Source organism: Gossypium hirsutum, chromosome D06 (assembly GCF_007990345.1).
Source record: "Gossypium hirsutum isolate 1008001.06 chromosome D06, Gossypium_hirsutum_v2.1, whole genome shotgun sequence".
Lineage (NCBI taxonomy): Eukaryota > Viridiplantae > Streptophyta > Magnoliopsida > Malvales > Malvaceae > Gossypium > Gossypium hirsutum.
Window position 1 is genome coordinate 53,242,725 of NC_053442.1, and position 67,502 is coordinate 53,310,226.

The 67,502-nt window shown below is 33.4% G+C and overlaps 2 protein-coding genes and 1 non-coding gene across 3 annotated transcripts in view; 1 reads left to right on the top strand and 2 right to left on the bottom strand.

The window, feature by feature from the left end:
• Positions 1-8,774: 8,774 nt before the first annotated feature.
• Positions 8,775-9,572, bottom strand: LOC107900169 (fasciclin-like arabinogalactan protein 14). The gene has a single exon (XM_016825866.1). It carries the CDS (start codon positions 9,570-9,572, stop codon positions 8,775-8,777), a length of 798 nt encoding a protein of 265 aa, XP_016681355.1.
• A 27,113-nt stretch (positions 9,573-36,685) lies between these two features.
• LOC121218835 (small nucleolar RNA R71) lies at positions 36,686-36,792 on the bottom strand. Its single transcript, XR_005915311.1, has one exon. It is a non-coding gene; the product is annotated as a small nucleolar RNA R71 (small nucleolar RNA).
• Positions 36,793-65,486: 28,694 nt separating this feature from the next.
• Positions 65,487-67,502, top strand: part of LOC107901916 (ubiquitin receptor RAD23b) — a 4,031-nt gene continuing 2,015 nt past the window's right edge. Inside the window, exons 1-5 of the mRNA XM_016828096.2 lie at positions 65,487-65,991; positions 66,097-66,258; positions 66,844-66,882; positions 66,992-67,068; positions 67,166-67,210. Of these exons, the coding sequence (XP_016683585.1) occupies positions 65,926-65,991; positions 66,097-66,258; positions 66,844-66,882; positions 66,992-67,068; positions 67,166-67,210 (389 nt within the window). The 5' untranslated portion in view covers positions 65,487-65,925. The remainder of the gene's footprint in view (positions 65,992-66,096; positions 66,259-66,843; positions 66,883-66,991; positions 67,069-67,165; positions 67,211-67,502) is intronic.

The window sequence follows — 67,502 nt, forward strand, 5'->3', positions numbered from 1 at the left end:
AAAAATGATGTGTTTTCTGCATTTAAGGCTTGAAAAACTATGATTGAGAAGTAGACAGGAAAACAAATAAAACACCTCCGTATAGATAATGGGTTGGAGTTCTGTTATGATAAGTCTGATGAATTGTACAAATTAGAAGGGATCGTGAGACACTTGACAGATCGTCATACTCCATAACAAAATCGTGTTGTAGAACGGATGAATAGAACAATCATGGAAAAGGTTCAATGTATGTTGTTGAATATTTTTACCGAAGTTTTTTTGGGCTGAAGTGGCATCTACTACATTTTTTTGATTAACCGGTCTTCGTCCATTGCCACTAGAAAAAGACTCCACAAGAGGTATGGTCCGGTCATCCTACTGATTATTCTGATTTGAAGATTTTTGGGTGTTCTGCATATGCTCATGTTGATAATGGAAAATTGGAACCTAAATCCATTAAATGTGTTTTTCTTGGTAATAAGGTTCATGTTAAAATGTATAAATTATGGTATCCTGAAAATAGGAAAGTTGTGATTAGTAAAGATATTATTTTTGATGAAACTATTATGCTACCTAACTTATCTCTTAAAGACTCTTCCAATAAATACTAGCAAAATGAGGTGGAGTTTTATATTGATCCAGGATCTACAATAGAGGCTACTCATCAAGATAGTACAGAAACTCAAAGTAGAGTTGCTTCTTCACCACGATATTCTATTGCCAAGAACAGGCCTAGAACAGAAATTAAACCTCTAAAGAGGTATACCAAGGCTGATCTAGTTACTTATGCTTTAAATGTGGCTAAAGCTATAGATGCAAATCAAGAGCCATCTTCTTATTCCAAGGTAGTTAGTTGTGAAAATTTAGGAAAATGGATGATTTCCATGCAATAAAAGATGAAATTGCTCCATAAGAATAGAATAAGAGATCTAATAAAGCTTCCTAAAGGTAAAAAGGTTGTTCGTTGGAAATGAATGTTCAAAAAGAAATAAGAGACTCTAGGAGCTGAATAACCCATATATAAAGCAAGGTTGGTTGCAAAAAGTTACAGTCTGATTCAAGGTGTAGACTTCACAAATGTGTTTTCTCTAGTTGTGAAGTAGAGCTTGATTCAAGCCTTGCTTGGTATTGTGGCCATGCATGTTTTTCAGCTTGAGTAGTTAGATGTAAAATAGCATTTTTGCATAGAGAACTTGAGGAAGATATTTACATGCAACAACCAAAGGGTTTTACAGTCTCAGAAAAGGAGGACTGTGTTTTCTTACTAAAAAAGTTCCTTTATGGTTTAAAACAGTCACCAAAGTAGTGGTATAAGAGGTTTGATTCTTTTATGACTACTAATTATTTCAAAAGAAGTAGCTTTGATAGTTGTGTTTATTTTAAGAAAAATAGTGATGGTTCTTTTGTGTATCTACTCCTCTATGTTGATGACATGTTGATAACAGTCAAAGATAAATGAGAGATAAGAAAGGTCAAAGCCTAGCTTAGTAAAGAATTTGATATGAAGGATTTGGCAGCAGCAAAGAAGAAACTTAGGATGGAGATTCTCAGAGATAGAAAAGCATGTAAATTGTTCCTAAGTTAGAAAGGGTACATTGAGAAAGTTCTTTGTAGGTTCAATATGCAAGGTACCAAGCCTGTTAGTACTCTATTAGCAACCCACTTCAGACTTTCATCGGCTTTGTCTCTGCAATTAGATGATGAAATTGACTACATGGCATGTGTTCCATATTCTAGTGCCATGGTATCTCTCATGTATGTTATGGTTTGCTTACATCCATATTTATCATATACAGTTAGTGTAGTTAGTAGATACATGATGAATCTCGGTAAAGAACACTGGAAAGTAGTTTAGTGGATTTTTAGATATTTACGAGATGCTATTGATGTTTGCTTACAGTTTGGAAGAACTAGAGATGAATTCATTGGGTATGTTGATTCTAATCTTGCTAGAGACCTTGATAAAAGAAGATCTCTCACAGGATATGTCTTTACTATTGGAGGTTGCGCAATCAGTTGGAAAGCCACTTTGCAAACTACAGTTGCTTTGTCTACTACTGAAGCTGAGTACGTGGTGATTACTGAGGCTTGTAAAGAAGCTATTTGGTTAAAAGGACTCTTTGATGAACTCAGTAAAGACCTTCAGATCAGTATAGTGTTTTGTGATAATCAGAGTGTCATCTTCCTTACCAAAGATCAAATGTTTCATAAGAGAACAAAGCACATTGATGTTCAGTATCATTTTGTACGTGATATTATTACTCGTGGAAATATTGTTGTAAGTAAAGTTAGTACTCATGAAAATACTATAGATATGATGACTAAGTCACTTCCTATAACCAAGTTTGAGCATTGCTTGGACTTGGTTGGTGTTCATTGTTGAAAAATACCCTTTAAGGGGTTTCATAGAAGAGGTGGATAACTTTTTTGTTGAAATTTCGTGGTGAAGAACTTGCTCATTGAGAATTCTTGTCAAGGTGGAGTTTGTTAGAATTGAGTGACCTAAATCCTTGTTAAAATAAAATATAGTGGTAAAATAAAATAAAAATAAAATCCATATAGAACTACACTTTTATTTTATTTTGATTAGAATAAGGTTTTTCAACCTTACTACACTTAATCTATTTGATATTGATTAGAATAAGGTGTTTTAACCTTGCTACACTCTTTTTATTTGACATTGATTAGAATAAGGTTTTTCATCCTATAAATAGAAGTAGTCAAAAATCCTGTTGTATCTTTTGATTAGACATTAGTGAATTTTCTTCTCCTCTGCCCATGGTTTTTTCCCAAAAGGGTTTCCACGTAAAATCTGTGTTCTTATTTTTTCTTTCTTTTGCATTGCGATCATTCTATATTGTCATTATCGATGTTCATTATTTTCTTACAATATTTTATTTGAATAGATTTGTAAGAAACACTTGACTATTATCATGTTCTTTAACAATATCCCTTGTTCCGAAAACCAATGGTTTCCCTTTCCAACGAAACATTTTAGTGTGAATGTGTCCCATCCTATTGATCTGCAACAATTCATTGTGAAAAATTAAGCTCTTTTCAACACTTAATGAACTTGTATTCAAGTGATTTTTATATCTTTTTAGTTCGTTTTTAAACTTATTTTTGCATTCAAGTTTAATAAAATGAGCTTTTAGTGTTGTTTTATGACCTGTTAGGCCGATTCAGATCTAAAGAGGAACTAACATGTTTACTAAGTCTGCAAGACAAGATTTTAGGTCGATGAGTCAATGGATTTCTCTGGATATTGCAACATTCAAAGGAAATGTCACAAAAAGGAAGCTAACCTCCACACTTAGCCAAATTTTGAGCACAACTCCAAGAAAAGAGTTACGAGAGACAAAGTTGTGACATCCAACTTCGAGCCTGACTATGCCTCGGCATGTGTCCATGAGGCTAAGAATATGGCAATATACTACAAGTGTGACAGGTCAGTTGTAATGTTTATAATATTATAATAAAACACTCAAGTATTCAAACGATCGAACCCAAAAGAGCTAGGGAAAAAAGTGATTCCTAATTGGCAAGCATGCAAAAAGAAGTCTAGTTAACTACTCACTCAGTCTTATATTACGACAACTCATGATCAAGGTTAATTATACTAATTGGCTGGTTAACACTAAAAAAGACTAAATTACAAAATAGACAAAATTACACAATTAAAAATTCGAAGACAAACAACGGTTGTTTGACTTTCATGTTGCTAATTAGTCTTTGGCTTAGGGATTTAAAAGGCTTAAACTTCTAATTAGCTTAATTTTACCTCTCAGTCACCATTTTACCAAATTAGATGATTTAGTTCAACTTATCTCTCGACCTCACCAAACTAACTCGAGCAAACTGAATTTATGCTTAATAGGCTCTCCTTTTGGTCTCACCTACCTAAATGTTCCCTTAGAGGTGTCAATTATAAGTTTTTAAGTTTACTAAATTTAGTCTAGTTTTTACTATTTAGTCCTTGTACCAAAAACTAACTAAGTAACATTCCCGTCAACCAACCATCATGGATTTAACTACTCACTATCAGTTTTATACAAGCAATAATCCTACATAAAAGTAGAGCATTCATCAAAATAAACACAAGAAAAAAGGTTAAGAAAAGCTTAGTTTTCTTAAAGATGCTTGAGGAAGATGAAAATGGCAAAAATGGTCATGAGGAATAACATTAAAAATCATATTTTATCCACAAAAATGAAATAAAACTTAATTATATTAAGGATTAAAATCAAAATACAAGAAAAGTTGGACTACTAAAATGTAAATAGGACAAGCCTATAGTAGAAACTAACTACCAACCAACATGAAAACTAGAAAAGTAACTAAACCCTAACTAAAGATTGAAGAAGACAACTAAAAATCTAAGCTAAAAAGATGAAAGAAAAAAGATAAAAGCAACTCTTTTTTCTTCTCAGCCAAAAAGTGGCTTTTAACAACTGATTACAACCTAACATTTTAGGCCAAAATGCTCCTAGATGACTAATTTTGTAAGTGTTAGACAAAGACTACCTTTATAGTCATTTTTATCCTCGTCAGGCAGCGGTATTGTGATACTTAGGCTTTAGTATCGCGATATCTTAGGCAGTCTCAAGCTTTAGAGTCTTAGGGGGTCTTGGTATCGTAATATCACTTGAGTTGGCCACCATTCTTTTCATTGTAGCATTGCCAAGGGGTATCATGACCTCAATGGCTCAGTATCGCGATACCCCCTATTAGAGGTGATTTCTTCAATTTTAGGCCATCCCTGACTTCTAACACCACTCAATCAGATCGATAGTCCCTCTAAAGCGTTTGGCAAATTTGGGTCTAAAAAATGGCATAAAACTAGCAAAAACAATTTATTAATGACAAAGCTAAAAATTAACAAAAGTAAAGAAAAGACACCTAAATTGCTCGAGAATAAGCTTCTTAAGGGTAATGGAAAGCCTAATTTGACATATCAAATTACGAAAAATCAGAGCCAAAGAGGGAGCATATTGCCATCGATGTCGCGACATCCAACTTCGAGCCCAAAGGGAGAGCATACGACCTTCAATGTTGCGACACGAACTACTATAGGGTGTCATGGCACTGGTATGACAAGGCCCATTTGACTATTGAGGGTTTTTTTCGTCTTCACAACCATAATTAACATGTTATAAAACTTGTGATTGACCTAATTTGGTCATCTAACACGAACACTATAAATATTGGCTCTTAAAACCTAATAGGGGGATTCAATTGGAGCATTCAAACTTTAAGATTTCTATTTTTAGTTAGGTTTTAGTTTTAGTTTCAATTTCTTTTTAGTTGTAATTAACATATAGGGTTCTTACATAAGGGTTCGCACATATGGGCTCGCATGTTTAGGGTTCATGTGCTAATTCATGTTATGGTTCACACATTTAATCACATGGGTTTTGCATATTATTACTACTCCTAGGTTTCACATAAATACATATACAAGTTTCGCATATACATATAGGGTTCGCATACAAAACAGTTAGGGTTCGTATGTAATAGTAGATAGGGTTCGCATATCCTAACAGGTAGGGTTCGCATGTAACTTCCTTCTAGGATTCACATAAATATTCTAAGGGTTTGCATATTCATTCCTATAAGGTTTTGCATATAGGTTCGCTTTAGGGGGTTCACCTATAGGGGTTCGCATAAGGGGCTTGCACATGCAAAGGGGTTTGTACATGAAAGGGGGGTTTACATGCAAGGGGACTCGCCTACAAACTACTTTACTTCCTAACCCTTCAATCAATTATATATAATGATTTAATTTTAGATCCCATACCTGATTTTGTAAGCACAAAAACCTAAATTTGGATGAGGAGGCTGACGATTTATTTGGAGAAGAGGAATGATTTGAAAACCTTGAATTCTTTTACTTGAAAATTGATTTGGTAATGGTGGAGAAAATGAAGAATTTTGAGAGTTTTCTTGAAAACTTCACTTGATATAAATTATAGGGTTTGAAAGATCAGCTATTTATAAAAGTCATTTTCCTTAATTGAAATAGGTTTTAGGAATTCATGTAGAATTAGAATTATTTTAAATTAAGGACTAAATTGAAAAAAACTAGTTTTTGGGTTGGGCTAGTTTGAAAATTCAGTATTGTTATATGGTAAAAATTAGAAAATAAAATAATTTAGCTGAAACGTGTACAAAGGGTTTCAAACTTGGGACCTAAGATGAAGCTAAGGCATTACCACTGAACCAACAAACTCATTCTTGTTACTTCGTGATCAAAAATAATTTTTAAGGATTTCTAAATTCTCTTACCCAATGCTAAAAAAAAATCTAAATTTTATCCCTATTTCTTCTAATCTCAAGCTAGATTAGTTTTATTTAATTTATGTTATATATGTTTTTAAATTTTAATTTGGTTTTTCTTACTATAATTTTAGGTTATTACTATTTAGCCAAATAAGTGTAGAAAAATGAATTTTAGTTTAATTCAACCTCCCTGCAGTATGGTCCTCGGAATACTTTCCAAATGTTTCGTTGTAAACAAACTATATTACAATTTAACCTGTATACTTGAGGACATCACTGCTTGTTATTTATCCTTTTGTTGTAGTATTTCCAATCCAGACGTTCGCACATCTGGCGGCGGTCAATACCTAACGCACCAACTTTCAGTTCATTATCTATTTGAACTCAAGCTTTTATTTTCATCAAAGTATACAAGTCACACATACATAGTTCATCTTCCACTCAGGATTAAGGTATGCTGCACTTTGAACATCACAAGTGAATAAATCTATAAATGGATTTAGGATCTATTCTTCTTGGGTCCAGTCCGATATACTATTAGTCTAGTCAGTCACATCTATGTCTCTACCTTCTAGGAGTCATCCACTCTGATGCTCAAGACAATGCATCTCCCTAATTGAGCTTGATAGACAACATATTAGTCTTACAATCGGTTTACTCATTTCTGATTAGACTAAGGACATATTTAGGTTCATATACTATAAGTTGTCTTTCCATATTACGATCTGACCATATAATACCTCTTAGTATTAGTTTAAGCATTAGACAACCAATGAGCTAATATTTACTTATATTTTGCTTTCCATGCAAAAACCACATGAGAATATTATACAAAGTATATTAATGTAATCCAAGAATTTTTTTATCAACCTATTGATAGGGGTATATCCCTTTATCTAAACTAATAAACTATCCAAGTCTTCCTAAAATGTCCCCTTTCCCCTTTTTATATGTGAAAAGAGTAAATGACAGTTCACCAACAATATTTTTTATAGCATTGCTCCCTTCATGGAACATTACTACCAGATATACTTGAAAAATAAACTTATTACAACATGATTAAATAATGATACCTAATAACAACATAAGACTCGCAAGTACATCTTTTTCACTCCACAACTTTCTCGCCTCAAGCATGACACCTCCTTAGGACCTTTGGCATAGGTACTCAACAATACACCATCTACCCCACACAAGAATCAAATACTACATCTCCTTTGAACCTTTAAAACAAATGAAATGCAATCCACATAAAATGCTTTACTTAGTCTACTCTACAACCACTAACCCTTAGAATTAAACATATAAATTTTCATATTAACAACAAAAGTCACTGATCAATTGAAATATTTAAAGGGAACCTCATTCCTAAATGTTGTGCATGAAAGAAAAAAATTCGAAGGATATTGCAAAACATTCTCACGAACATAGAAGAGACCTTAGGTAATAACTAGTGCCTTAGTCACATTCCTCAAGCATGCAACCAAGAAAAACAATTTGACTTCCACATATTTGTTGTCATATAATTGAAGAGCCAAATTCCTATAAAAATGAAATCATATCAAATAAACTATCTCTAATCGATCATTCATCTACAAGATGCTTACAAAACTAAATTATCACATCCTATAAAGACATTGACGCGAGTTTTAAAGGTTACTACTACACCTAACAATTTACCTTCAAAAACTAAAACACTCTAACCATAGGTTAAGCAAGAAATCTTTCGAAGGGTACGATCTTTCTCGCACATAAATTTTTTAGCATAATTTTTACAAAGGATGCAAATAGCATAAGTTTTACAAAGGATGCAAATAAATCTCTAAACACTCTTTGCATCTTCGTCTACTTATTTAATGGTAGATTTTTCTTGTCTTAGCCTTTTCCTTATCACTTTATAATCGGTTCTAGACCCAACGAGGACAATTGTTAGACCAAAATATTATTTATTATGCCAATACAATAGTTGTCAAAAGCATGGCACCGTACACTAAGTACTAAGTAGTCAAGTTTGTCAGACCAAGGATTACCCTCAAGCTAAAAAGGAGATCAACAATAAAACCATAGGTATTCCCTCACAGCCGATCATCTCTTTTCATTGATCTCCTGTTTCTCTACAAAATTTATTTCCTTACCTTCTTCATTATAAAGTTCCGTCACTGACTTTAAGCATGGGAAAGATCTCGAAGCATAAACTCAAATGTCCTTAACTTACTTTCGTGTTACAGAAATCTGAGAGCATCAAAGTCAATGACCAATCACCATCACCAAATATATGGCTAAAGTGAAGGTTTCAATTAATTACTTTTATCTGAATTTAGATTAATTTGTTGAGAGGAATGCTGATGGTATTCAGGGATTCATTTCTTCAGTTTGCATCAAAAAATAAATTAGAAACAAAAGCCTGAATTTATAAGAATTTTGAATAATTTGAACATCTCACCATAGCAGGGTGGTTTACAAACCAAAAATTCAAATATTGAAAGAATCCAAACTGTCCCGTCTTGTTGTACTCAAACCATTGGAAGCAGTAACCAAGCCCAACTGAAAATCATAAGGATGCTGGAAGCCAGATAATCCCTAGAAGGAAGGGATACAACAGAACTTGTACTGGCAGGAGCAGGAGCATTAGCATTAGCATTAGCATTAGCATTAGCATTAGAAGATGGTGGCTTGGTAGGGCTAATCTGTGATACAGCTGGAGCCTCAGCACGACTAGGAGCTGGTGCCAGTGCCTTCCTCAATTTTGGAGCGGAAGCATCAGGGAGGTAAGATGCAGAATTTGAAATTGAGGCTATATTTATAATATTACTGACTTGGAGTACTGAAACCTTAGGAGGTTGCGCTGTAATTTGTTTAACTAATGTACAATCAAGTTTAGAACCTGGAGCAGCAGATGCAAAAACCACTGGTGTATTGCCCGTGTTGGTCATATTCAAGAAACCTTGCTGATTTTTGGCTCTACCGCTTTCTTGGTAAAGTGTTGTGAGAATGGTTGCTTGTTTTGTTTGCAGTTGTTTTAGCTTGGCTTCATCATAATAATCGAGTATCACATGCACGCCCAAGACCTCCTTCATTGCATCTTTGGATACTCCATTGACTGCAGCCATATTAGAATTGGCAACAACAAGAACAGTGACTCTATGCTTCTTGTTGATTTCACCAGCAATACCCGTTTGAATCAACAAGTTGTTGAAGTTTGTGAAATCCGGGTAGGCGCTGAGCATCTTGTTGATGTTAAAAGCATCAGCAGCTAATGCTGATAAGACAAAGAAAATGCTAGAGAGAAATGCGACAGCTTGAGAAGACATTGGAAACATTTTATGCAAATTTAAAAAAGATAAAACTGTTAGTACTTGGGAGAAGGACATAGCGAAGGATTTATATGAAAACTTGTGGATACAATTGGACCCTATATTTGTAGGTTTCGACCAAATAAGTAGGATTTCTGTTTTGGTTAGAGAAACAAAGAGAAGATACAGTAAACATGTGGGTTCCTTCCGAATGCCTGTTTTCACACTAGCTTAGAAACTTGACTCTCTAAATATGGTAAATTCTAACACGATTACCAAATCATGCTTCCAATCCATGAAGCCTTAAACTTCTTCAAAGCATAACCACCCTTCTAACTGTAAAATCCACAACATCTTGCTCTCCTTTCTCTCCAATAAAGTTGTACATCATAATGGTCAAACAACTATTAAATGATATGGATATTATAGTGTTTTTTAATTTAATAAATATTAGTTTTTAACCTCACATGCATTACACGTGATTGTACGTATTTAATATTTAATTAATTTTTTAAAGTAATAATTAGCCTAAAATAATATTTCTTATTTAAATTATTAAATATAATTAAAATATATTAACTTATCAATTCAAATATTATAATAGAAATTTTTTAAATAATAATTAAAGCATTTTTAACATATTCAACATATAATATAGTTTTACTTTATGTAATTAAGGCAAAGTAACATTATTGAAAATAATAAATAATTAACATAAATAAATTTAATATTAATTAAGTGATATTTATAATTGTAAAAGCCTAATCGCTATTAAGTTTTAATTAAGAAAATACTCGAAAACCTAAAAAGCAATTATCTAAAGGACTAAAATGGATATTAAACCATTGTTTTCTTATAATTAGTGGATGATAATGTTGATTTCACTTAAATTAATTAATGATGGATTAATTATAATAATAACTTAATTAATATTAATTAATTAAGGTTAATTAATATTTAACCATGGTATAAATACCAAAGTAAGTGGAGAAAAGATGATAATTCATCATCTTCTCCATCGTCCACTTGAGGAAACAAGGAAAATCCACCATTTTTGAAGCTTTAAACATTCGACCACCAATTCAAATAACTCCTTAGGCCATTTTTCTTTGATTTTTATGGAAATTCAATCTTGGGAGCTTGATCTTGGGAGCTCGATTTTCATGTATCAATTTGTTCAATTTTAAGTTTTTAGCATTTTTTCATTGTTGAGAAATTGATGAATTAGGCTTGAAATTGATAGATATTAAGCTTAGATAATGAAAAGGGTTAGATTGTAAAGCTAATAAAGTTTGTTAGTTAACTTTGTAAAATTAGGAACTAAATTGAAAATTTGAAAAATTGTAATGAGATTGTGCCATGAATAGGAAGTACAAGGTCGCTAATGAAAGAATATGAAATCAAATTTTGATCCGAAGCTAGATATCAAAAAATATGTCTATCTCGAGTATAATGACTAAATTGAATAAAATAAAAAAAATATGTTTGGCTTTGTATTTGGATGTGAATTGGATGAAATATGATATTTTTTATCTATTGATTTATCAAGCAGAGCTAAAGACGACGCCAAGCAGTCGAGAGGGAAAGGAAAGGCGAGAGTCACTGACGAGTAATTGCGATTTCGGTTTGTACTTTTATGATTCAATATCAGTTTATTTGTTTGCATATTCATGTTAATTGCATGATTGAGTACTGATATGAGTATATAATTATCGTATGAATTGATTCATTATGAATGATATTGAATACCGAGAATTGGACTAAATTGAGCAAAATAGAAAGTAGCATGTTCTAATTGATACATGATATGTGATATGAAAATGGAATGAAACATGTTATATGATATGAGATAACTGTGAATTGATGATAAATTGAAATGAGAATTTGAAATTGAATGTGAAATTATATATGAATTGGACTATATGATGAAAATTGGATCATTATTTACCCTATTAAATGTTTGGATTGAGTCGAATATAGTTGGCATGCCATAGGACTAAATTGTGTGCAGGTTTATGCAATTTGTGTGTTAGGATGCACTTCCTGTGCTAGGATGCACTTCGTGCACCAGAATGCACTTCGTGCGCCAGAATGCACTACGTGTGCCAAGATGCGCTTCGTTCACCAGTGCACACTCCATGTGTCAAGATGTGCTTTGTGCAGTATTATGCACTTTTTTGTAAGTTCCCCCTACTTTAGTTTACCTGATGATGCACTTTCTGTGTCAATATGCATTTAGGTGCCAGATTGGTGTGTTGCTTGCACAATCTGTGTATCCGTCCAATTCTAAGTTGTTGGGAAATGTTTTCATATTATAGTAAACATGTACTATTTTCTATTTATTTGAACAATGAATAAATACATGCATAAAGTTAATTTCACATTTCACTATTATGTCTTTTGTATTTCTGTCTTTTATATTTTGCATGCATAGCAAAATTACGACAAGTAAATATTAGCTCATTGATTGTCTAAGTTCAAACTAAAGATAAGTGACATTGTAAGAACATTTACATTGCAAGAAAGACAACTTACTTCAGTAGATAATCTAAATGAGTTCGTAATCCCGTAAAAGAATCAAAGTGAGCATTTGATTTAAATACTGAGAAAGATTATTATGTCGTCTACAATTCCAATTAGGGAGATGGCTAGTCTTAGCTATCGGAGCAGTTGACTCCACAGGTAGAGGCATAGATGTATTCATTGGTAAAATGATATATTGGACTTGACCCAAGATGAATTAATTCTAAATCTGTCTGTGAATTAATTCACTTGTGACGTTCATGGCGTGATTTACCTAAATCCTAAGTTAATCACTGACAATGCATATGCAACTCATGTGTTTTGATATAAATGGAGGCTTATACTCTAAAGATGATCGAGCCCATAGCCGGTATGTTGGGTACATGAATTGTGTATGGCATGGCTTTACTAGGAACAGTGGAATTCATAGCTCAATTAAACAGTTAATGATATTCTCTCATTGACATTGTGTGGATTGATAAATATGGAACGTGGCCACAGGTTGCTGGTTCTCGAATGAGCAATTTATGCAGTCATTTGTTGACAGCGATCATATTAATCATTAAGAAGACACAATTATGACAATGCGATAAAATGGGCTTGTATTGAGTGAACGGATTTAACTCAAACGAATCAATGATATCATATGAGGGTAACACACACATGACGAGGTCATTGGAAAAAGTAGTTGGATGAATTGCTTTCGTAAAGAGTATACAATAAAGATTTTTCAATCATGGTACTTCTTGTGGACTAACTCCATGATTAAGTAATTGAAAATTATCGGAATGATACTTAAGGACATAATTGCAATTACTAGAGTCTAATTATATATGTTCGATTGGTCCCTCCGCTAGCTCAACAAAAACTCGATCGGACTGCATTTGAACCAGAAGTAAATTCTACGATTTTGGAAATAATTCAATTGATTCAATATATTCGATGCGGAATTAAATTATGTGGTGTGATAATTTTTCAACTAGAGAATTTAATTAAAGAATTTTCTTGAAAATTTAATTTGGAAAATCTAAGTAACTTTTTGAAAAAATTAATTTTGATCAAGTAAAAATAAATTAATCAAATTAATTAAAATTAAAATAATATTTTTGAAAATTAATTTTCAAGTTTGACAATTGGCCCAATGGGTAATTGTACTTGAAAATCGAACCTGACATCATAGATTGGGCCCGGGAGCCTAAAACCAAGACCAAGACCCAAAACTGGTTGAATCAGGCCCAGTATGTGATGCCCGACTAACGGTCCAACTGGTGGATAGACCGGATCGGTCGAGTCGTCACTGACCTAGACCGAATTAATAATAGTCGAACTAGCTCGAGGTGCCGTAAGGGTGCCGCACCTGCATCACCGGACATGGCGGTGCTGGCAGTTGTGACGGCAACGTCCCGGTGGCTGGGATGGTTGGCCTTTGGTGGTTAATTAGTGGAAGAGTTACACTCCTACTTAGACTTTACTATAGAACCTGATATCATATTAACTATTCCAAAAATAATATTATTTTAATATTTAAATATTTAATTTAATTTAATACTTATCTTAAAAGTATTTTATTACTTTAATATTAAAGTGATTATCTTAATATTAAATTTAATTTAATATTTATCTTGAAGATAAACATTCTATTATTTTAATAAGATTTAATATTAAATTTAATCTAATATTTATCTTAATAAATATTATATTAATTTAATATTAAAGTGATTAAGTTTAATCATAGTTGAACTCTCTAAACTCTCCCTATATAAAGAGAGTTTTGGTCATTATTCCACACACTTGAATTCAAGAGAAAGTTGTAGAGAGAAAATTCTCTAAAGAGATCGTTCTAAAAAATTTCTAGAGATAATTTTTTGATTTACAACTTGACCCAAAAGTTTAGAGAAATTGCGAAATTATCTCATTGGTAATTTTTGTGAAAAATTTTCTGACTCGAAATGAGGCCACACTCGATATACGTGAGCTTGAGGATAGTGGAGAAGACTACTCGGTCGAAGTGCTCATCCTAGATGAATGAAAAATGTACAATTTTGATTAAGTGTTTATTATTTTAGATATCACAACCAAGATCTTATTTTGAAAAAAAATTAAACTCTGTTTTTCCTAAATTTATTATTCGCTGCATTTTCCAAACCCATTTTTTCCAATAATTGGTATTAAAGTCTGGTTGTGTTCTATCTATAAGTATAAATAGATAACCAAAATAAATTTCTCTTCTTCTTGAATGATTTGATTCCATACAAAATGACATTCTTTAAATTTTATGCATGTTTTGAGTTATATATGGGAATGGATGTGATATTATATATTTGTTATATAATTTTTTTTATTGGCGAGGTTGTGGTTATTAGGAAATAGATCGTGGACTATCATCTCCACGTAAGGCTATATTTTTTAAAAAATTCATAGAATTCTTGTGAGCTGAAAACAGACATAGGACTTAAATGTAATTTTTTCAAAAGGAGTCAATGACGAGGAAAATATGCGATGGCGTTTGAAAACCCAAGTAATACCTTGTGGAAAAAAATTATGTCTTAGCTAGCAATTTTATTTTAATTACATATCTCTTTACATATATGTTTTATAATTGTTTATGGTATTTATATTATGTAATGTTATAATTGTGATATATATGTGAGATGATCCACAGTTGATCGATTAAAAAATAAGAAATGTGGTAATGAGAAAATACATGTGTTGTATTGTTTTATTCACTTCTTTAGGTTATTCGATAATTGTAAGAAGTATGGTAATGAGAAGGTACATGTCTAGGATTGGCTCTGGCTAGGAAAGGCTCGGTTTTTAAGTGGTCAAATTTGACTCACCTCCCTCTCCTGGGATCCTACCTGGTGCACGGTTCGCATTCACTTTTTTGGTTTTTCCTTTAAAAGAAATATTGTGGAGAATCAAAATTGTTTTTTTTTTTATGATTGATTGATTTTTATGAATGGATATTATAAAATTTCCATTGCATGCCATGCATATATTGGAAGCATGTCATTTAGATTAGGTAAGAATGCCACTAGGACTATTGTATAATCATTCTTGAAATTTGGGATAAAAAACCTTGCATGTTTTTAAAATATTGAGTGGGAGAAGGTCCTTGAACAAGACCTAGTGCCTCCATTGATGCTCCCTAAATGATAGCATTATAAAGTTTTGAGCCGGTTCCTACCCTGGTCTCACCCCAAGGTAAACTTTGTCATATGGGTTCACTAAATGGGATTTTCTTTTAAGGACAACTAGTCATACATGACTTTTAGAGAGATTATCCCAAGATAACTCACAAATTAGAGCATTTTCATTATGGGTGTTGAGTCAATTGTTACACACTTAAAACCTTCTCGTATTAAATAGTTTCCCAATAAACAATATTTAAGCTAGAGGTGATGGGCAAATGCTAAACAGTCGTTAGTTCGTGTGGAGTCTTAAGAATAAAGATTCACAAACTGATTGGATGTAATCCATGTTCTTTCTAGTTAATCATGGGATCCCAATGCGACATGGTTGATGATTGTGAGAATGATCGTAGCAATGAAAAAAATATTTTTCAAGGTTTTAATAAAAGACGCATGCATCTATACCATTGTCATTCAGCTTCGAGTGGGGGACACTTCGGAGGTACACGTACTACAGCCAAGGTATTGCAAGCCAGATTCTTTTGGTCAACACTATTCAAAAATGCATATGCTTACGTAAAGAGTTGTGATCGATGTCAAAGGGTCAGAAATGCCACCAACAGAAATGAGATACCTCGAACAAACATCATTGAGGTAGAATTATTCGATGTTTGGGGTATTAACTTTCTCGGTCCTTTCCCTCCAGTTTTTGGTCACAAGTACATATTAGTAGCAGTATGCTATATGTCTAACTGGGTTGAGGCAGAGGCATATCCGACAAATGATGCTAAGGTTGTAATAAAGTTTTTGCAGAAACATGTGTTCACAAGTTTTGGAAACCCAAGAGCCATCATTAGTGATGAAGGATCTCATTTTGTGAACAAGTGGTTGAAATGGTTATTAGATAAACATGGAGTGAAACACAAGGTCGCTACAGCTTACCATCCGCAGACGAATGGGCAAGCTGAAATGGCAAACGAGGAGATCAAAGGCATACTTGAGAAGTTAGTTTGCCCGAACCGATGAGATTGATCCAAAAGACTGGATGATGCTTTATGGGCTTACAGGACAGCATACAAGACACCTTTAGGGATGTCACCCTATAGGTTAGTCTTTGGGAAAACCAGCGATCTACCCTTGGAGTTAGAACACAAAGCTTGCTGAGCTCTCCAAAAACTCAACTTGGATCTTAAAAATGCCAAAGAGAAACGAATGCTTCAACTTAACGAGTTAGAAGAATTTCGAATGTCTTCATACGAGAATGCCAAATTACTTAAGGAAAGACTTAAGAAATGGCATGACAAGCACATTCGAGTTCAAGAATTTAAAGTAGGTCAGCAAGTCTTGTTATTCAATTCTAGATTAAGGTTCTTTCCAGGTAAGTTAAAATCACATTGGTCCGGTCCATTTATGATTCATCAAGTCCATCCATAAGAAGTTGTTGAACTTCAAGGTAAGGAAGGTAATTTTCGAGTTAATGTTCAACGCTTGAAACATTACTAGGGAGATAAAATTGAACAGAACCAAATCTCGTTCATTTTATTAGATATTTAATTTTTCTTATTCTTCTGTTTGAATAAATGATTTAGGGTATATTTTCGAGATTAGTATGTTTAAATAAATTTTGTCTAGGAGATTGGAACTTAAGCGGGACCGCTTGTGACCTCTCTAATCTTTCTTGGGAATTGATTTTAACATAATTTCCCAAGAAATTATTCCCTAAATGACAAAATAAATTTTTAGTTTTTCAAATAAAAGGGTCAATTTTGATCCAAGTTTATTGTTGCAACTCAATTTTGAATTTTCATTAAGTCTTTGAACTTAATTGAATTATTTTAAAAAAATTTTGGTTGCTCTTTTTGTAAATATTAAAAATTTGGTTGCTCCTAAATTTTAATTTAATTATCTAATTTTTCAATTTATTGAATTATTAATATTTTATATTAATTAAATTTTTTATAAAATAATTGTTACCATCTTATTATTAGGTTAATCATGCCTCGCAAGATACGAGAGTATCTTCAAGAATCAACAGATGCATCCAGAGAAAGGTTTCACATTGAAAGAAAGCAACTATATTGGTTTTACGGTGCGTATTTGTCAGGTTACCTGAAACTCTCAATTGAGAGTTGTTTTTGTTAGAGTATGTCCAAAGATCAATCGTGAGATGGTTGTAATAACATACTTGATTTATCATGTTTATTAATATAAGGCGTTACCATTATTATTTCAGTTTCTTTTCTGTGTGTATAAATAAATTATTTTATAATAATGTCCTGAGAATAATATGATTATTCTTAAAAGGTCCTTAGTCAAGTATTATTGTTGCATAGGACAACAATAATGCATTAAGACTAACATGTAGTTGATTGATGATAAAGAGTTGTTATTGATATGGAATGTCAAAATAAATGCATGAATATGTGTGTTAGAGAACAACATATTGGACTGACCCGTTATGAGTATGTTTCTTGGATTATTATGTAATTGTCACAACATTACTCATAGTGATTAATATTTATATGATCCTCAGACCTGAGATCATCATAATCCCAACATCGTGAGTTGTATATTTTGATATAGTCAAACGTACACCATAACTGGTTGTTCTATAAAGGCTGATGTTGGATATACCACGATCTATGTAGAGGGATATGGTTGATCGATATAGGATAAGTCCCTCCTACATAATGGGAGTAATATCTTAGGCCACTTGATTGAGTGAGACTAGAAATGCATGGCCATGCTCAAATAAGCTGATATGAGATGTCATACTTATTTGTATATCATAGTCTACTTAAGATATCAAAGAACATGGAATGGACTATGCAAGTGTGACTATTTCATGACTTGTGTCCAATCCAGAGATAAAGGACTTAAGGATTATTGCATGAAAGGTTAATCATAAAAAGGTTATGTCGAATCATGATTTCTTGTGACTTAGGTAGCAATGATGCATTGCTAGGTGCCACTCATTCTTTGTAACATTGGAATCATTCTAGTATTACTGCTAACGTTACAAGAACCTACAGGGTCACACCCTATAGTTGAAATGAACGAAATAAAACATAGTTGGTATTGTGTTTGGTCGTCGCTTGAATTAAATTAATTATAGAATTAATTTAATTGGGTAATCAAATATCGAACATATTATGTACAAGGTTGTTATACGCATAATGAGAACATGAATTTGGTTAGTATATAAATTCAAATAAATATATAGTTTACCGAAATCATTATTATAATTAATGTAATTATAATTTTCGGTTTAAAATATTGTAATATTTACTTAATTTCTAGAAACCCTAAAAAATAGATATAAAAATCCCATTTTTTTTCTTTTCTTGGGGTCTAGCAGCCGTCAAAGCAAAGTCTTTTTCCAAAACAGTTTTGGGGATTCCTTCTGTTCATTGTCAACTGGGTGGATTACATAGAGGCCGGAGTCACGATAGATTGCGGCTTGGTTCGATAGTAGATCAGATTACTCGTTGCCGAGGCGTTGCTGTATACTCAGAATAAAGATTCGGTAATTTTGAAACCTTTATTTCACCTCGATTCATTCCTCAAACATGGATCCATGGTTAAGATCGTTGAATGTTTTATTTTTTCGTTGCGCCGTAGGGGTGTCGGCGTTCCAATAGTTTTGTAAGAAGAGACCTAGTGTGGATGAGGAGTTAGTACGCAAATTCTATGCAAATTTAACCTCTAACGAGTTGACGAAAGTTCCAGTTCGCAGAATTAAGGTACCAATAACTTCAAACACTATTAATGAGTTCTTTGAATTGCCTGATTTCAAAAATGACGAATATTCCTCTTTGATGAACAATATAGAGTCTGAAAATTTGCAAGAAATTCTTGAGGAACTTACAGTTCCAGGTTCTAAGTGGACTATGTCAAAGCAAGGAATCCACACTTGTCGAAGAAAATATTTGGCACCACTCACAAAGGTATGGTTCTACTTCATCCGATTCAGCCTATGCCTAGCTCACATGGGACTACAATCTCATTAGAGTGAATGGTTTTATTATACTCAATTTTAACTGGGAAGACCATTGATGTGGGAAAAATCATCCTGATGGAAATGCGAAATTGTGCCATTAGACATTTACATTCTAGCCCAGCTTACTTTCCCTTTACGATAACAATTCTGTGCTTGAAAGCTAAAATTCTTGCAAACGTAAAGAAGACAGGCTATAGCCAGGGCACAATCACAGATTGGAACCTCTATCCAATAGCTGGAGACTCTGTTCTACAGCAACGAGTTAAAGAAAGTGAAGATCCTAAAAAAGAAGAAGAAGAAGATCCCACAGAGATCGAGCCAGTGCAATCGGCTGAAGTCCCTGATAAGGTGGAACCAATGGAACTAGAAGCTGAACCTGATATCGAGACTTCAACGTTCAGAGCTCAACCGCCTCTTCCAAATCTTCGAGATGAGCTGTCAAAAATGGACATAATGTAACATATGCAGTGGTAGCAACAAGCTTACTGAAAATACTCAAAAATAAAGGATGACTCGATGAGAAGTGCTCTTACAAAAATTTACAATGACCCATTTATTTTTGTGACTGAGTTTCCAGATTACATATTTGAACCATGGAGCCCATTATCGAAAAAGGAGTGAAGCGACCCATGCAAAGACAATAATGATGGAGAAAAAGATAAGTCGAATTCGGAAGGACCTGCAAATAAATAAAAGGGGATCTCGACTTTATTTTATTTATGTTCTTAGGTTATTTTAGGATAAAGTTAATTAGGAATTTTTGCATAATAAAACAAGAGATGAAAATCATTAATAAAATTGAACAAGTCGCGAAGTATAAAGTGTGGCAATAGATATATACATGTCTAGGATTGGATTTAGAAAGAGCTTGGTACTTAAGCAGTCAAATTGACTCATCTCCTCTTTTCTAGAATCCTACCTAGTGTATAGTATTTATTTACTTTAAACAATGAGGACATTGTTCATTCTAAGTAGGGGGACCGAAAAATTGAAATTATTTCCACTCTGAATAAATAGTTCTTTTAATTATGCTAAACTTCAGTATAAATAAAGTTCTATTATTTCAATAAATTGTTATGTTAGCTGAATAATGATATAAATGTATTTTTAATAAAGCATGCAAATCGTACCATAAAAATTTTAGTTCCTTAAGAAAGGTAGGCATGCATGAAAGTTTAAGTCTCTAGAATTGACTTAGTAGTTTCTTGAGGCAAAATCCTAGGAAGCATGGAATGTTAAAAATGATTTGGGCAACTCTTGTTTGGACCATTTGAGCCTTTCAAGCCAACCTTGATAAAATTTTATCCTTTAAAACCCAACTTAGAGACTATATAGCCTAATTTTATTTGAACCCTTGCAATATTTAGCCATCACTTCTCTCTTAATTATCTTTAAATTGTCCCAAACACTAGACTTAGTACTATTCAGAATATTCTTTGAAAATTAGTTTGGGGGAGTTGAAAGAAGTATCAAATGCTCTAAAACTTGTAGTACATACAGTAAAATGCTCAAAAAAAAGAGCATATGTACTTGAAAGAAAATAGATGTACAAAGGAGCATCTGAAAGCAAAGTAAGTTGGTGTATTGAGGGAAATTATTTCAAAGGTCCAATTAAAGCTGAGTCTCGGGTTTAAAAGCCTAAATTTATCTACCTTTTACCTACCTCTAGCCTAGCTATGTTACAACCTTTTTAAAGACCTATTGATTCAAGTTTTCTATGCTACCTACATTAATGGAGAGAAATTGCTATGTTCAACATATGAAGGCATAAGTTAAACTTAATGATTGCAGCTTAATCTTGAATAAGGAAATAAAATCAAATTGGTAAGGGTTAACATGTCTTGTTAAGGAAGCATTTAGTCTAATTGTGCTATCATAATAGTTGTTGAGATTAATTTGAACGATATGTATTAATTTGACTAAATACACAAATAAAATCAAATTGGTAAGGGTTAACATGTCTTATTAATTCTTTTTAATTTGTGTATTACTCGGGACGAGCAATGAATTAAGTTTGGGGTGTGGAAACACGGAAATTTACACATTTTTACATACCCTTTTTAACTTAAAATCATACAGTTTCGATAAGATTCTTGTCAAAAAAATAATTTTTTTACAAAATAATTAAAGTGCACTTAAAATATAAATATGTTGAATTTCAGTTAATTTTATAATTAATTTTGATGAATTTTGGTTATTTTCGACAGATTTGCAGAAAGGGCGAAAAATGGCTCGGCAGACACTGCTAGAAGCATAAAATTGAGAAGCAATTTGAAGTATCGAGGAAAACTAAATTTCAGCCTAAGACGGTCCAAAATTATATGTATTAATTCATAATATAATTAATTTTAATTTATATCCAATTTAATTTGGGTTAATAAATTATTATTAATTAATTATGAAAAAGTGGTCTAGTTGAACTAAACCGACCAAGAAATGGCCAGCCCAAAAACCATCCCAAGAGCTAACCCAAATCAGCTTATTAGCTGATTATTTAAGCATGCAAAGAGGCCCTTGAATACTTGTTCAAGTTGCATTCAAACCCCTCCACAATTGGTGGCTTTATAGATTTGCCCCAAGCATAAATTAGCAAAGTTGAAACTATCAACCTTGCCACATGTGTGGCCGACCAAGGGAGGGCTCTTTGGCTGATAATTTTAGCTATTTTTAGCAGCCCTCCTAAGCTATAAAAACCCCCTTAGGCTGGTCATTTGAAAAACACACCTCAAGCATTCACATCTTTCCTCTCTTCTCTCCACTTTCTCTCTTCTTTTCCATTCTAAAATTCCTTTGCTCTTTGCCGATTTCTCCTCTTGGGAAAGGGGCATTCATAAGCTATTTTGAGCAACAATTAAGTGTTCATAGCAGCCTTGTTCGACGAGGACAACGAAGAAGGAAGAATGGAGCAACTAGTCAAGCCACGAAAAAACACCGGATTTGATTCTTGTTCCCTATCTCTTTAATTTCTCATGTTGTTATGCTGAACATATCTATGAATATTTATGTTGTTGGAATGGTTAATTTAATCAATTTAGCTTGAATTTAATTCGTGTTAGGTTGATTGCATTTCGTTTGTTAAAATTATTGAAATTGTGTTTATGTTGTTATAGGCCTCGGTAAGATGCTTGATTAAGTAAAATCATGACTAAGTTATTCTTGCATTACAATTGTTAGGTAACTAATGAATTAATTATTTAAACGGATTGAAATTGTAATTAATGGACACAGTACTTAACCAGTGCATGTTTAATCATCTAAAATAGCTGAGGGTTAGATTAGCAACGGTATCTGACGATACGTTTGCCTTGCATAACTTGCAAGATTATTGTGATTAAATTGTTTCAAGGTAAGGATACTTTGTTACCTTACATATATTTTATGTGCTTATTAAATCGAGTTAATTTTTTGAATTGACATAGGGATATGTACAAGAGATTATTTCGATTTAATAAGTATGTATGTGCAATAACATATTTACCTATTAAGATTTGTTTAATCGGTTGAATTGACATAGGGATATAGTCAAGAGATAAATGAATTTTGGTAGGTGAGTATGTTCATAAGTTAGCAAATTACCGAGTTGCCGCGAACTTATTCGTAACAATATAAACATGAGTTTAATAACTCTAAGTTAAGAAATGTAATTAATCTAACACAATAATGTTATCTTGATTAAAATCATATTTTGAAATCATGCATTTGAGATTTATTTATTTAGTTCACTTAGTTTAAAATCTTAGTTTTTAATCACCCTCTTCAAACAAAATATTTTTCTTCACCAAAGTGTTTTAAATAGCATTCATAAATAATTCTTTTCACAGTCCCTGTAGGTACGATAACTCGACATTTACTTGTCACTTTATTACTTGTTACAATTGTGTACACTTGTACATTTCCGCTATTCTAGTAAGCTTGAGTATTAATATTTTCATTATATTTTTTATTTTTAAGAAAATAGGAAATGATGGAAACTGAGCTACCAAGCTTGAGTAAAAAGGATTCAAGTGTTAGAAAGCTTAGTTTTGGGTTTAAGTTCATCCAAGAGGTATTACCCTTTGATTCGGTAGCTTCCCTTTAATAATATAGTTATGATATTTTATAATTAGCATGATAAATGGTTAAAAGAATTATGTGTGTTAGAATACGAGTGATCATGCCTTGATGTAACACCCCAAAAATTTTTATAAGACACATTGCACTATTTTAGGATCAAATACAATGAACTAGTGAGAGAGTTAAAATATGGGTGAGATAAAGAATTTTTATGAAAGGAAAATTTGTACTAGAGATGAAAATCCATGAAAGCAAACCGTACGGCCTTAAGCGATTCCTTCGCTTCAAATGCACCTAAGTCGGCCTAACTCTCGTAAAGGGAGATTCTCGCAGAATTCCTGTAAGGCAGCAAAATATAGAGGAAGTAATCTCAAAGGCAAAAGAAGATCGAAAGAGTATAATACCCATGGAAAAGCAATGCACACAAGGTGTTTTAGTAAATGCTCTCAATTTATTCTTTCGCTCAAAGAATAACGGATACAATAGGTGATTACAATTAAGGGGGAGGCTCTCTATTTATAGTTGAGCTCCCCCAAAACCGACGGTATAGATCGAATTACATCAACGGATGAGATCGAAGTATATCTACAATTAATGGGTTTACATAATCTCCTAGATTACATAATCTCCCGGATTACAAAATCAAATATTATCAGATTACATATCTTTTAAGATTACTTTCCCTTATTTAACAAGGTAACCCTAATTTCCCATAATTGCCTCACTAGGCCACCAAGGTTTCAAGTAGATGGGTTTCATCACTTGTTCTTCGAATCGGGCTAGTTCGAGTGATTCAAATGAGCCCCATTTAATATGTAGACCTCTATGGGATGCTCTTTGTGCTTTGTCACGAGTTTTGAACCGTGACCCGTGACACAAGTAGTTGGTATGTTGTGATAAAAGTGTTTGGTTATGATATGTCTTATTAACTAATATTATATTATAAAATTTTGATGGCCATGAAAAGGTTAACAATGAAATTTTGATATTTAAGGAAAGTTATGAAATATGACATTAATGTGAAAATGGTGTTAATATGCTATGAAATGATAAATTGGTTAAGTATGAAATGATAATTTTTTTAGAAAGGATATGCCTAAGGTGATAGGAATAAATTATGGAAATTGTTTATCATAACCCTTGATAAACAAAAAGTTATCAAGTTGCTTAATAGAGTGAAAGACATGATGACTTGGTCACCTAATAAGCATTTGAACATGTCAATGAGAAAATATGCAAGATTTATGTAGTTATACTACCTATTGATAATTGGGTGCCCTTAGAACAAAAAATGTGATATGTGTTATACAGAATCCAACGTCTGATAAGAGATATGAAATCATTCTGAGATATGCAAATACGTGAAATGTCTTATGATTAGTGAACCATTTAATTGATATATGTTTTTTTTCCTTTTGTGATATTAAAGGGCCGAGTAAAGTTAGTGAAATAGTTAGGATACGATTGACATGTCAATAGAGATGAAATATAGATTTCTATTAAGTATGGAGTTCCATTTGGAGTTCTAATGCCTTCAGAATTTAAACCTATTAAGTGCACTTTCAATTGTCTTTGGGCCTTGCATCCACACGTAGTATATGATGCCTTCAGGCTTAGCATTTTGGTGCTTTTTGGTTGTGTTTGGATGGATGCACTTATGTGCAATTTGTTTGTCTTCAAGGATGTAGTATGATTTTAATATTTTTTATAATTTAAAAATTATAAAATATATTAAGCAGTATATAAATATATTTAAAAAGCTAACTTTTTCCATTTGCACACTAAGAATCGTTAACACTACAACACCTATTAAAAATTATAAAATATTTATTTGATCCCTGAAGCCATATGTTGTACTCATCCACCGCAAACCTCCCTAAACCTTGCATCCTTTTGTCCATCGTTGATGACAAGAGAGTGTTTTTAGATGTAAAGTTGAGAAGGCAAGTCACAATTGAAGTTGTGTATATAAAATAGTGTAAACATATTTGCATTTTATTTTGTATTTTATTTATATTTATATTGTAATTTTATATCATTTTTATTTTTTTAATTTTATATATTTTTTGAATAACTTGTAATGATTTTTTTTTCAATTTTCTATATTTTTTTTTAAAATTTCTTGAACTTTTCTATATATTTTAAAAATATTTTAAACATTTTTCATAATTTTTACCACTTTTTCATAATTTATATAAAATTATTAAAAAAATATTATGTTAACAATTTTTAATATTTGTATGCAATTTCTTTATATTTTATATATTTTTATAATTTTCTGTATTTTATATTTTTGTACTTTATTGTTTTATAATTTTTAAAATTAATAATTTTATTATTTTTATGACTTTTTTTATAATTTTTATGATTTTTTAAAAAATTTTAAATATAAAATACAATTTTTTCCACGTTGTAAAAAAAATAGTTGCCCTACCCTTTAACAATTGACAGATAATTTTAACGGTCAAAAGGTTTAATTGATTGTAATTTGAACACATGAAATATATTATAGAGTAGGGCAACTATTTATAACATATTTCATGTGTTATAATTAATTAGTTTCAAACCATATGTTTCATTTTTTTATTGTATATTATTATTAAACACACATTTGTATTTTAAATTCGTGGCATGCATGTGATAAGATTTTTAATTTTACTTTAAAAAAATTACAATATGTTGTTATAAATAATTAATTTAATGAAGAATGTATTTTATAACTGTGATTGTTATTGTTGTTATAAATAAAAATTGTTATAAATGATTAAAATAAAATGTAAAAAATTAATTCTGATACAAATTTGATTATTATGACAAAATATTGTTATAGTTGATGAGGACTAATTATAAAAGAAATCTTCACTATATATTTTTCCCATCCATTTTCGCAATTCAACTTCTCATTCTAGAGAAAGAGAAAGCAATTGCTTTGTTTGTAGGGAAAGATTCTTGAGTTGTGGATTGTTGACATTCGTGTATCTCACCTAGAGGTGCTCATAGGCGGGGCGGGGCCAGGCCGGGCCGGGTTCGGGTCGGGCCCATAAAAAATTTTGGCCTGGGTCCTAGGCCCGGGTCTAGCCCGGCTCAAAATATGGGCCTGAAATTTTGCCCGGGCCCGGCCCATTTTTTTAATAAATACAAAAAATTTATTTTAAAATATTTTAAAATTAAAAAATAAAAAAATTATTTTAAAAATATTTTAAAATTTTAAAAAATAAATATATTTATTATATCAGACCGGGCCGGGTCAGGCCGGGCCAAAAAAGTGATGCCCGAGGCCCGGCCCGTTTTTTGCCTAAGCCCATATTTCGGGCCTATATTTTTATCCAAACCCTCCCATATTTTAGACCGGTCGTCGGGCCGGGCCGGGCCGGGCCGCTCGGCCCGTGAGCACCTCTAATCTCACCCATCTTCCTTTTTCTTCTCAATTAGAGGGCACTCTAACATGCTCCTTTATGGGTACTTTATGGAGGCGTGAGCCTCTTCAATTGCTCGATGGTCTATTCCAAGCGGGCCTATTATTAGGCCGCCACTCATCAGAAAAATAGCTTTTGATGATCCCACACCATAGATTCATGTGCAAATAACGGATGTTGGGCAAAAGAGGGTTGAGATATACATTTAATTTTCGGGTGATTAAATGGTTAATCAACTATTAGTTAAAACAAATTAATATTAATTGAATTGAATTGACTATTAGTTAAATTGAATTTTTTATAAAATAAACTAATCGAATCGAAATATTTCGATTGATTCAATCGGTTAATCGAATTAATCGAAATTTATTTATTTATTGTTAAAAAATATAAAATATATAAAAATATATATTAATAATATTCATTTGTCTTGAAAATTAATCGAAATAACCGAAATTTTAAGTCTTGAAATATTACATAATTAATTCGATTAATTACTCGATTTCAAACTGAATTAATAGATAACCGAACTTCCAAAAATTTATTAATCGACTTCCAACCGAATTAAATCGGTTCGATTGATTAATTCGATTTTAACTAAAATTTGAACACATGTACTTTAATCATGAAATTGAGTTTAGCATGAAGCTATTGATGTAAAGGTTGAAACGCAAGAACACTAGCATATCCACCCGGTGAAACACAAACCAAAAAACCTTTTCTACCAGAGTATTTCAGGGTAAGAAGTGAAAAACATGGGACATATGATTTTGTTTTATTCAAAACTAAATTTAAATAGCAAAAATCAAAACGTGGTATCCTCTCAATAAATTATTATATTAATTTATCTTAATTCTAAAATAATCTCTTTAACCAAAATTTATTAAATATATTTCTTCATAAATTTAGTAAATCATATTTTACCCCCTTAAAATATGTGAAACATATTTCATCTATATATGTGTGCACCAAACATACACAATTTTAACTCTATTAAATTAAATTAATTATATGAACATTAATTCAAGGTTAAATATAATCTCAAATTGTTTTGGAGTCCAATTGTTCCAATCACTGTAAGATACTGTAATCTTGGCAGTAATAATAAAATACTTCTAATATTACAAATAGTAAGTGATATCTAATAATGCATCACTTCTACTCAAGTTGAAGGAAGTCATGGTCTAACAAACCATTTTGCAATATCGCTCTTATTATTTAGAAGAGACATGATCACTCGTATCCTATTAGCAGTTATAGAAGACGTTTAACTGTATCAAATATATAACTCCCAATGTTGGAACTATAATAACCTCAAGTCTAAGGACTATATACACTATTATCACTATGAGAATTGTTGTGACTATTACATATTAATCCAAGAAGCATTCCATAGTACACACTATTTTGTTAATGTGTACCCATGTGTTGACTTGATGTCTCATATCTACGATAATATCTTGTCATTAATAAACCACACATTAGTCTCAACATATTATTATTGTCCAACCCACAATAATTCTTGACTAATATTGACAATTTAAAAATAATTACATTATTATTACAATTCTATTATTAATCAATTTATTTAATACACAAATAAAGCTAAAAATAATAATTACAATACCTTTCTCAATAAACAAAATAAATAAACATGTTACAATCATCTTATGGTTGGGCATTGGTCATACTGCAACACTTATAAATTATCATTATAACCTCCACGGTTCGTGTCTTGTGTGCTCTTGTGATCTCCTTATTATGCAAATCATTGCTTCTTGGTGTTTTTTACTTGTTCTCGATGTTCCCCTTTTTTTAGTACTCGGCGTTTATTGTTTTTGGCTATGGGCTCTTTTTGGCTTCTCATGTCATATGCAACGTCTCATTCTTTTCAAATCTCATATCATAAGTCAACAACATCACCATGTCTTCTTCTAGCTAGGGGTGAGGGTGAGGGTGAGTGTTCGATTGAGTCAAGTCGAATTGAGTAAAAAAAATTCAAGTTAGTTGAGTTGACAAATCATATTTTAGCAATCAAACTCAATTTGAATTTTTTTCGAATCAAGTCAAAAAATTTCGAGTCGAATCGAATTAACGAATCTTATTAATTATACTCAATGTTCCGTTTACATGGACCGATTATTTTACTAGTAGACGAAGTACAAGCTTTTAGATTAATTTTGAATAAAAGAAAAAAGGAGAATGGGGCAATTCGGGAAGGAAAATAATACTAATGGGTAAACATTTATCAAAACAGCGCAGTTTTGCAACTTGATATTTTTTACTTTTAACTTTAAAAATGGTAAACATTTATCAAAACGATGTAGCTTTTTTTTTCTTATTTGGATTTTCGGATAACTCGAATTAGGGGTGAGCGTTCGATCGAATCGAGTGAAATCGGTCAAGTTAAATTAGAAAAAGTAATAATGTTAAATTAAAATCTTGTACAATATAATTATTTCCATGTTAGAACACATGAATTTGAAACAAAATTTATTTAAAAAAATTTTAAAGAAAAATAATAAAAAGTAAGATATTTTCGTAAGATAAACTTGCATCATTAATCACTTATTTAGATTCCAAAATTATTGTTTTATTAAATTTTTAAATTTTTGATATATTTTTTAGATTTTTTTAGATTTTATATTTTTTTAAAAATACAAATTTTAGAATTTTTATAAATATTTGAATTTTAAAAATTATTTTCAAATTTTGAAAATTTCTTTAATTTTTTTGTAATTTTTGTTAAGAGAGACCAATTTGCTCATTTTCAAAATTGTCAGAGACCAAAACGATATTTATACTAATCTGTTATTCGAATTATTCAAGTTATTCGAATGGTAAAAATTCAACTCGACTTGAACTCGAAATCTGAAATTTCTTATTCTAGTTTACTCGAATAATTCGTATAACTCAAATAACTTGATTCGATTAACTCGAAATTTGAAAAAAAAATTTAAATTTTTTCGAATCAAACTAAATTTTGCTCACTCGTATGTTAGAAATGGGAGCAGTCGAGAAGAGGTCATCGCCACCATAGAGGAATTGAACATCATGGCTTCAACAACATCGCTTGATCTGATCCCTTCGACTTGACTCTATGCATACTACTCATGATGAAGTCTCTCTTCCAGAGTTACTTGTGGAGGATGCAACGAGCCTAGAAGGAGGCTTACCTTATGTCGCAACTCCTTTGGGGTCGTGTTTTGTTGATGAAGCCTCGTTTGATCGGAATACTCTAATCTGAATGTGATTGTCGTTTTTCGAAGTTAACAAGTGACCAAGTAAAGTCCATACGTAAGTTGCGGGGGAAAGTGATGCTCTTCGATTCCCCCTCATTGGATTCCTCGTATTTGTCATGTTTTTAGGCTTCCTGCCGATTATTCACCTAAGAAAACTAGATTATGACGAGGCGGTGACTCAAAGTCCCTGTAGAGGAGACCTCTTTGTGTAAATCGTCCAAAGTTAGGTTCCTTCTCCACTCCTTTACCGTTGGGTGTAGCTTCAGTGTAATTCATGGTTTATAATCATAGGTTTCATTGCCCTTGGTGAACAAACATTGTTCCTATAGTAGGTCCTTTTTTTCATTTTACTTTGTTAAGTCTAACCTTTTCTACCTGTCCTCGCAAGCTTTTGGATAATGGCAAGGGGAGGATGCTCCAAGCAGATTTTTTAAAATCTAAAATTCCAATTCAAGTGGTCTTTTACTGTTTTTTACAAGGTTGGACGATATTGAAAAGACTAGTTAAATCAGTATAATTAGCCAATCCGAAATGATTTTACAACTCTGAAAATAACAAGCAAGCTACATTTACTATTTACAACTTATATGCGGGTCACATCTAGAAAATGAAATATAGGGGCTTAAAAATAAATTTTCTTTTCAACTAATGTAAAGTGACACAATCTATATTTGTACTTAGAATCATACGGTTTCCATCCCAGCTTCTTTACACCTGGAATTTGATGGTTAATCGGCAGCTATAGTTTGAAGTAAGAAGAGTGGAAAAAGATGAGCAAACTATTCCAAAAACTAACCTCAGCATTCTCTGTTTTATATTTTTGCAGTTCTTCTTTGGCACAAATGCGCCTATGTATATCACACACCAAGCGTAAGTTTTTTTTCTTTTTTAGTTTTAGATGGAAAAAACAAATCCCATGCACATGACATCGAACTACCTCCACTGTAACTCAGTTATTCCATGATGTAACTCCTTCTCCCGATCATGAGCTTCTTCCAAATGCAATTCAAGAAATATGTTTGGTCAATAATTTGTGTAAAGTACCTAGTTCAGGACCATTCATGCAAAGCTCTAAGTCCTGTAGTTCCAAGAGATGGGAATTCTCATGTATGCATAGAGAGCTTTCATAGAGTAGGCTCAACCTGTTGAAAACACACATGCAAACTGCTAATTTTCCAGTTCTCTACCATGCATTTAACTCAACTCTAATCGACCTTCACCTTCCACCATCACCAAAATATTTTTCTGTTCCATTTTTATCATGTATCCTCAAGTTGCCAACCACTCAACTAAATTTATCTATCTTTTATCCCACCTAAAGATTTAACATGGGTGCCAAAATCACTTGTTTCAATTCATGAACATTCACAAACTTTCATGGTATGACGCACAATTATTGGAGACTATCTTAGCAGGCAGACTTTTAATGGTAGAGAGCCCTCAACGACTTACCAAAGATTTCTCTGTAACATCCACTCTAGCTGGTACGCATACTCCCTCCAATGCATGGTTGGCTAAGTATTGAAGAAGAAAAAAAGATTGTTAGATAACAAAATAACAAGAAGAAGAAACTTTCCTTTTGATTTCAAAATGTGTATAGAACAGAACGCTATGACTATTTAACATAGCAATGTAACTCTACCATAAATAACAGCAACAACTATATTAACAAGATAACTACTTTAACTAACTGAATCAACAATAGTAAACGTTAGAGTACTCATAACATTCCCCATGCTTGATGACTTCTTTCCCTCCTTGTAACTTCATGACTGCTGGTAAGAACTTTAAGTTTACTTTTGAACTTGGTGAACAATCCTGCTGATAACGATTTAGTAAAGATGTTTGCAATTTGATCTTGACTTGGAACATGACCAACCTGAAGTGAACCATTTGCAACTCTTTCTCTAACAAAAAATAGATCCAACTCTACATGCTTAAATTTGGAATGTAAAACAGGATTCCCTGCAACTACAACAGTTGTTGAACTGTCGCACCATACCAAGGTTTTGTTCTTAATTGGTACATGTAATTCAGATAATAGAGACTGGATCCAAATTATTTATGTTGTGGCATGTGCAAGGCTTCTATACTCAGCCTCAGCTGTGGACCTCGAGACTACTTGTTGTTTCATTGAACTCCAGGAAACTAGGTTCCCTCCAAGAAATATACAATACCCTAAAGTGGACCTTCGATCATCAACATCTGAACCCCAAATCGTATCTAAGTAGCCTTCAAGTAAGAGCTTCGAAGCTCGAGCGAAACATAACCCGTAATCCAAGGTGCCCTGCAAATAAAGCAAGATCCTCTTGACAACTTTAAAATGAGAATCCAATGGCTTGTGCATGAACTAACATACTCTATTCATCGAGAAGGCAATATTTGGCCTTGTGATCACAACGTATTGTAGAGCACCTACTATACTCCTATATGGAGATTCATCTTCAATAGGACTTCCAACTTGAGCAGACAAACTGCATGTAGTCACCATTGGCATGGGAGATCCATTCGACTTGTCCATGGATGCTCTATGAAGTAAATCAAGAATATATTTTTTTTCTGATTGTGGAAAAGACCATTTGAATTGTAAGTAACTTCAATGCCCAAAAAATAGCTTAACTGTCCTAAGTCCTTCAAAGAAAATTCATCGTCGAGTTCCTTAATAAATTGATTTATCGCATGATAGTCATTCCCAGTGACAATGATGTCATCCACATACACCATAACATAAAGTAGCCAAGACCATTCACGATGAATAAAGAGAGAATTATCAGCCTTTGACACCTCAAACTTAGTTGCTACAAGGAACTCCTTTAGTTTGTGGAACCAGGCTTGAGATGCTTGCTTAAGACTATTTAATGCCTTTTTTAGCTTGCATACTAGCTGTTGTCCGTTACTCCCTTATTGCTCAAAACTTGGTGGTTGCAAATTTCTTCATGCAGATCACCGTTTAGGAAAGCATTGTTTATGTCCACTTGTTTAAGAGACCACCCCAACAAGACAGCTAGTGCAAGAACCATCCTAATTGTTGTTGGTTTAACCACAGGACTAAAGTCCTCCTAGAAATCAACATCTGCTTCTTGAAGGTAACCCTTAACCACTAACCTGCCTTTGAATCTAGCCATCGAGCCACCAACATTCCTTTTGACTTTAAAAATCCACTTACAACCTACTGCCTTACGTCCCTCAGGTAAAGGCATTAGCTCCCAAGTCTGATTAGTGATCAAGGCATCATATTCTTTGTTTGCAGCTTCTGTCTAAGCAGCACTTTTGAATGCTTTTGCAATAGAGACGGGCTTCTTTTCAGTGAGAACTATCGAGAACACACGAGGCTTATAGATTCCATTTCTTTACAGAGTTTGCATGGGATGCAAATTCAAATTGGTGTGTAAAAGTGAAACAGACTTTTCACAACTTGCAAGCGGTGGTTCAAGTAGAGGAGGGTCATTATCACTAACACAAGCAACTGCTAATAGATCTTCAATTTTAATTTGTCCCTCAATAGGAGATTCAGACACAATAGCCCTTGTTGCTGAAGGACTTGCTATAGAAGAACCTGTGGTAAAACTGATGAGGGAGTAGAGGCACGATTACAATGCTGAGGTGCAGGAGTCACAACTATAAGAATAAGAGACTGCTGATGCAAATGCACTTTGGAGCCTGGTCAAAATTGTGAAGAAAAATTCCACTGAAACGAAAACTTATACACATCAAAGACAACATGCTGAGAAACAAATACACAACCTGCTTCATCAAGACACTTGTAACCTCTTTTAATTTGTAGGAAAACCAAGAAAAACACACTATTTAGATCAAAACTAAAATTTATGTTGATTGAACGGCCGTAAATAAGGGAAACAAGCACATCCAAACACTCGAAGGTGTGAGTGAACAACTTTGACTTTGTAAAGCTTCTCATAAGGGGTACATCCTTGTAGAACAGTGGCAGGTAACCTGTTTATCAGATGCACTGCATGAGAAAAGACATGTGACCACAATTCGAGAGGCATGGATGCCTGAGCCAAAAGAGTTAGTCCTATGTCAACAGCATGTCTATGTTTCCTCTCAGCTACTCTATTCTACTCAGAAGTATGCGGACATGTGACCTTGTGTTGAATTCCTAATCGAGAGAGTTCCTTCAAGAGAGAACGATACTCCCCGCCTCAGCTGCTTTAATGCATTTTAATTAAACAACCAAACTGAACTTGAACAAACTTCTGAAAGTGAAGAAATTAGCTTAAGACTTCTGTAAACGGAAAAATATATAGGATTTTCCTATATAATTCATCACCTTTTTACTTAAAATTATTGTTAAAACCAAGTAATTGTTTAATAAATTAATGAAATATGTGAAAATATGAAATTAGGACATAGAAATTATTAAAATGTGATTTTATGTTTTATTATATAGTTTTCATGCATAAAATGCCTTATTTTATATTAATTTAAGCATATTATATTTTTAAGCTATGAAGTGGGCCATGCATGATTAAATTAAATTATAAAATATAATGTTATATTTTATTAATTCATTGTAAATATTTCATTAATAAAATTGGGTTTAATTAATTAAGTAAATTGATTAATTAAAGTGGTTAAATTAATTCCTTTGGTTCTCTAAACTATCTGCTATTTTTGATAGGTCTGAGAGTTTTCTTCTAATTGCAAAACCGTCTAAAGTGGGTACCAAGTCAACCCAATTTTCGGCTGCACATGGCTGATTATAAACCAATTTTTGGTTTAATTACATAAGGCCCTTGAAGAGTTAAAGAAATCAGAGATTTACCAGAAGATTTGCTGGAGACTGAGTCTTAGTCCTGAGTTGTTTTGGCATTCAAATTGACCAAAAAGCAAGGAAAAATCAGCCACATTTCCTCAATTCATGGCCGACCACTCTTGGAGGAGGTTTCAAAGGATGGACACTCCTAATTTTAGCAAACTAGCTCCCTTGTCTCGCCTATAAATAAGAGCTCATTTCTCACTTTTTTAATCATCCCTGATCTCATCATCCCTCTCATCTCTCATCCTCTCTCTCAAATATCTTAGCTCTCACGCCTATCATCATCCTTGCATAATAATTTTAGCAAATTAGCCTCTTAAAGAGCCCTTGGTCGGCCACCATGGAGAGCCATCAACAAAGGAGCAGCACAAAGAAGCGAAGGAGCCTCGTCAGTCAAAGTCTGTGGTAATAGCCACTCTGAATTGGGTTTAATCTTTCTTTTCTTTAATTTAATTTAAAGATGCTTTCTATGAGTTCTATGTTCTTGTTTACAACAATGATAGCTTAAATTTTATTTAAGCTAGGATGATTATTTTGATTAAATAATATTTATGTGATTCATGCTTATAATGTTTGTGCCTCAATCGATCATATTTTCAATTAAAATCAAGTCTGTATTTCATTCATACGTGATTGAAATGCACCTGAATTAGCTGAGCGATCCTAACCAAACGATGGCTAATGGGCACATAATTGAAATGTGCATGCTCAATTTAAATCCTAACCCGATTAAATTGTAGGTTGCATAACAACCCTAACCAGGCTCCGTTATCTGCATAGTTTTTAGATTTGTGTGATTAAATTGTTTCAAACCTAACACGTCCCTAGTACCTCACACGAATGCTAAGAAACCCTTAGTAAATAAGGATCAGTAAAATGCATATTTACTAAGTAAAGGATTCTGAAAGGACCTAATTTGGTTTCCAAACTCATGAAAGATCGAGTTGCCATGGAATGGTTTTCCGAATATTATTAAGCATGATGATAATAAATTAAGTTTAATTAAAGTAATTGTTCTAGTTTATTTATGTTATAATTGTTGCAAATTGTGTTAAATTTTGCTAAAATCTATTTCATTCATACAGTCTGCATATTAGGATAATTTACATTAGGGATCATTGCATCTACTTTATACCACTTTTCAACTATATTTTGTTTTTATTTTTCAAATTGTTAATATAATTTTACAAGTTAAGTGACGTAGCACAAATAGAATCCCTGTGAAGATGATAACTCGATACTTACTTATTACTTGATAACAACTGTGCATACTTGCACAAACCCGAGCGTTACAAGTTTTTGATGCCATTGTCGGGGATTGTCAACTGTTGCCATAGTCAATTTTTTCGTGAAATTATTTATTTTCAATTTGATTTATTTCTAACATTACTAACTTATTCTTTTTAATTTTTGTGATTTTCTGTTCAGGTGTTTATGAGCATAGATCGAATTATCGATTTACTCCCTATAGACCCTAAAATTGAGCGAACCTTCAGACAAAAAAGACGTGAATGAACAGCTCAAAGACAAGTCGAGATGGACCTTGGAAATCAGAATCAAGACCAAGGTAATAAAGCTGATTATGTACGAAATCTCATCCTCATTGTCGATGATAGGGATCGATGCATCAGACAATATGTTGTGCCACTTTTTAGCGAGTTAAACCCAGGAATTAGAAGGCCAGATATTGAGGCAACCTAGTTTGAATTGAAACCAGTGATGTTTCAAATGCTACAAACGGTGGGTCAATTTAGTGGTATACCCACAGAAGATCCACATCTCCACCTTTGATTGTTTATGGAGGTGAGTGATTCATTCAAGATAGCCGGTGTGACTGAAGACGCGCTGAGGTTGAAGTTGTTTCTGTTCTCGTTGCGGGATCGAGCACGAGCATGACTCAATTCATTGCCACCAAGTTCCATATATACATGTCAAGAATTAGCTGAGAGATTTTTGGTAAAGTATTTCCCACCTAGGAAAAACGCTAAGTTGAGGAACAAGATCACAACTTTCCAGCAATTGGATGACGAGTCTTTGTATAAGGCTTGGGAGCAATTCAAGGAGTTACTTCGTAAGTGTCCTCATCATGGGATTCCTCAATGTATCCAATTGGAGACATTCTATAATGGTCTCAATGCACATATAAGATTGATGGTAGATGCTTCCGTGAATGGTGCAATTTTGTCTAAGTCTTATAATGAGGCTTATGAGATCATCGAGAGGATCGCGAGTAATAACTATCAATGGCCAACAAATCAAACAGCTTCAAGAAGACGTGTAGCCGGAGTTCATGAAGTTGACTCCCTCACTTCGTTATCAGCTCAGGTATCGTCTATTTCGTCTATGTTAAAACAATTAACCGCTAATAGTACTAATAATTTTGCAGCACAGCCACCAAGTCTGTTGGAAGTAGTTTATTGTGTGTACTATGGAGAAGGTCATTCTTTTGAGAATTGTCCATCAAATCCCGAGTCAGTGTATTATATGGGGAACCAATATCAAAATAGGAGTGGACAAGGACCCTAGTCCAACTTCTACAATCCTTCATGGCGTAATCATCCTAACTTTTCTTAGAGCAACCAAGGAAATGGACCGAACAATAACTTATTACAGCAAAGACCCAACCAATCTCAAGGGTTTAATCAGCAAGCTCTAAAACCACCTTAAGCTGAGGCATCAAACAATTTGGAGAACTTGTTAAAGCGTACATGGCAAAGAATGATGCTTTGATCCAAAGCCAAGCAGCAAAATTGAAAAATTTAGAAAACCAAATGGGTCAATTAGCTACAGAGCTTCGTAATAGACTGCAAGGAACCTTGCCAAGCGATACTAAGAATCCAAGAAATTTGGGTAAAGAACATATCAAGGAAGTTGCATTGCGAAGTGGAAAGACTCTAGAACTCTGATTGATTGATGCCGATGATGAACATGTTGAAAAGGAAGAAAGTCAACCAGCTGTTGAAGTTCCTGCACCAAATGAATCAGAATCTGCAAAGTCTGGCAAGGTAAACCTTGACCTAGTGAATTCAAATATTTTAACATCTTCTTTGGATGCAGATTTACCTACTCAAAAAAGTTGTCCGATTCAACTGAAAGTTTCATCACCTCAATATCCACAAAGATTGCAGCAACACAAGCAGAAACAAGAGGTGCAATTCAAGAAGTTTTTAGATGTTTTGAAGCAATTACACATTAATATTCTGTTGGTAGTGGCTTTAGAACAAATGCCAAATTATGTGAAGTTTATGAAGGATTTACTGTCCAAGAAAAAATGACTGAGTGAGTATGAGACTGTTGCTTTGATAAAAGAGTGCACTGCATTCCGGAAAAACAAACTACCACTGAAATTAAAATACCTAGGAAGCTTTAGTATTCCCTGTAACATTGGTGAATCTTACTGTGGTAATGCTTTGTGTGACTTAGGAGCGAGTATCAACTTAATGCCTAAGTCTATTTTCAAGATGTTAGGAATAGGTGAAGTAAGACCTACAACTGTGAAACTTCAGCTAGCGGATCGATCTTTAGCATATCCCGAAGGAAAGATCGAGGATATTTTGGTAAGAGTCGATAAATTTATTTTTCCTATTGATTTCATTATTTTAGATTTTGAAGCAGATAAGAAAGTACCAATTATCCTTGGGAGACCTTTCCTAGCCACGGGAAGAACGTTAATTGAAGTGCAAAAAGGTGAACTCACCATGTGAGTTCAAGACGACCAGGTAACCTTTAACATTCTTAAAGCAATGAAATTTCCCGATCCGGCAGAGGAGTGTTTAGTTATGGAAGAGATAAAAACCTTGGTTTTTTTTGGAAAGCAATTTTGAAGAAGATCCATTGGAGAAAGCTTCAGATCTTGACCCTTTTGAGGATGAAGAAGGTGAAGAAAACATGGTTTTGATGAAAGCCAATCCGAGAAACTATATTCAATCCACACTGTTTGAACCGTTAGAGTTGGAAGTCAAAATATTTGTGCAACCCAAGTTGTTAATCGAAGAACCACCTAAACTCGAATTAAAGGTACATCCTTCCCATCTGAAACACGTGTATTTAGGTGATTGTTCTACTTTTCCTGTGATTATTTCAGCGGAACTGACAAAAGGTCAAGAGGAGTGATTAATTGATGTTCTAAAGAAATTTCAGAAAGCAATTGGTTGGACCATAGCTGATATTCGAGGTATAAGCCCTTCTTTTTGCATGCATAAAATCATTTTAGAAAAAGGTGAAAGAGCTTGAATTGATGGGCAAAGGAGGCTCAATCCTATTATGAAATAAGTTGTGAGAAAGGAAGTGATCAAATGGCTAGATGTAGGAATCATCTATCCTATTTGAGATAGTTCGTGGGTAAGTCCGGTGCAGTGTGTACCGAAGAAAGGTGGAATCACGATTGTTAAAAATGAGCGTAATGAGTTAATTCCAACAAGAACTGTTACCGATTGGAGAATCTGTATTGATTACAGAAAGTTGAACAAAGCCACTTGAAATGACCATTTTCCGTTGCTTTTTATGGATCAGATGTTAGATCGACTGGCAGGTAATAAAATTTATTGTTTTTTAGATAGCTATTCGGGATATAACCAAATAGTTGTAGCCCCAGAAGACCAAAATAAAACAACCTTTACTTGTCCATACGGTACGTTTGCTTTTAGGCAAATGCCTTTTGGTTTATGCAATGCGCCTGCAACTTTTCAACGATTCATGATGGTAATATTTACTGATATGGTCGAAACTTTTGTCGAGGTTTTAATGGATGATTTTTCTATTTTTGGTAACACGTATGATATATGTTTTAGTAATTTGGCTAAGGTACTATGTAACACCCCTTACCCGAGAGCATTGTCGGAGTCGAGCTCGAGGCATTACTTTATTTAACTTATTAGTTCGGGGCATAAAAGTTTGCTTTTAAAATTTATCTCACTATCTATGATAAAGTTGTCCACTCGCGCAACAGTCACTAAATCATTTATAAATTGAGCTACGGAACTCAAAATTTAAAGCTATAAATTTTCCCTAAAACTAGACTCATATATCTTCTTACCATAAATTTTTCAGAATTTTTGGTTCAGCAATTTAGTACATTTTATTAGTTAAAGTCTCACATGTTTCACCACTCGACTGTTCTGACCTCTTGCCACTAAAAATAAGTTTTCTCATTTTAGAATTTCCATATGGTGTTCTCACTTGTTTCTACAGAAAATAGACTTAATAATGAATCTAGAAATATAAATTACAACTCATAACTATTTTTTTTACAATTTTTAGTGATTTTCTAAACTCAGAATAGGGGACTCCAAAAACGGTTCTGCCCCTGTCTCACCAAAATTCACATATCTCAAAATATAAAATTCCTTTTGCTAAACCGTTATTTTTCCATGAAAATAGACTCAACAAGATTTCATTATATATGTCATACACCATCTAATTCATTTTATACTATCCTAAGTGATTTTTCAAAATCACGTCACTACTACTGTTTGAAATCTATTTCTTTGCAAATTATTACTCTTTCATGATTTCTATGCATAATTTATCACATAGACATGTATAACAACAAACACCTTCATACTTAACCATTTTGACAACCATTCATCTTTAGATATTTACACATCATTCTTTAGCAAAATCATAATACAACATTCAAAATAAGTAAGTCCCTATACATGCCATAGTTCAAACATAGTTCATCATAAAATATCAAGTCGTTGTAGTTGATAGTGTGGACGATCTCCGACGTCTTTAGGATCCTCGACTTTGATTAATGATGCTATATAAAAAGAAAATAAACAAAGTAAGCATAATGCTTAGTAAGTTTACAAGTAAATAAATAGCAACATTTGACACAATTAATAATACTCAAGTGACATCATCTTTAATTTCCTCTTTACTTACCTCCTTACTCGTTCTCTTGCTTGTTTACTTAGATAACTCATAATTATGACTTACTTTTCTCTTGCTGAAACGTTGATTTTCAATGGTAACATAATATACTCTTAACTTTTATAACTCACTTGAACTTTCCATTTATGCTTTTAACTGAACTTTCATGAACATAAGTTATTTACTAGCCCGTTGAGCCACATTGGAACAATAAGGATACTTGGGTCTCTTTCTGATAATAACATGCCAAAGCCATGTCCCAGACATGGTCTTACATGGGATGTTTTATGTACTACCAATGTCATATCCCAAATATGGTCTTACATGGGAGTTCTCATATCGGTGCCCGTGCCATGTCCTAGACATTGTCTTACGGGGGACCTCTCATCTCGGTGCCAACGCCATGTCCCAGACATGGTCTTACATGGGACCTCTTGTCTCAGTGCCAATGCCATGTCCCAGACATGGTCTTACATGGGACCTCTCATGATTTCAAGGATGCCAATGCCATGTCCCAGATATTGTCTTACATGGGATCTCTTTACCCAAATGTCATGACATTTGTATCCAATACCTTCCTTATGTTTCAACGGGACTTTTTAAAATCAATTCTCTATCATCTCATACTTGACTCAACATCAAATAAATTCATAAAATAAATACATAATTGCTGGAAAATAGCAGCATTAATAATAATTCTCAATATATTACATTTATTTACCGTAAACTTACCTCGGTACCAAATATAGCCAAATCTACCACTTAGTCTTCAATCTTATTCTTTCCTCGATCTAACCTCGAATTCCGTTCTTCTTGATCTATAATAGAAAATTTAACTTATTTAATACTCACATTCATTAAAACAACCATCGACTCTAGCTTTAGCAAAATTACAATTTTGCCCCAAAACTTTTACATAATTACACTTTTGCCCCAAAGCTCGGAAATTAAACTTCATCTCTTATTATTATGTTTTACAACATTCTGAACATTTTTCTCTTCTATGACAACATCAAATTCTCACTCTAACATCTATTTATGAACATTAGGTATTTTACCGATTATGGAGTTTTACTCGTTTTCGCTTAAAATCGACTAGCAAAAGTTGTTTAACATAATTTATAGCTTCATATTACACATTAAAACATCAAAATAAACACTTTTCACCTATGGTTATTTTTCCAAATATAAACCCTAGGTTAAATTACTGCTAGAATAAGCTAAATTAAGCTACCGGGATTTAAAAAACGTAAAGAACATTAAAAACGGGGCTTGGAATCACTTACTATGAGCTTGAGAAAGTGTGAAAACCCTAGCTATGGTGTCCTTCAAATTTTGGCAGCAAGATTTTTGGAGAAGATGATATTTTTTCCATCTTTTTCCATTTTTATTCTTTTTATTATTCAATGACTAAAATACCCTTCATTAAAACTTTAGTTATTTTCATCTATGCATGCCTATTTTTGTCCATGGAAATTTTATGGTCTAATTACTATTTAAAGACCTCTAATTTGATTATGCACTTCAAATAAATCCTTTATCATCTAAAACTCATATTTACCCACTTTTGCAATTAAGTCCTAATAGGCAATTTAGGCATTTAATCAATAAAATTTCTTATCAATACTCTAGTACTTATATATAATCACTCGATAAATCATAAAAATTAATAATAATTTTCTCTTTAAATCAGATTTATGGTTACAAAACCACTATTTCGACAACCTTAAATTTGAGTCATTACATACTAAGGAGATGCAAAGAGACGAATCTTGTCCTTAACTGGAAAAAATTCCATTTTATGGTCAATGAAGGAATTGTCTTAGGTCACAAGATCTCAAAGAAAGGAATTGAAGTTGACAAAGCAAAGGTGGACGTAATTGAAAGATTACCGGCCTCAATTAATATAAAAGGAGTTAGAAGTTTCTTAGGCCATGCCGGTTTTTACCGAAGTTTGATCAAGGATTTTTCAAAAATTTCTAAGCCGTTGTGTTTGTTGTTAGAGAAAGATACGGTTTTCAATTTCAACAAAGCATGTTTGGAAGCTTTTGAAGATATAAAGAATTGGTTAATTACAGTCCTAATAATCGTTACACCTGATTGGAACTCACCTTTTGAGTTGATGTGCAATGCAAGTGATTATGTCGTTGGAGCTGTGATGGGTCAAAGAAGAAATAAAGTATTCCACCCCATTTACTATGCAAGTAGAACCTTGACGGGAGCCCAACTCAATTATACGGTAACTGAAAATGAACTATTTGCTATAGTTTTTGCTTTTGACAATTTTCGTTCATATCTTATAGGTACCAAAGTTACAGTATTTACTGACCATGCGGCCATTAAATACTTGCTCACGAAGAAAGATGCAATTCCAAGGCTAATTCGTTGGATACTTTTACACCAAGAATTTGACCTTGAGATCCAAGATAGAAAAGGTGTTGAAAATCAAGTAGCTGATCATCTATCGAGGTTGGAGCAAGATAAGGTAACCCAGTCTGGTGTGCCTATCAACGAGAATTTCCTAGATGAGCACTTATTTGAGGTAAGTCAAATTCATGAAATACCCTGGTTTTTTGATTTTGCCAATTATCTTGCATGTGGAATAATTCTTCAAGAAATGACATACCAACAGAGGAAGAAATTCCTTCATGATAGTCGGTATTATTTTTGGGAGGATCCGTTTTTGTTTAAATAATGTGCAGATAATATAATCTGAAAGTGTGTAGCTAAAAGTGAGATTGCTAAGATCTTATATCATTGCCATTCATCTCCAAGTGGGAGACACTTTGGTGGTTCACGTACTGCAGTAAAGATTTTGCAAGCAAGTTTCTTTTGGCCTACACTATTTAAAGATGCTTACGCTTATGTGAAGAACTGTGATAAGTGCCAAAGAACCGAAAATATATCAAGGAGGAATGAGATGCCCTTAACAAACATTTTGGAGATTGAATTGTTTGACGTATGGGGATTGACTTCTTAGGCCCATTTCCTTCTTCATATGGGAACAAATACATCTTAGTTGCTATGGACTATGTATCCAAATGGGTTAAAGTTGAAGTATACCCTACAAATGATGCTAAGGTAGTCATGCGATTCCTACATAAGCATGTGTTTACACGATTTGGGACACCAAGAGCTATTATTAGTGATGAAGGTTCTCACTTTGTAAACAAATGGCTTAAGTGGTTGCTTGAAAAATATGATGTGAAGCACAAGATTGCTACTGCCTATCACCCCCAGTCTAATGGACAAGTTGAAAGAGTGAACCGTGAAATCAAAGGTATCCTTGAAAAGGTAGTACGCCCTAACAGAAAAGATTGGTCTCGAAGGCTCGATGATGCATTATGGGCCTATCAAACAACATTTAAGACTCCGTTAGGAATGACTCATTATCAGTTAGTCTTTGGAAAGGCATGTCATTTGCCATTAGAATTGGAGAATAAAGCTCACTGGGCTTTGAAGCAGTTAAATTTTGATCTTAAGCAAGCCGGTGGGAGAAGGATGTTACAACTTGATGAGTTGGAAGAGCTAAGGTTGTTTTCCTATGAGAATGCCAAAATGTGTAAAGAAAGATCAAAGAGATGGCATGATAGTCATATACAACCTCGCAAGTTTAAAAAAGGTCAGAAGGAGTTGTTGTTTAATTCAACGCTGAAGTTATTTCCTGGGAAGCTGAAATCCCGATGGAAAGGACCTTATACCATCCATCGAGTTTATCCTTATGGAGCTATTGAATTGTGCGACAATTACGGAGGTATGTTTAAAGTTAATGGTCAACGTCTCAAACACTACTGGGATGGTGAAGTTGAGCGAGTTGAATCTTCGTTCAAATTAACAGACCCTTGATTTTTCATAAAATCGTCTTGTAAACAAATAATTATAATTTATTTTCTTAATTAAGTTCATTTAATTAATTCTGTCTAAGGAGATTGGAACATAAGTGGGATCGCTGTGACCCCTCCAACCTTTCTTGGAAATTAATTTATTGTAATTTGTTAAGAAGAAATCTTCTAATTAGGTTTTAAAATGTTTTTCTAGTTTAAATTATTTTGTTAAATTTTAACTTTTTATGTTAAATTTTAAATTTTTATGTTAATAAAGTGGGTTAAATTTGGCCCAAATACTAATAAATTTTTTTTAGTGAGATACAATCTAAGTTTGAGGTCCAAGATAGCAAAAAGGAGGGAAAAATTTAACCCTTTCCGTCAGACCCATTACTTGCCGCCCAAGTAACTTTAATTTAGCTAAATTTTTGCTACATGTTGCCTTAATTTTTCCCTATATAAACCCCTCTCTATTCTAATAAAATTTTCATATCCCTCAAAGTAATTTGCTTACCTAAAATTCCTTAAAATCTCTCTTTTTGTGCCGCTAGCCTCAAATCCCGAAAGGAATCTCTAGCCCTTTTTCTTTTCTTTGGCCGAAACTACCTAGTGCCGCCACAAGAGAATTACTGAAGCATCGACATCGCTACCGTACGCAGCCGTTATCGTCGCCGCATACCACTATTGCTGCCGTACTTTGTCGTCGTCGCTGCAACTCCTTCGCCGTCGCAAGGTTTGCCGAAGCAAGATCCACCCTCTTTTGCCTATTTCTCTTTTGCCTCTAGAAGCAGAAACTTAGCCGAATTTTTGAGAAAATACCATGTCTCACAAAAGAACTAGATCGTCAAAAACTACTTCTGAAAACCCGATTTTGATCGATGAAGAAGTGAAATAAGGATTTGATTTAATTTTCAAGCATCAACCTATAATGCCGAAAAAGGATTTTAACCTGAAGAGCAATGATATGATGGTTGTCCCTGTGCTGATTAGAAAGATAATCAATGCTCTAAAGTGGGAACGATTCTATGATGCTCGTTCACTTTTCGATGATGAACTAGTTCGAGAATTCTATGCTAGTTTGACTATAAAAGATGTTACTGAAGTCATCGTTCGAAAAAAAAAGGTATCTCTTACTTCTAAGTTCATCAATGATTTGTTTAATTTACCTGATGTTGAGGAAGATGAGTACTACCCTATTATGAACAATATCAATTGGGATTTTCTTCAACAAGTGCTTGATGTTGTGACAAATCCGGGATTATAAGAAAGTATGGAAGCCATTCTTGTCGAAGAGAATATTTAAAACCAGTAGCAAAGGTATGGTTTTATTTTGTTTGCTACAGTTTTATGCCTATCTCACATAGTTTCACCTTCTCGATGGAACGAATGCTCTTGTTATATGCAATTTTGATAGAAAAGTCTATTAGTGTTGGGAAAATTATCCTCAATGAGATTCATGATTGTGCTAAAAAGAAGGTAGGAAGTGCTTATTTCCCATCATTAATCACTTCACTTTGCTTAAGGGCCCGTGTTAAAACACAAGCAAATCTGAAGGGCCAGTATGTCCAAGGGTGCATCACAAGTCATGATCTTGAAAGGTTAGTAGAGAGAGTGCATGAGCTGAACCAAGGCGAGCAAGAGGAACCAATTGAGCTAGAAATCGAAGAGTCAACAAATAAAACTGAAATTAAAGCTGATTCAGTTACAGACACTGAAGAAGAAGAATCTGATAAAGAACCAAATAGTCCTCAACGAGCTGAAGGAGCTGAAAACTCTAAACCAAGGGTTGAGCTAGAAGAAGAACCAGTCAAGCTAAGTGTTGAATCAGAATTTACGACTCCAATGCCGACTCCTGCAAGTACTTGAAAGAAATCGGAGTTGTGAATTTTGATGAATATGTGCAAGTTCATGCACAATCAACAATAAACTTACTGGAAATATGCAAAAATTAGGGATGATTCAATTCGAAATACTTTTAAGAATATCTCTAACACTTTTGTTCCTGAGTTCCAAATGCTATCTTTGAGACATGGACGGAAGATACTGACGATGCAAGCAGAGATGGAACTAAAGAAGACAAGGAGAATGAGTCAGAAAAATAAAAGGGGGGATTCTTGTCTTGTTATTTATTTAATTGTTTTTTAGGTCTTTAGGAATTTATTTATTTAGTAATTAGGATTTAATATTTGCAAAATAAAACATAGCAAGCATGAATAAATACTTCTTTAGAAAGACATTAAGTGATGTGGCAATGGGAATGAACATGTCTAGGATTGGGTTATTAGGAAAGAATTGGTATTTAAGCAGTCTTAATGACTCACCTCTCTTTCTTTACAACCCTACCTGGTGTTCAGTTTTCATTCATTACTTTATTCTCGCAATGAGGTCATTTCTTCTTTTTAAAGGGGGTAAGGCAAATTGCTCAAATTTTAAAATTTTCAAGTATGTTTCAATCATTTCTTTCATAAGTATGTTTTAATAAATGAATGTTTAGAGAAATTATTTTTAATAAGATAGCTTGTATACAAGTGTGAATGATGATTTTATCTGAGTGATTGTATGTTATCGTGAAGAATGAAATGTTTTTATAATCTTAGTCTTAGGTAATATTTGCCATGAAAACTTAGTTTCTCTTGAGATCAGACATACATGAAGGTTTATATATTTAGAATTGACTTAGTAACTTTCTTGAGGCGAAATCCTAGGGGATATAAAAATCTAAAATGATATAGGCACCATTTTTCTTTGGACAATTTGGGCCTTTTCAAGCCCACCTTATGATATTAGACCCTTGAAACTACAATTTTGAGCTTTAAGGCCTGTTTTTGAAATGAACCTACATTATTAGCCGGTTACCATCTTTTTAAAATTGTCCTAATTTTGTGCACCTATTTTAACTTAAGTGTCTTGGGAATCAACATTTGAGGAAATTTTCATAAAGATGTATGTGCTCATGCTTAAAAAAAACACAATCACAAAGACAAAGAAAGAGCAAAGAAAAGTTCGCCTAGTCTTCAAAAAGGAAAAATATATGAGCTTGAGTTCAAAATAAGTTTGGGGGTGTTCCAAAGGTTCACTTAAAGAAAAAGGTTGAATTTCAAGAAATCCAGGACAAGTTAAAGGTTAAGATTTTTGAAACCGAAAAGTCCCATCTCTTAAAATCCCTACCTTTAAATCAAGCCCCATTAAAACCTTATAAAAGACCTATTGATTTGATGATTATGTCACCTACATTAAAGGAGATGAAGTATTAAGTTCAACATATGAAGATCATAAATAAGCCTTATGATTGTTTGCTTGATTGATGAGAAATTGTGTTGAATGAAGAATATTATCGATGGCTGTGACAAATACGTAAACTATGATTCATGTTGGCATATCTTGAAACTTAGAATAAAATTTTCAAAATATTTGTATACGAGTTAGTTGTTAATAAAGAAGATCTATGAGCATGAATTTGTTGATGTATGATTATGAGATGAAGATTTATACTACTTACACTCTTAGCAAAATTTGCCTTAGCAAGACATTGTGCTGTGCATGAACATTAATCGGGACGAGCAATGATTTAAGTTTGGAGGTGTGTAAACGGAAAAATATATAGGATTTTCCTATATAATTCATCACCTTTTTACTTAAAATTGTTGTTAAAACCAAGTAATTGTTTAATAAATTAATGAAATATGTGAAAATATGAAATTAGGACATAGAAATTATTAAAATGTGATTTTATGTTTTATTATATAGTTTTCATGCATAAAATGACTTATTTTATGTTAATTTAAGCATATTATATTTTTAAGCTATGAAGTGGGCCATGCAGATTAAATTAAATAATAAAATATAATGTTATATTTTAATAATTCATTTTTAATATTTCATTAATAAAATTGGGTTTAATTAATTAAGTAAATTGATTAATTGAAGTGGTTAAATTAATTCACTTAGTCCTCTAAACTATCTGCTATTTTTGACAGGTCTGAGAGTTTTCTTCTAATTGTAAAACCATCCAAAGTGGGGACCAAGTCAACCCAATTTTCGGCTGCACATGGCTGATTATAAACCAATTTTTGGTTTAATTACATACGGCTCTTGAAGAGTTAAAGAAATTAGAGATTTACCTAAAGATTTGCTGGAGGTCTTAGTCCTGAGTTGTTCTGGCATTCAAATTGACCAAAAATCAAGGAAAAATCAACCACATTTCCTCAATTCATGGCCAGCTACTCTTGGAGGAGGTTTCAAAGGATGGACACTCCTAATTTTAGCAAACTAGCTCCATTGCCTCACCTATAAATAAGAGCTCATTTCACTCTTTTTCATTCATCCCTCATCTCATCATCCCTCCCATCTCTCATCCTCTCTCTCAAATCTCTTAGCTCTCACTCCTATCATCATCATTGCATAAGGATTTTACCAAATTACCCTCTTAAAGAGCCCTTGGTCGGCCACCTTGGAGAGCCATCAACAAAGGAGTAACGCAAAGAAGCGAAGGAGCCTTGTCAGTCAGAGTCTTTGGTGACAGCCACTCTGAATTGGGTTTAATCTTTTTGTTCTTTAATTTAATTTAAAGATGTTTGCTATGAGTTTTATGTTCTTGTTTACAACAATGATAGCTTAAATTTTATTTAAGCTAGGATGATTATTTTGATTAAATAATATTTATGTGATTCATGCTTATAATGTTTGTGCCTCAATCGATCATTTTTTCAATTAAAATCAAGTCTTTATTTCGTTCATACGTGATTGAAATGCACCTGAATTAGCTGAATTAGTTGAATTGAAATGTGCATGCTCAATTTAGATCCTAACCCGATTAAATTGTAGGTTGCATAACAACCTTAACCAGGCTCTGTTATTTGCATAGTTTTTAGATTTGTGTGATTAAATTGTTTCAAACCTAACACGTCCCTGTTACCTCACACGAATGCTAAGAAACCCTTAGTAGATAAGGATCACTAAAATGCGTATTTACTAAGTAAAGGATTCTGAACGTACCTAATTTGGTTTCCAAATGAAAGATCGAGTTGCCATGGAATGTTTTTCCGAATATTATTAAGCATGATGATAATAAATTAAGTTTACTTAAAGTAATTATCCTAGTTTATTTATGGTATAATTGTTGCAAGTTGTGTTAAATTTTGCTAAAATCTATTTCCTTCATACAGTCTGTATATTAGGATAATTTACATTAGGGATCATTGCATCTAGTTTATACCACTTCTCAACTATATTTTGTTTTTATTTTTCAAATTGTTAATATAATTTTACAAATTAAGTGACTGAGCACAAATGTAATCCTTGTGGAGACGATAACTCGATACTTACACAAACCCGAGCGTTACAACTTCAGATTTATTCTTTAGGAAATACAGCCAGGTACATCTACTATACGTGTCAACAAAAGAAACATAGTAGAGAAAACCATCTGATTGGTTGTGTGCTGGTCCCCAAACATCTGACACAACTAACTCAAAAGGTAAAGTGTACATTTTTTTTGAATAGTCAAAAGGCAACTTGTGAGCTTTGCCTAGTTGACAAGTTGAACACACGTGAGGCAATTCATTATTACTGAAAATAATACTACAATCACGTAAAACTCGACCAAGTGTGTTATTACACGGATGACCAAGTCGTTTATGCCACAACTCAATAGGAGGTCCTTGTTGAACATTGTATGCTAGTTGTGCTGCTGACCCTTGTATCCTAGCAGCCACATTTGTAATCGACCTGGAAGTTACTCGAGAATTATCAAATCTATAGAGTTTATCATGCATGTGGCCCACTAGTAGTGTTTTCCCTATCTGAATATCCTTCACAAAATAAATAAAATGATGAAACTCAAAATAAACGTCATTGTCTTTTGCAAACTATCCTACTGATAGTAAATTCTTACAGACAACTGGAACATGAAGTCTATTCTTGAGTTGCAACATCTTAGCACCAGCCAATAGAGTAGAAGACCATACATTAACTATAGACACAGATTCACCATTTCCCATAGACACCTTACTTGCACCTGTATAGGTCGATGTATTGGTGAGATTGGCCATGTCAGGGGTAATGTGATTAGAAGCATCTCTGTCAGCAAATCAAGGGACACTGAAGTTGCCAATACTAACACACGAATAAACTCATATTCCATCGAAAGCCTTGCTAAAATAATGCTCACCTATTCTTGATTAGTCACCATACTGCAGCTGTAATCAAGCTATCACTCATACTTTTTACTTTGAACAGGTATTCTTTGACAGTAAGATTTGCTTTCTTTAAAGAATATAAAGCATGACGCATACTTGAAATTTTAACATTGTACTTAGCACCAAACTTTCTGTCAATAGTTGACCAGATTTCAAAGCTAGTCTTGGCTGTTGTGAGATACACCAATACCTTATCTATGACTGTAGATAACAACCAAGAAACAAGTAACTTGTCTTGTTTCTTGTGAACAAGAAAAGCTGGATTGGCAACCAGCTACCGCTCATTGCTAGTTAGAAATTGTGCAAGAACATTAACAGTGCGTAACACATATCCTTCAAGATCATATCCTTCAAGAATCAATAAAACTTGATGTTTCTATAAAAGAAAATTGTTCTCACCAAATTTTATCTAGTCATGTTTGGAAAAGTTGCATCTGATCATTAGAAGTCATACGCAGATTTGAAAAGAAAAGATATAGAATTTTCTATTGGCAATCAAGTATTTTTAAAAGTTTCTCCGTGGAAGAAAATGATGCGATTTAGCAAGAAAGGAAAGTTGAGCCTGAGATTTATCGGCCCTTACGAGATTATCGAAAGAATCAATCTTGTAACTTACAGATTAGCTTTACCTCCTGAACTCGAGAAAATTCATAACGTGTTCCATGTTTCAATGCTAAGATAGTACAGATCTGATCCTTCACACGTGATTCCTTATAGTGAAATTGAATTATAGCCAGATTTGACATATTCTGAAAAACTAGTGAAAATTTTGGCTTTGGAAGTCACAGAACTTCAGAATAAACGAGTACCATTGGTGAAAGTCTTGTAGCATCGGCATGGTATTGAGGAGGCTACCTGGGAAACCGAGGAATTGATGAAATTACAATTTCTGAATCTAATCCTAGGTAACAATTTTGAGGATGAAATTTCCTAATAAGGAAGAGTTGTAACAGCCCATTTTTCAATAGTGACGGAACAATGGTTTCGAGACCACAAATTTTCATTGTGTCGACTCGCAAATATTATTTATAGAATATTTACGAAGTCATTAGAGTTGTATTAAAATTTGGTTAAGAAATTTTGAAGTTTCCATAATTTATTAAGTGAAAAGAATTAAATCGTAAAATGGGTAAAAGTTGAGTTCTATTAGTTAAAGGGATCCAATAGGTTTGAAATATTAAACTAAAGGACTTGAATGGTAAATATACCATTTAAAGATTTAGTGGATGTGCATGGGCATGGTTTTATTGAAATTATTTATTAATGATAAGGGTAAACTAGTAATTTAATAATTAAAAAGAAAATTAAGTAAGAAAAGATGAAAACAAATTTATCATCTTCATGCTTGTCATTTTAGAACCGAAATTCACCATTGAAGAGGAGAAAAGCTTTGGTTTTGATTTCTTCTTGCATGGTATGTGCATTTGATCATGTTTTGAATAATTTTTATGTTTTTGAGATCATTGCAACTAGGTCCAGCTAGCCCGTACCTTCGTTTTTTAATCTGTTAAAAATTTTAGAAGTTGCCATTGATGAATCTTGAATGTTTTTTATGATAGCTATGTGTTTGAAGCTTTGATTGTGATATTTGGTTGCTTTATGAACTTCTTTTTGTTAAATTTTGATTTAAGGATTGAATTGTTAAAATGTCAAAATTTCAAGGTTTGATAGGGAATTTGATGTATAATATGGACTGTTAAAGTGCCTAGTATATTCGGCTATAATTTGACTCTTAGAAAATGGTTAATTTGATGATTTTCAGGTTAGAGGAATAAATTGCAAAAACTGTAAAAGTTTAGGAAAAATGTGTAATAAATAAAAAGTTAAGGGTCATATGCATTGAATGGAATGTGATGTGTATGAGATTAATGTATTGTCTTTAATTATTATATATATCAAGATTTGAATCAAAGAGACAATAACCGAGGAAAAGGGAAAATAGCGAAATAGTCCCTATGTATTGACCGGAATTAAATCGTAGGTAAGCCCATATTATTTCAATATGAAATAATGTTTGACTTCTAATCTTATATTATTGTTCTTTAGTTAATATGTTTATAGATAATTGTTGTTGAATGTACATATGTGCCATTGTTTGTACTTCGGTACCCCTGAATGCACATACTGCCCTATTTATATTGTGATAACCCTAAATCAAATAGTATATGGATTGTGTCTAATTTTATTTAGATTAAATGTTATATTATGTCTTTACTAAGTTATATAAGCTTATCAGTTCTTGTGAACTGTTTTGTAGATAGTCATTGTTGACGTTTTGAAATGATCAATCAACCGGCTCACGCTATCACAATTGCAACATCTATACTTAAAATTAATTATTTTTGGCTTAGACAAAATCACAATTGCAGTTACACCATTTGATGGGGATGTTTTTATTGGGAAAAAAATGAAAAGAAAAGTAGAATTGAGAGAGATGGGGATAGGAGAGTGAAAATTTAAATTCTAAAAACATTGAAAAAAAAAGAAGAGATAATGTCTATCATTTTCAAAACTAATATGCATACAAATTCTGTAAAATAGATTCTAGTAGTTTGATATTTTGAATTCAATTTTTGGTCTAAATTTTTTTATTTTCCGTTTCTTTTAATTTTTAAATTTGTATTTTTTTAAATTATTTAAAAATGGATAGAAATTTTAAATATTTAATAATTTTTTTGACGTAGTAAACGCATGAATTACTACGTGGATGATATGTCAATATTTAATTAATTTTTTAAATTTTTAAAAGTATATATTTTTATAATTTTTAAAATAATTTTAATGATTCTTAATTTTTAAAAATAAATTCTATAATATTTAGTAAATAATTATAAAAAATATGATTTAATATTTTTAAAATTTTAAAAAAATAATTAACATGGCAATTTATGTGTATACCATATCAGCAATGTTAATTTTTTTCCTTTTTTAGTGATTTAAAAGAAAAACGTAAATTTAAAAATTTAATAAATGAATAAAATAATTTTTTTTAAAAGTTGTAAGACGAGAAAAATCATTATGCGTTTTGAATTCTATGAAATGTGCTGGTTAGGGTGGTTGAAAAGTAGGAGTGGTTATTAATTTATGAAAAGAATATTATACTATTAGTAATTCAATTCTAATAAATTTGTAGCCAGCATTTCAATAGTTGGTTTCTTTTAGATTTGACTTAATTATTTTTATAAATAAGATTTAGATTTTATTTTATTTTCTTGCTTTTTAAATGAATTTATGAGTTTTGTTTAAGGTGTAAATGTGATATCGATATTCATAAGTATTTTTTGAATTTTATTTGAAAAATAAGCAAACTTGATCATCTAATTATTGAGTTAAGCTTGTGTTATCGATCGATCTGAATTCGAGTTTAGTAATACTTAACTCGAACGACTCACAAGTTTTATCAAGTTTTTTATATTTATATGATCAAATTACGTTATTACTCTTAATATATATTATTAATTCTAAGTTTAATTATTGAGTCGAGCTTCAATATAAATATTGATAAATGAGTTTAATCGAATTCGAGTTCAACTAATGGTAACTCTTGAAAAGAGTTATATTTCATGCCTTAAGACCTAGCTAATTGCTTGTACTCAAGTACATTTTGCTATATTTTAGGATATTTTAGTTAACATTTTTAATATTGCATTAGGACTTGGACTGTGTTGGAATTAGGTGCTTTTACTCACTTGCGGTGGAGTTTCTTGTGTGTTGTTGTGGTAGAAACAGGTTTTAGAACAAGGAAATAAAGGAGTGAATTTTTTCAGGGCAAAGTACAAACAGTTTGCCGGCGCAGATGCTGTGGCAATGCCGGAAAGACCAAGTCAACATTTTTCGTGCAACAGTACCCCAGCTCAAATTCAAACTTGTACCAGATAAATCCCCTTAAAAGAGGAGAAGATAATCACGAGTTGTTAGCTAACCCTAGCCTAATCTATCTATAAAAGCCGATGAAGGGGACCTCACAAATGACGAACAAAAAAAGTGGGAGAGATCATTAGGCGTGAATAAGGGTTCAGCTGGGCAAAAGAAAAAAAGCCAAAGGCACTCTTTCTTAGCCATCACAGGACATTGTGTTGTCGAAGTATGGACTGGGCAAGCAAAAGCTGTTTCTCGAAGTTCTTCCGTTATTTCCATTAGTGTTCCTTCGAAAGATTGAATTGAAGTAGTTGAACACAATTGTAGGATAATATTTTGGTTTGGAATTTTATTTCCCAGCCCATTAGCTAAATCTCATAGAGTTAAGATTACTTTCGATGAAACTTTAAACTGTTTTTATGGATGCGGTATATATCTAATTTACTTTACTGTTTCATTTGATTGTTCTTATCTCTCAATTAAAATGCAAACGATCTCTAGATATAGAAGACTGTTCACATACTTATAAACTGATTCTAATTCCGAAAAAGTCAGATTGGTTGGATTAAAATTAAATGAAATGAGCAAGTATTCGATAGAAACTTGTAGTTGAATCCAGATATAGAGTCACGATCATACAGAAGGAAACCATGCAAGATATCTAAAAAGCCTATAGACACGGGTAAGGTAACTTGAGGTTTTGCTCTCACGAGAGGCAGGCCATTTTAGAACTCTTCTGTGCAGTAAAGTAGATAAAATTTTGCCAAGGCATTATTGATAGTAAAGGCCGATTCTGGGAAATCCCAACCTTCCGAATCAACATCACTCTATCTTTATTCTTCGTCGTAGTAACTTTGCCACAGCATATTTAGTTGTTTATTTCTTTGTTTACATTCTATTCGAATAATCACTCTCGTTATTTCCATTACATTTCTGCTCTCACTTTTGCCATAGCATTTTCAATTATTCTTAAATTCCATTTATCACATATATCATTATTCCTTTGAATTATAACTACATGCTTACCTTAGTTTATCATAACATCTTATTCATCAGTTTTGCCATAACATTAACCATATTACACTAACTTGACCAATTTTGTGCCTCAATCTAATCCTCATGGGAACGATACTCACCCATCACTTGTCGCGACAAGTTTTTGGTACCGTTGCCGGGGATCGGCAATTTGGTGAAATTTGGTTTGGTTATTTTACTTAGTAGTTTTATTTAACTTAGTGTATTTACTTTTTACAGGTTTTCCATCAATGCATAAGAAGAGGCAGGACACAGAATACCCTTTTTATCTAAAGATTGACAAAACCTTACAGAGAAAGAGAAAAGAATTGAGAAAATAGCTAGAAACAGGAATGATCTTAATGGTAATCCAAATGATCGTAATGAAAATCCTCTCATTAGACGTGTGGTGGATGCTCGAGATAGGCCAATTAGAGAGCATGTTGTCCCAATGTTGGATGATCTAAATCCAGGGATAGTTAGACCAAATATACAAGCTCAGCAATTCGAGTTGAAACTGGTAATGTTCTAGATGTTACAAACGTAGGATAGTTTGGTGGACTCCCCACTAAAGACCCACGATTACATTTAAGGCTCTTTCTAGAAGTATATGATTCATTCAAATAGTAGTCTGCTCCTGAAGATGCCTTGAAACTTAAGTTATTCCCATATTCTTTAAAATATCGTGCGAGAGCATGGCTAAATGCTTTGTCTCGAGAACAGTGGCATCATGGAATGATCTTTGCTAGAGATTATTGTTACGGTGTAACTCGCCTATTATGAATGCCAAGTTAAGAAATGACATTACATTTTTTTGGCCGATGGAGGACGAGACATCATATGAAGCTTAGGAACGATTTAAGGAGTTGATTCGAAAATGTCTGATGTATGGATTCTAACACTAGACTCAAATAGAGATGTTTTATAATGGGTTGAATGCACATATGAGGATTGTAGTTGATGCGTCTACCAATGGTACTTTTTTGGATAAAACTTATAATGAAGCATACGGGATCTTGGAAAAGATTTCCAATAATGATTATCAGGATCTGACCACGAGAGTTGGGATGGGTAAGAGAGCTACCGATACCATAGAGCTTGATGCAATCACTTCGTTAACGGCCCAGGTGTCTTCTCTAGCTAATATGATTAAAACCATGAAAAATCCAACTGTAGTCCATGAGATGAAATCAGCAGAGTTGTCAAGTGTTTATTACGGGAAAAATTATGTGTTTGACGAATGCCCATCAAACCCAACATCATTATACTACATGGGTAATTCCAATCGAAATAGTAATTCATATTCCAACACCTACAATTCAGGGTGGAAGCAGTATTCAAATTACAATTGGGGTAATCAAGGTGCAAGAAATTTCAATAATGCCGAGGCAAAATACTCAATACGGTCAAGCATCATCTTCTACTTCCATTAAAGTTTTGTTAAAGGAATATATGGCCAAGAATGATGTTGTCATTCCAAGTTAGGATGCGTCTCTCCAAGTGCTTGAAAATCAAGTGGGGCAAATAGTGAATGCTCTAAATTCAAGGCCACAAGGAGCATTGCCAAGTGATACAGAGAATTCAAGAACACAAGGCATGGAGCAATGCAAGGCTATCACCCTTAGAAGCGGGACCTAGTTTAGTGATGTTGTTCATGATGCAGCGAAAAGAGAAGATAATACAAGTAACAAACAAGTAAAGATCTTAGAACCATCTGAAAAACATACTGCATCTAAGAAGGGTAAGCAGAAGAATGTTGTGGCAGAACCAAATCAGGTTGCCAACAAAAATGCCATAGCAAAACAATATCAGCAACCAGAAGGATGACTGCCTCTATTTTTTCCACAGTGATTCCATAATAAAGTATGATATTCAGTTTAAAATATTTTTGGAGGTTTTGAAGCAACTTCATATTAACATACCGCTAGTCAAAGCTTTGTAGAAAATGCCCAATTACGTGAAATTCATGAAAGATATATTGTTAAAAAAGCACAGATTGTGAGAATTTGATACTGTTACTCTCACTGAAAGGTGCACAGTAATGTTAATGAATAAGCTGCCTTCAAAGTTAAAGGGCCTAAGAAGTTTCACTATCTCATGTTTAAATGGAAATCATTATGTAGGAAAAGCATTATTTGATCTAGGTGCAAGTATAAATCTAATGCCTCTGTCTATTTTCAGGAAGCTGGGAATTAGGAAAACGAGACCTACCACAGTGACGTTGCAATTAGCTGACAGATCTTATGCCCATCCAGAAGGTAAAATTGAAGATGTACTGGTAAGGGTGGATAAATTTATATTTCCTACAGATTTTCTTATTTTAGAATGTGAAGCTAACCATGATATACCAATTATTCTTGGAAGACCGTTTTTTGTTACAGGCATAACCCTAATTGATGTGTAAAAAGGAAATCTAACCATGAGAGTGAATAATCAGCAAGTTACTTTTAATGTGTTTGATGCGTTAAAATGCTCAGATGAGAATGAGGAATGTCATGCCATTGACTTGATAGAAATAGCAGTTGACAAATTTGTAAAATTTTGCTACGACAATTTTGACAATGAAGACTATTTGATGGAACAAGGTGACACAATAAGTTTTGAAGAGATTGGTGAATTCATGGAAGCCCAACAAATAGTAGATGGGCCAGGGAATAAATTTGGATCCCTAGATTTATCATATCAATCTTTTAAGCCTCCTAAACCATCTATAGAGGAATCTCCCATACTAGAGTTAAAACCTAAGCCACAACATTTGAAATATGCGTATTTGGGAAATAACAATGCTTTGCTAGTTGTAATTTCTACTAAGCTAACACCTGAGCAAGAAGACAGGTTGTTAAAAGTGTTACGGTGATCAAAAAGAGCATTAGGTTGGACCATTGCCGATCTAAAGGGAATTAGCCCTACATTTTGTATGCACAAAATTTTTTTGGAAGATTGTCATAGAAAATCCATTGAACAGCTGAGACGACTGAATCCTATTATGAAGGAAGTTGTCAAGAAAGAAATTACCAAATGGCTTGATGCTGGCATTATTTACCCAATTTCAAACAGCTCGTGGCTAAGTCCTGTGCAATGTGTACCCAAGAAAAGGGGTGTCACGGTAGTAAGTAATGCAACAATGAGCTCTTACCGACTCGTATTGTTACAGGATAGAGAATGTGTAAAGACTACCACAAGCTTAACAAGGCAACCAAGAAAGATCATTTCCCTTTTCCATTCATCTACAAAATGTTGGACAAATTAGTTGGTAAGGCATTTTATTTCTTCCTAGATGCTTATTTAGGATATAATCAAATTTCTATAGCACTTGAAGATCAAGAGAGAACAACTTTCACGTGTCCATATGGTATTTATTGCTTCCTAGATGGTTATTCAAGATATAATCAAATTTCCATAGCACTTAAATATCAAGAGAAGACAACTTTCACGTGTCCATATGGTATTTTTATATTTAGGCATATGTTGTTCGGGCTATGCAATGCCCCAGCAACTTTCTAGCGCTGCATGATGGTCATATTCGCGGACATGGTGGAAAACATCCTTAAGTTTTTATGGATGACTTTTTTGTGTTCAGAAATGATTTTAAAGATTTCTTAAGGAATTTGAGGATGGTTTTATGTCGCTGTGAAGAAACGAATCTAGAATTAAACTGGGAGAAATGCCATTTCATGGCTCGTAAAGGCATTGTCCTGGGACATAAGGTGTCACGGCGAGGAATTGAAGTAGACAGAGTGAAAATATAAGTGATCAAAAAATTACCACTGCCAACCAGTGTTAAGGGTATTAGAAATTTTCTAGGACATGCATGATTTTACAGAATATTTATCAATGATTTTTTTGAAAATCTCTAAACCCTTATGTACTTTACTTGAAAAGAATAAACCTTTTTCATTTTGATGATCAATGTTTTCAAGCTTTTGAGGAACTCAAGAAGTGACTTGTAGCAGCACCGATTGTGGTTGCTTCAGAATGAACATTGCTCTTTGAACTCATGTGTGACCCTAGTGATTATGTTGTGGGAGCTATGTTGGGTCAAAGTAAAAACAATGTACTACATGCAATATATTATGCTAGTAGGACGTTGACAAAGGCTTAGCTTAATGATACCACCACGAAGAAGGAACTACTGGCAATGGTCTTTGAATTCAACAAATTTCATTCTTATTTAGTAGGAACAAAGGTCACAGTCTACACAGATCACTTGACTATCAAGTACTTGGTGCAGAAGAAAGATGCCAAGCTGAGATTGATTAGGTGGATACTCTTGTTACAAAAGTTTGATTTGGAAATTAGAGATCGGAAAGGAACCGAAAACCATGTGGCTGACCATTTTTCAAGAATAGAGTTAGGAAATGAAGATGAAAGCAATAAACTTATTAAAGAAGAATTCCCAGATGAACGGTTTCTCATTACCAATGCATTACCTTGGTATGCCAACATAGTATACTTCTTAGTAAGTGGTGAAATGCCACCTAACTATTTCTATTCAAGCATTGTGAAGATCAAATAATTCAGAAGTGTGTCCCCAATGATGAGATGCATAGTATCTTACAACATTGTCATTTAGCCTCATATAGAGGACATGTTGGAGGAATGAAAACAACTGCCAAGGTACTCCAGTCAGGATTCTATTACCCAAGTTTATTTAAATATACTCATGAATTTTATAAGTTGTGTGACCATTGTCAGAGAATAGGAAATGTGTCTAGGAGATAAGAAATGTCGCTACAAATATATTAGAGATTGAACTGTTTGATGTATGGGAAATAGAATTTATGGGTCCGTTTCCACCATTTGTGGGCAAGCTATACATAATTTTGGCAATAGGCTATGTTTCTAAGTGGGTAGAAGCAGTAGCCCTAGCCTCTAATGATGCTAAGTCGATATTGAAATTTTTACATAAAAATATTTTCACACGATTTGGTACATCGAGAGCCATTATCAGTAAGCTATGTTATTTACCTGTTGAACTTAAGCATAAAATGTTTTGGGCAATTAAAAAGCTGAACATGGATTGGACTGCTGCTGGCGACAAGAGATTACTAGAATTGAATGAGACAGAAGAGTTTCAAACACAAGCATATGAGAATGCTCGTTTGTAGAAGGAAAAGACCAAGCGATGGCATGATGTTAGAATTTTTCCAATGCAATTTGAACCTGGACAGCATGTATTATTGTTCAACTCTAGCCTCAAATTATTTCCTGGTAAGTTAAAATCTTGATGGTCAGGGTCTTTTGAAGTAATTCAAGTGTATTCGCATGGTCTTGTTGTTGTTAAAAACCTAAGAATAGGGGCTATATTCAAGGTTAATGGACAACATTTGAAGCATTACCGGGGTGCTCCTATAGAGCGTGACAAGCAAAGCGTTAGCCTTCGTGATGTTTGAATTTTTTTTGTTTTTGTTAATAAGTAGTTTTTTCTGTTTTATTTCCCATTGTTATTTTTATTTTTATTCTCTTTATTTTTTCATTTATGTCTTTTTTTATGAACAGAAGCAGAATAAAAGAAGCAGGATTTGTTAGTATGTACTGAGCACTAGTTTACCACAACATTATAGAAAAACATTATACCGTGACAAACTAAATGATAAGGGGTTAATAAAAGAGTTGACCGGTTAGAAAATTCCAATGGGAAGAGTTTTAGGCAGTTACATTTAGTGAATATTGGGAAACCCTAAGTATGAAGCCCATAATGTAGGGCTTGTTTATTTCATTTCCCCTCCCCTCAAAAAGTCTTTTTCGTTTTTAATTTATCCTCCACGTCATAACCCTTCTGCCTCACGTTTCTCATTCCCTAAAAACTGTCATCATTATCCTTTTTATTTTCTTAAACTGTTTACCTTTCCCACTTCTCATAAAGTTCACATTTTTACGATTTTCTCGTCTTCAACCTCTCTACTATTTGTTGTATACCCTATTTTTTTTTCTGTTTCCCTGACTTTCTCTTCATGGCTTGTGAAAGAGTACTTCTAAAATAGAAGAAACTTCGCACACTGGCGCCCCGCAATCGAAGCTATTTTTCAATGCTGCTACAGCCACGAGGTATTCAACAATATTCTAAAGTGGCCATTTTGCTTTAAATAGAGATTTTTATTTAAGGATGAACCTCATATGGGGTACGATGAATCGGTATCCTTGATTATAGAAAAGCATAACTAGAGTAGATTTTTTCTACACCTAGAGGATGTTGTAGGTAAAGTGGTAAGAGAATTTTACACTTATGTAAATTCCCTAGATTCTCCCTTTATTTATGTGAAGGGTAAATTTGTGTCATTTGACAAAGACCATATTAATGCCCAGTTTGGCATCGAAGAGGCTAGAGATGAGCATTCTTAATTTGCCAAGAATATTACACTGGAGGGGTTGGTAAAAGTATTGGAAGATTTATGCGTTGAAGGAATGTAGTGGATTATTTCAAGCCAAGAGTGTTACACGACTGAAAAAGTTGCATTAAAACCAATTGGGAAGGTGTGGTACCATTTTTTAAGGAGTCATCTTATACCGTCTACGCATAACACGACTGTTTCAAAAGAAATAATGTTGTTGTTGCATTCTATTTTACAAGGAAGACAGATAAATGTAATAAAGATTATCTTCCAAGAGGTCCATAGGTGTGCTGATAAGAATGTCGAGAGTTTGAATTTTCTTTCCCTTATTGCTGCCTTATGTAAGATGGCAAATGTGCCTTTAGTGGATGTTGAGGATGTTATCCCCAATAAGGGTGGGATAACGCGAGAAATTTTTGCCAAGCTACGAGGAATTGAGCTTGCCGCAACATCTCAGCACAATCACTCTTCCCCTACCACACGTGTTCCCATAGAAATATCTCACACCTCTCATGACCAGAAAATTTTGACTTCTCTAAAGCAGTTAACAAAGGTTGCCTCTGTTTGAGGTGCATCAATACCAGATGATTAAAGAGTTGGAACAAAGCAACGAATGCTAGGTTCGGTACTGGTTTTATATGAAAGATAGGGATTTGGCATTAAGAAGATCCCTCCAGAAAAAATTTTCGAGACCCATGCCAGAATTTCCTACTGTTCCAGTTACTTTGCTCTCGTCTAATGAGTGCAAAGAAGAGCCAGTGCCATCCACTGCCAGAACTGACTCCGTGACTAAAAGAGTCACTGCAGATAAAGGAAAAGCTACTAAAGAGGAGTTAGAAAAGTCAATCTCTGTCAAAATAGAGAAGGATGTAGAAGAAGGAAAGGAAGAAACAAATGTCCCTACCATTGCACCAGCTACTGCTACTGGAAAAGGTAAAACTCTTGTACCGACATCTTCACCCACCTCCATGACTGCACAGGATCAAATAATCGATCAACTGATTGATGAACTAACGGAGACCGACAAAAAATGTAAGGAAGTTAACCTACCCAAAAGGAAGATGCGATACAAAGCCAGTGCTTGCAAGTCCACAAAAAGAATTGAATGAAGTGCCAACGTTCCAGTCCAAGAAAGTTTAATTTTTGTTTTTGTTTTTTTCACATGCATTGCATAATTTTTTTTAACATTTGTGTGCATATTCATACTTGTTATATATTGTTCATGATTTTACATGCATTGAGGACAATGTATCCCTTAGGTTTGGGGGTGTATTGTGCATCTAAGTTGCATTTTATATTTAGTATGTTCATTTTGGTATATAGTATATTTTGTCATGGCATAATAACTATTGAAATACTGCTTTATCTATAAGAAGTACAGTTTTTCTTTATGATGTTCGATGATGAGCTTAAATTTTTGTTTCAATATACCTAGAACAAGTAACAATGGATTGGGTGAAGTTAGCTTAGGCTAAGTTGCTTGGAAATTGATTTCTAAAAATGGGATATCCTATACTCTCTCTCTCTCTCCCTCTTTCTTTTTGGTTTTTTGAAATATAGTAAGTATCTTTTAATGTCCTTAGGGATTTTTGAAACTAAACATTAGTTAAATTGCTACGGCATTTTTTTAAAATAAGTATGCACTCCAATGCTTAGAGTTGCTAAGTAGGTCATCATCACTTTGTTTGCTCCATCGTGTTGTTGATTAGAAAGGAGGGTCTAAGTAAGAGTGTGCGATATAATTTTAGGGGCATTCCGTTGTAGCAAAGAACTAAGTAGCTAGAGAGGTAGTTGTATGCTCCATCCATCTTTTTAGTTAAAGGCCTTAGCTTCATGAGTGACTTTTGGTTTAAATTGTGACATGATGAAGTATTCGACAATTCAGTGTATGCTCCATCGTGATTTTCAAGACAAAAACATTTTTGTGACATGACTAAATCCCCTAATATGGTTTCCATTAAAAAAAGGAAAAATAAAGAAAAGGAAAAAGGAGAATAAATATATGAAAAAGTGAATAATATATTTTTCATATGGGATTAAAGCAAGTGACTTCTATTTAGGTAACGAATGAACTAAGTGAATAAAAAGATATTTGCTATAGGACGAAAGAAAGAATGCATGGGTACTTAGGAAATTTTGTTTCTAGGGAGAAATTTTTGCATTGCCCTTGCTGAACAAACCTTTGACATTTGAATCAATTTTAGGAAAAGAGAATATTGCTGAGAATAGAGGTATAAATCATTTTTCGAATAGCTAGGCAGTACAATAAGGCTTTTTTTTTTTTTGCCAAGGTAAAATGGATGCATTCATGCATTTAGGTGTATTTTGCTTGAGGACAAGCAATAACTCAGGTTTGGGGGTGTGATAACTCTTGAAAAGAGTTATATTTCATGCATTTAAATCTAGTTAATTGCTTGTACTTAAGTACATTTTGTTGCATTTTAGGACATTTTAATTAGCATTTTTAATATTGCATTAGGACTTGGACTGTGTTGGAATTAGGTGCTTTTAATCACTTGCGGTGGAGTTTTTTATGTGTTGGTATGGCAAGAACAGGTTTTGGAACGAGGAAATAAAGGAGTGAAGTTTTGTCAGGGCAAAGTACAGACAGTTTGCCAGCACGGATGCTATGGTAATGCCAGGAAAACCAAGTCAACATTTTTCGCGCAACAGTCCCAGCTCAAGTTCAAACTTGTACCAAATAAATCCCCCTAAAAGAGGAGAAGATAATCATGAGCTATTAGCCGACCCTAGCCTACTTTATCTATAAAAGCCAAAGGAGGAAACCCTAAACGATGAACAAAAAAAAGTGAGAGAGATCCTTAGGCGTGAATAAGGATTCGGCTACGCAAAGGTAAGGAAGTTGAAGGCAATCCTTCTTAGCCATCATAGGACGTCGTGCTGCCGAAGTGTGGACTAGGCAAGCAAAAGCTATTTCCCGAAGTTCTTCCGTTATTTCCATTATTGTTCCTTCAAAAGATTGAATTGAAGTAGTTGAACACAATGTTGAATAATATTTTGGTTTGGAATTTTATTTTCCAGCCCATTAGCTAAATGTCATAGGGTTGAGATTACTTTCAATGAAACCTTAAATTATTTTTTATAGATTATATATCTAATTTATTTGCTATTTCATTTGATTGTTCTTATTTCTCAATGAAAATGCAAACGATCTCTAAACATAGAAGACTATTCGCCTACTTATAAACTGATTCTAATTCCGAAAGGGTCGACTTGGTTGGATTAAAATTAAATGAAATAAACAAGTATTTGATAGAAACTTGTAGTCGACTCTAGACATAGAGTCACGATCATACAGAAGGAACCCATGCAAGATATCTAAAAAGCCTATAGACACGGGCAAGGTAACTTGAGGTTTTGCTCTCACGAGAGGCAGGCCATTTTAGAACTCTTCTGTGCAGTAAAGTAGATATGATTTTGCCAATGCATTATTGACAGTAAGGGTTGATTATGGGTAATCCCAACCTTCCGAATCAACATCACTCTATCATTATTCTTCGTTGTACCAACTTTGCCACAACATATTTAGTTGTTTATTTCTTTGTTTACGTTCTATTCAGATAAGCACTCTCGTTATTGTCATTACATTTCTGCTCTCACTCTTGCCATAGCATTTCTAATTATTCATAAATTCCATCTATGGCATCCATCATCATTCCTTTGAATTATCGTTGTATTCTTAATCATGACGTCTTGCCATAATATTAACCATATTACAATAACTTGATCAATTTTATCTCTCAATCTGATCCTCGTGAGAATTATACTCGCTCATTAGGTATAAATAGAATAAATGTTGAATTGAGCATAAATCGAGTATCAAGAGTTAATAATATTCAATCTGGGTGAGGAAGAGGGCAGGCAAAATCTAAGAGCTGCTGCAACAAGAGCACTCTCTGCTCCATTTTTTAGAAAACAAATTAATTTAAAGAAGAAAAAGAAAAGGCTTCTTTGTGATTCTTTCGCTTTTATTCTGATTCTGTGTGGATCCCTATAAAAATAAATCCATCTTTCTTAGGATTCTCTCTCTCTCTCTCTCTCTCTCTCGTCCTGAATTGTTAGTCAAATTCCCAATCTGAAACGCCGCGGTTTCTCAATTCGCCCAAATGAAGCTCACCGTTAAAACCCTCAAGGGTACCCACTTTCAAATTACTGTTAACCCCAACGATACGGTTCTCCTCTTTCTATTGCTATCTTCATTTCTTTTTCCTTCTTTTTTTGTCTGGTTAAAAATTGGGATTGAAATTTCAATCTTCTTCTTCTTTTCTTTTTATTAGGTTATGGCTGTGAAGAAAAACATAGAAGGTATACAAGGGAAAGACAATTATCCATGCGGCCAACAGCTTTTGATTCATAATGGGAAGGTTTTGAAAGATGAAACTACTTTAGCTGATAATAAAGTCTCCGAGGATGGTTTTCTTGTCGTCATGCTTAGCAAGGTATAATTTTCTCTTTTTTTTAAAAAAACAAATGGCTACTATATTACTATGTTGGCTAATCTCTTAATTAATGTACTTTTTAATGTTTTTTTGGTAGTGTATTTTGTACTTATATGTTCTACAATATGGAATTTAGATTAGAAGGTGTTTGGACTATTGTAATTTTTAGATAATCTGCTAGCAGCTGCATGTGGAAGGTTAGTTGTGATAAATTTTCCTAATTGAAGGTGGGATTTGATCCTAGGATAGGTTTTTTGTTTTTGGTTAAGTTTGCCTGCTTGCACTTCCTTGTATCAAGCTGTCTTGATTGTTTGAATCTTATACTAATGTGGGTTTATATAGTAGTCTGGAGAGGCTTTTATTAAAAGCCTTAAGGCTTCATACTCTAAAGCTTGACGTGTTTCAAAGAAAAAAAAGGAAAATTTGACAAGCAGTGTCGAGAGTTTCATGATTTCTTCTTTTAGCTACTTTCCTGTACGATCTACAGTAGTTTGATATCTTCGAATGGTTTTTGAAATTTCTGGTTTAGCATGATACATGCACTTGTTGTATTACTTACTTTCTTTTATTTGGATGTTCTTACAGAGCAAGTCCTTGGGTTCAGCTGGGGCATCATCTGCTCAGGTGTCTTATTCTTTTGATTATTTTTTTGTTAGGTTGAGCATTGTATTTTAGTTTCACTTCTAGTTTCATATCAGTATATAAACAACTTTATCCTTGTCTTACCTGACAGCCTGCTTCTTCAAATCCATCTACAATTGCACCTGTCTCTAATCCTACCCCTACCCCTGAAGCTCCAACACAAGCACCGTAATTTCATTCTACTATTTCTTCCTCCCACAGAACATGCCCTCTTCTAGGTTCAGCCACATTTATCTTATGCTTATCATAAATTCTTTTATTGTAGGGCTTCAATGGGCACCACATCTGCTTCCGATGCTGCAACAGCTAAGTATGTGGTGTCTATCTCCTAAGTACCTGTTTATTAGGTCAATAGATGCTTGAAATTATGTTCTTGGATCTCACACCACTAAATTGTCATGATAGGCAAGTATTTAGAACCACCTATGATTAGGCTTGACTTGTATGGAGCGGTGGTTAAAGTTCTTGTTAGACACTTGTTTGACACGGGTTCAAACTGTGTTACCTCATCCCCCACCCCTATTATTTTATAAAAAAAAAAAAGAACCACCTATGGTTAGTTTTTATCGAAGAAAGAAGATAACAAAATAGGAGATGCTAGT

Bases quoted from the DNA above. Each gene is read 5' to 3' on its own strand.
- LOC107900169 (XM_016825866.1), bottom strand. From the start codon at position 9,572: ATGTCTTCTCAAGCTGTCGCATTTCTCTCTAGCATTTTCTTTGTCTTA.